General features: G+C 39.9%; 4 protein-coding genes and 3 long non-coding RNA genes across 11 annotated transcripts; 6 read left to right on the top strand and 1 right to left on the bottom strand.

Moving 5' to 3' along the window:
- Positions 1-2,946: 2,946 nt before the first annotated feature.
- LOC139190522 (ubiquitin C-terminal hydrolase 12-like) lies at positions 2,947-5,375 on the top strand. 3 transcript variants are annotated; one of them, XM_070810866.1, is made up of 6 exons: positions 2,947-3,136; positions 3,318-3,447; positions 3,646-3,815; positions 3,951-4,242; positions 4,726-4,888; positions 4,958-5,375. In XM_070810866.1, exons 1-5 carry the CDS (start codon positions 3,058-3,060, stop codon positions 4,853-4,855), a joined length of 801 nt encoding a protein of 266 aa, XP_070666967.1. In that variant the 5' UTR covers positions 2,947-3,057; the 3' UTR covers positions 4,856-4,888; positions 4,958-5,375. The 3 variants fall into 3 exon arrangements, with proteins under 3 accessions (XP_070666967.1, XP_070666969.1, XP_070666968.1); XM_070810867.1 differs by lacking the exon at positions 2,947-3,136 and adding an exon at positions 3,156-3,236; XM_070810868.1 differs by lacking the exon at positions 4,726-4,888 and having other exon boundaries at positions 4,958-5,097.
- An 11,823-nt stretch (positions 5,376-17,198) lies between these two features.
- On the top strand, positions 17,199-18,758 carry LOC108171007 (uncharacterized). Its single transcript, XR_003767943.2, has 4 exons — positions 17,199-17,351; positions 17,560-17,728; positions 17,850-18,135; positions 18,389-18,758. It is a non-coding gene; the product is annotated as an uncharacterized lncRNA (long non-coding RNA).
- Positions 18,759-19,433: 675 nt separating this feature from the next.
- On the top strand, positions 19,434-21,992 carry LOC114820517 (uncharacterized). 2 transcript variants are annotated; one of them, XM_029091375.2, is made up of 7 exons: positions 19,434-19,702; positions 20,022-20,059; positions 20,165-20,294; positions 20,481-20,650; positions 20,786-21,077; positions 21,374-21,537; positions 21,607-21,992. In XM_029091375.2, the coding sequence occupies exons 1-7, from the start codon at positions 19,659-19,661 to the stop codon at positions 21,759-21,761; spliced, it is 993 nt and encodes a 330-aa protein (XP_028947208.1). In that variant the 5' UTR covers positions 19,434-19,658; the 3' UTR covers positions 21,762-21,992. The 2 variants fall into 2 exon arrangements, with proteins under 2 accessions (XP_028947208.1, XP_070666966.1); XM_070810865.1 differs by having other exon boundaries at positions 19,461-19,702; positions 19,960-20,059.
- Positions 21,993-30,260: 8,268 nt separating this feature from the next.
- Positions 30,261-32,407, top strand: LOC103452686 (uncharacterized). Its single transcript, XM_070810864.1, has 6 exons — positions 30,261-30,341; positions 30,422-30,551; positions 30,731-30,900; positions 31,026-31,317; positions 31,813-31,976; positions 32,046-32,407. The coding sequence occupies exons 1-6, from the start codon at positions 30,314-30,316 to the stop codon at positions 32,198-32,200; spliced, it is 939 nt and encodes a 312-aa protein (XP_070666965.1). The 5' UTR covers positions 30,261-30,313; the 3' UTR covers positions 32,201-32,407.
- A 26,900-nt stretch (positions 32,408-59,307) lies between these two features.
- On the bottom strand, positions 59,308-61,315 carry LOC103455187 (uncharacterized). Its single transcript, XR_003768192.2, has 3 exons — positions 61,070-61,315; positions 60,885-60,983; positions 59,308-59,505 (listed from the first exon to the last, which is right to left on the bottom strand). It is a non-coding gene; the product is annotated as an uncharacterized lncRNA (long non-coding RNA).
- A 2,922-nt stretch (positions 61,316-64,237) lies between these two features.
- LOC139190277 (uncharacterized) lies at positions 64,238-65,047 on the top strand. Its single transcript, XR_011574378.1, has 2 exons — positions 64,238-64,413; positions 64,667-65,047. It is a non-coding gene; the product is annotated as an uncharacterized lncRNA (long non-coding RNA).
- Positions 65,048-65,770: 723 nt separating this feature from the next.
- On the top strand, positions 65,771-68,296 carry LOC103452642 (uncharacterized). 2 transcript variants are annotated; one of them, XM_008392164.4, is made up of 7 exons: positions 65,771-66,006; positions 66,326-66,363; positions 66,469-66,598; positions 66,785-66,954; positions 67,090-67,381; positions 67,678-67,841; positions 67,911-68,296. In XM_008392164.4, exons 1-7 carry the CDS (start codon positions 65,963-65,965, stop codon positions 68,063-68,065), a joined length of 993 nt encoding a protein of 330 aa, XP_008390386.1. In that variant the 5' UTR covers positions 65,771-65,962; the 3' UTR covers positions 68,066-68,296. The 2 variants fall into 2 exon arrangements, with proteins under 2 accessions (XP_008390386.1, XP_070666964.1); XM_070810863.1 differs by having other exon boundaries at positions 65,802-66,006; positions 66,264-66,363.
- The last annotated feature ends 2,548 nt before the right edge of the window (positions 68,297-70,844 follow it).

Here is a 70,844-nt window from a genome sequence, read left to right as displayed (position 1 = left end):
CATGGAAAGCCTCCCAAGTCGCTTTGCTAATTGATTCCTTTAACCAAGTGATGATAGACATAAAGTTGGATTCCATAACAACCTAGGTCAAATTTTCTTGCCGAGCTAGAAAACAACCCTCAAGCACAGCGAGAGCCTCATCAGCCGGTATGAAGTTCTCGTACATTTTCATTAGAGCGAGGGTTATTATTGAAAGAAAAAAAAGGAGAAAAACAAAAAAGAAAAAGTTGACAGCAAAGCATAGGTGACCCACTGGGAAGTTCTCGTGTGAGTTCCTAGAAACAAAACCGTGAGGGCGTGGCCGGGCCCAAAGAGGACAATATCGTGCTACGACGGAGCCTGTCTTGGATGTGACAGAATGGTATCAGAGCCACTATGCCATTCGGTGCGAGTGTGCCAATGAGGACGTCGGGCCCCTAAGGGGGGTGGATTGTAACATCCCATATCGACCAACGGAAAGAGGGTGATGTGTCTTATATGTACATGCCCACCTCTATATAGCACGATACTTTTTGGGAACTCATTGGCTTTGGATTCCATTGGAACTCCGAAGTTAAGCGAGTTCGGGCGAGAGCATTCCTAGGATGGGTGATCCCCTGTGAAGTTCTCGTGTGAGTTCCCAAAAACAAAACCGTGAGGGTGTGGCTGGGGCCCAAAGCGGACAATATCGTACTACGGCAGAATCGAGACTGGGATGTGACACCTGCAATCCTAGTTTTTTTATATAAACATGCTCCAGCTTCTGAACCACTCACCTTGATTCCCCATGTTCATAACTTTCTGCGTAGTACTTCTCTTGGACTTATGGCACAAACAGTTGCAAATGATAGAAGCTCAGTCAATGCGAAGATCTTCATAGTCTGAGTTTAAACTAGCCAATAATTGCAAGATCTTATCTTCTTCAACCCTTTTGAGCAGAACAAAACTTACTTTCCTCTTGAAGTGCAGCAATATCCTCTTGAGTTGGAAGACTCGAGCAGAAGTATTTTGGTTTCCATATATACATCTCTTTGATTGCTTTCCATGGTTGAAGAGAAGTGTGAAATCGCGTCCCTGTCCCCGGATTTCAGTATCCAAATTTTTTGTATTTCTTATTTTTGGGAATTTGATTTAATTTTCGTTAATTTAAGAGTTACAAAGCTTGGTTTTTTGTAATTAGTCATTAAAAATCCATAGACCTTTCGAGTCATTCTTAAAATTTTTGAATAGAGCTTGATCCACGAACATGCAGGCGAAAATTGTGCATGAATCGGAGTTGTAACGAAAGAAAAATAAGCAAGCAAAGGTAGAGGCAATTTCATCATTTGGAATGCTATATAAAAATGGCTCCCTCTACCCACGTTCGACCTGGTCACTGGGCAGCTTTTCAGGCACCGTTTCCGACAGATCAGACGACAAAAATTGTCGTTACCACCACCATTCGGTTCGTCTCCCTCTCACAATCACAATCCAACAACCTTTGTTTCGTTTGGTTTCAGTTCGTGGCGGTTTGAAACCGCCGTTTTTTCTCAAGCTTCCCAGCCAATGATCTTCCATCTACGACTACCCATACATCACCCACCACCAAGACACTCACTTGGGTTTGGCCTACAAAACCCAAACATCAGACCAGCCATCGAAGCGATTGCGGCGAAGTGGCGACTATTTCGGCCACCCTTGGCTTCCATGGCAGTTTTCACCGGTTTTCGTCCACATTCAAACTCCAACAAAGTACAATTAGCTTGATCCCTTCACAGGGCAAGTAGGTAGTCTAAACCTAAGGTTAGGTGTAGCCACAAAATAAATGAAAAGTTCATATGCGGTTGAACTATTGGTGTGTTTTTGGTCATGTCTTGGGATCCGAGCATATAATGACATGTATTGTCAAACTTGATGTTAAATAATTCTGGGAACGGTTTGAAGTGTGAAAGGTATTGAAAATTTCAAGGATGAAATTTCTATATGGGGGAGGATGTGAAATCGTGTCCCCGGGTTTCACTAGTATTTTCGAATAGAGCTCGATTCCACAAACGTATAGGCGAAAATCGTGTGCGACTTGGATGTTATTGAAACGTTATTTGTTGTTGAATGTAAAACTATGAGTTGTCTGGAACTCTGTGTTTTCATGCTAGATAATACCATGAGAGTTTTTGGAAGTCATTGCAAATAAAAGATTTTTAGTGCTAACAAAATGATGAATTACGATTGGCTTGATCCCTTGACAAAGTATGTCAGCAGTCTAACCCTAAGGTTAGGTGCAGCAACAAAGTAAAATGAAAAGCTCCTACGCTGTTAAGCAATAGGTTTGTTTTTTGTCATATCTCGGGGTAGGAGCGTGACTACTTTAATCATTTCTGAACTTAGGTATTAGGTTCTTTTCATTAAAGTGAGAACTATAAGTGAAAGAAAAAAGAAGAAAACTAAAAGAAAAAGTTGACAGCAAAGCAAAAGTAAAAAGTTAAAGCGAAAAAGAAAAAGTTGAAATTAGCTTCCAATATTTCTCAATAGAGCTGCAAAGCTGTGCCTAAATCTATTATCGCAACAGCAGTAACTGAGAACCTTTTCGTATTCTTCTATTATCGCAAAGCAGTGCCTAGACTCTAACTAGTTCAGTGCCTCGGGTTCAAGCTGTGTAGCTAATTCAAAGTTTCAAATTTTCATTTTAATGGGCATGAATATTGCCTCATTGTGCTTGGGAAGAAGAAAGGTTTGCCTGATTTGTGTGGGTACTTGAAGAAAGACCTTTGTATGGTTTGAAGATTAAAGTGTACGCGTATTCATTTATACAATCTTTTCGCTTTCAAATTTTACCAAATCCACGGTATCCACAATGGCACAATGTATGAAGCCATTGAGTAGTTGCATTTTTTTTTTTTTTAATGAATTGGAAAAGAAAGAGATTGCACACCGAGTTTATTAGACTTACTACAATACGGAGATGAAAAGACATATTTCGTCCAATGTGCAGGAAGCACGTTGCATGTAGATATTTTTCAATTTGTCCGGAACGCGGGATGATACGCTACATGTCATTATACAATTAGAGGAAAATTTTGTTTTTTCCAAGTGTATTATGACATGTGGTGTACCACCCTGTGTTCCAGACATACTGAAAAATCTCTACATGGAATTCCTTCTCTAATAACATTATATATGGGTAAGCCCCTCTTGAAGCAAAAGATAATTGTTTAGCCTTAACAGTTGTTTAATCAATTTCAATTTTATTGCCATGGCTTGTTATCTCTTTCAACAAAATGGTTAAATACTTTATCTGCTTTATGTTACCGGTTTTAGTCTAAAACAGTATGGGCTTGCATTAACACTATTTTTTGTTTCAGGGTTTTCGACATCATTTTCAGATTCACCTCCGACTCATTACGCTCTAAAAATCCGGTCGTTTTCAGTGCTAACCAAAACTTCAGCGGACGAATATGAGTCGGGAGAATTTGAAGCTGGAGGATACAAATGGTAAATCCCTCATTATATCATCTGCTAAAATTTGAGTTTAATATCATCTTCTGCAAACTTATGTTTCACTCTCACTATCTGACATTAGTTCTATGACATTTTCTTTTTTGTAATGCAATAATGTGTTTCGTATATCATGTGCTGTGCATGTAAACTGGTAAAAATAAAATGTTAGCCATACTGCATGTTTGCTCTCAGGAAACTAGTGCTCTACCCGAATGGAAACAAGAAGAAAAATGTCGAAGACCACATCTCTGTTTACTTGGAAATGGTTGGAGCTGATTCACTTCAGACTGGATATGAAGTATATGTTGATTTCAGGTTCTTTTTGCTTGATCAGAATAAAGGCATGTTTCTGGTTCTTCAAGGTACATATTACCTACTTCAAAAGTTAATTCTCATCAAGTGTTCATATTCATAGACCGGAAATTTTTCTTGTTTGAAAATTGCAATACTCCCTGCTCATTTTCTGATCATTATTTTTTACCTTATGTATTCCATAGATGCCAATAAAAAGGAAAAATGTTTCCATGCGATGATGCGTCATTCGGGATTTGATAAGCTTATCACTCTTGCATCATTTACTAATCCTTCCAACGGATATGTCATTGATGATAATTGTGTGATTGGAGCTGAGGTCTTTGTTTGTAAAGAAAGAAGAGCTGGCAAAGGAGAGTCAATCTCGAAGATCAAGGATGCTGTTAAGTCCAAGCATGTTTGGAAGGTTGAGAACGTTTCAAAGTTAGGTACTGAGTGCTGCGAATCAGAACCATTCACTGCTGGAGAACGGAAATGGTATCTCTGCTAGGCCCTTTATATTAATACCCTTAATAAGAGAACTTTAAATTTTCAATCCACTGTATAATCTCTTGCCCCTCATCTTGTTTTACCTGCAATGATAAACGAAAGGATATGAACTTTGAGTTTCAAACTATATATGCTATTTTAACTACATAACTTTCGCAATAGATGTGGTCGATCACTGTAAAACTTGATTTTTTTTCCTTTATTTATTTATTTTTATTTTTAGGAAAACCTCAATTGTTCGAGGGGAATTTTATTAATAACGAAAAAAGAAGTTACACCTAATCAGGGAGGACATAAACCTAATCTCTCATATGTAAAGAAGGGGATCACTTAAAACTTGCTGAAATTTAGCTTCCGATGTAGGAGTTTGCTCTTTTAATTCAATCCCAAAGATGTGAGATGAATTGGGCCCCATCCCAAATAATGAAAGATATGTAATAAAAAGTCATCATATCCTTCCTAATGTTGCAGGAAGATAAGTCTCTATCCCAAGGGAAATAACTTGGAAAGGGTACTTACATATCTCTTTACTTGGAATTGGATGATCCCGAAAAACTTGCTGGTTCCAAAGTATTTGCAGAGTTTTCCCTGCTCATTTTAGATCGAATGTATGACAAACAAGAGGGCAAAAAAGGTAAAGATTGTTCTATTTCAGTGTTTAATTGTATGCATCCTTCATAACATCAGGGTGTATTATGTGCAGATAACGTCTGGTTCAGTACCTCAAAGTCGGTTTGGGGCTGGCCTAAGTTCATTTCGCTGGCCACCTTGAATCAGGCAGGCAATGGGTTTTTGGTGAAGGATACTTGCATGGTGGAGGCAGAGGTTGCTGTCCATGGAATTGTAACTGCACTGTAGGCGGCATGTCGTTTGTTTTGGCTGTTGCTAAAAAGATGTTACGATTGAAAGGACTAAATGCCTTGTCACTGTGCATGGTGTTGTAAAAGCACTGTCTAGATGTGGGTGTACCATAGTGCTAAAATCCTCGTTCACCAAATGACTTGTGATTGAAGGGTATTTTGTTGTTTTTAATTAATTTTGGCTGAAGTTTGTGATTTTTGCGAATTGGAAGGCCGGTTTTCTTCTTTATAAGTATGTTATGCATAAAACATATTGAACCATTGGCATGCACATTTTTGACATTTCACCTCGTCGTGTGAGGTCAGCTAAGACTAATAAATAGGCAACCTTTATTCAGAGACGTGAGCTGTTTGGTTTAGCAACAGCCAAAACATTCAGCTCAAAGTTCACATAGCCTCTATGTATCTCACTGTGTCCCGGCCGGTTCAAATTTCAAACCCTCCCTCCCCTTTTAGTGTTAATTAATGTAGAAGGTCGCTTATAATAAAAACAAAAACAAAACATTTCGAGTCGCTCAAGTAGCATCTCAGTGTTTAGCAAAAAAAAAAAAAACTTGTTTGGATTATGATATTCGGTAATAGAAAGCAACATTAATAGAAATTAAAATTACTTATGTGCTGTAACAACATTCCGATGTATTACTCTTTGGAGATCATAAGTAACATGACAATGACTGTAACGATAATGATGATGTTGTCAATAATTGTGATACATCTCATTGTTTTTTGTTTTCTAACTGCTATGAATATATTTAACATTCTTTTTTGATTGAACGAAAACGTTAACTTTGTTTTGTATTAAGTTCTTTGTTAACTTTGGGATCTAATTATGTTCTTTTGTTAACAACTTTTTGCACAGCTCCATTCTCTAAACAAATCTTTTTAAAAACGCCTCTCACGCGTGAGGCGTCATCTTCTCCCTATGTAATCAAAATGATAAGAATTCTGTTTGTTTTTCAAAATTTTCAATTAGGTAACAAGGGCACCTCTTGAAGCAAAGGAAAATTGTTTTACTTCCATGGCTAGTCTTAATTTTGACCATGATGGCTGATGAGTCGATTTCATATTTTATATTTGATCCTATTCTTAGTATATTTAAGTAATTATTTTGGTGAAATTTTGATATTTTGAATTATATTTACAATGTAGGACATTCAACTTCCTCTTGAGCAAAAAGTGATCAAACAGACGAATTTGGAGTGATTCCAATTGGAGGATGTTCGTGTATCTCTCAACTTGTTCGTGTCAAAGTTTCATATTTTTCTATCATGCGGTTTATTTATGACGATGAAATGAAGGAGTAGGGCGCAATGATGTTAAAGTGGCGTTTTGGGCTTAATTGGGCTTTTTGGCATCCATGATGATGTCTTTTGGGTTTGATGCCCTCTGAAATTATGTTCGGGACATCTCAAACTTTCATTCTAGTTGTTTTGGGCCTATTTTGAGGCCCTGAAGATCCATAAATGTGGCTTATTTGTGGCTGGGCAGATTTCCCATATTTGATTAGGATTATGTTTCTCAGTTTCTCTAAAGTTATTATGTTTCCTAGTTTTTAGAAGACATTTTCTAGTAAGGATATTAATTGTGTAGTAGTATAAATAAGGCTTTTTAACCATTAGGGTTTTGGGGAGGGGAGAACGCTTAAATTTTGAAGAACTTTGCTAGGCTTTGAGGATTTGTATTCTTATTTCAAGGTGTTTTCTATCCTCGTTTTTAATAATATTTTGTTTTAAGATTGTTCGTAACTAATTTTCTTAGGCCATGAGCCTTAGCAAGAATATACAGTTTCTTTTCAACTTACTTATGGTTCTATGCATGCAAGTTTGAATTATTAATCACCGTGTTTAAATTATCTACTTGTCTTAATGCTTGATAACCATTATGATATTTAGAAAAGTAATTTGATGCAATTTTGGTTGGAGTTGGGGTCCCTGAAATTGACGAAGTGACACGTCCCAACCCAAATATCCCCACATACCAGGGTAGGAACGTGCTGGCCGACACCTAAGGATGACGAAGCCATTTTAAACATGCTTACCAATAAAAGATATTGTTGACCATAAAAACTACCAAACCTACGTGGCGTGCAGACTAAATAATTAATGAGCTAACTATATCATTCGGTTATATGCGGGGCGTGCCAACTCGACGGCCGAGCTTGGCCGGTGAGTAAAATGAGTTGATGTTGCGTTGAGCGCGCTGCTGGCTTCTTGATCCTGCGACTGCGGCCGAGGAAGGAACATGTCCTGGCCTTTGGGTTCCAGAGCCTAAAGACAAGGCAGCTAGTTCTGCGAAGTTCACAAATCATCAGCGCTGGGTTTAGTCACAATGATTATATTCGTAAAAGTATAAGCATGTCGAACTGGCAGCAAACTATATGGACACAAGTACTTAAAAGAGATGTATGTCTTGATGGTGAATGTGGTTCGACCGTCATGATGTCGAACTCTAAAACTTACTTGTGAATATCCTATCATAAAACAACTCGGCATTCAATGTGCCGAGCCCAGTAACTTGTAATACCTCACATGGCCGAAAAAGCTAATGAGATGACTTCTGCCAATAAGGATTCAAGAATCCTTCTCGACTGAGACTTGGATAGGTAACCAGTCGGTCTCAACATAGTACTGTTTATCTAAATTGAAGGTGTTTTGCGGCCGGCTGATTCTACGACAACAATGCTGTTTATTCAAATTGAAGATGTGTCGGCGAAAAAGAAAATAAAAATCTCAAGGTTGTTAAGAGGTTTCGCGTAGAGCGAGAGTTTGTGCAGGGCAATTTATGTGTTGAGTTGAATAGGGTTTTCCAGTTGCCACTGCCTCTGTATTTATAGCAAGTCTCCTTGATCTCCAATCCAATAGAGACCTTTTCCAAATATACTCCCAAAAACAATAACTGATGTTATCTTTAATATATTTCGGCAAAAATCTCCCTAGTCTCCTTATGCCTGGTACTTTTACAAAAGGAACAACAGGTGTCCCTTTGAAATATCAAAGTGCCCCTTCACACAGCATGGATACTGTGCTCCCATCATCAATTCTTATCACTCCAAACTCATCTGACAATGCCCATCACCATGCAAAAAGGCCTAGCCTATCTAGGTTTCTTATCTCATCATTATCCAAGACCATCAAATCCTAGGCTTATCACATCATCATAATCCCATCACCTTTAAACCATGCATGCATCCTGATCATATAAATTTCAAATTCATTTTTAGCTTCCAAGTGCCGTCAGACATCCCAAATCAATTCGAACTATATTGCTTGCTTGGGATATAATTCACATCCTATTTATCTGGTTTAACAAGATGCAAATAATTCATATTAAAAGATAATTATTATGATAAAAACCATAATATTATCCTTTAACAATAATAAAATTTTCTTTACTTTTTCATCCGACGGTTGGGAGCTATGCTCACTCAATGGCCTTGATTAAACGGGCCGATGGTGTAAATTTGGGTCCAAACATTGCCCCCCAGTTTCCTTGAACTTTGGCTCGTAAGCCGAATGGTTAAGGAAATTAAGGGTTCGTAACCAACAAAATCCCATCGTATCGCTGAAAAAGAAACTTTGTTCCTTGGCAATAACATGTCTGTTCTGCTAACGATGTGGTCTTCCTTGACTGCCACAATTCTATACAAGGCTCTGTAACTTTGCCAAAAAAACCTTCTAATTACTTCGGCCATCCAACTCATACGGTCAAATTGCAAATGGGGCTGAGAAAAACCAGGCCGAGAAGAACCTGATTCTTGGTAGCTCGGCCTGTCACCCATCATGAATGTTGCAATCACCTTTTCTGAAATGATCACATGTGGACAGCTCGGCCAAGTTTGGCATGTCATTCAGCCATCCATCCCTCAGCATTATATATATATATATAACCAAGGCCATAAAAAACAAAATCAAATCTTGGCCTATTGGCCTATTCTGTGTAACTTGGAATGATGTTGTCAGCCAAGCATATTTCTATCACATTTTATTTTTTCTGTCTCCCAGCTTCACCAAATAGTCTCCGCTAAACTCACCGATTAACATCCTTATTTCTTTGATGCTTTTGTAAGTCCAAAAACTCGAAGAAATTCGGGGAAAACCAAAACAAGTGTCTCCATTGAGATTGGGGGCCGAGACAAACCACTCTTGGCAACTTGGCCTATCATCAATCAAAGTCAGCAACGCAACAATCATGGCAGCACATATTACACAAACACTTTTTCATGTAAGCATATATATATGGACACCACTAGTGCCCGAGGAACATCATTGTTGGCCGAAGACATCAAAGGGTCTTATATAAAAGTTGTCGAGGAACATCATCGCTAGTCGAGGACATCAGAGGGTCTTATATAAAAATGGCCGAGGAACATGTAGGTAATTAATTAATATATGCTTGGTGGGCATATATATATATTTAATGATGATTCACGCCACAAGTTATGTCCCCCAGCTTCCTGGCCTTCAAAAATGGTGATTTGAATGATGATTCACGCCACATCATCTCACAATGCCCCCAGTTTCAAAAGTTATGTCCATAAATTTGGTCACATAACTTGGAAAGTATATCTCGACGAGTTGGCCGAGTTCGGCCTAAAAAAAAAACTTTCTGCACCAAGTATCAGATTTCACCAAGCAGCTCCTTTATATATACTCATTCTCGGCAAGATTAAGTCTGATCCGCCGATCATATCGCTTGTGCCCCCTTTATTCTTCTTTCTTGTTGTTGTTTTTTTATTTTTTATTTATTTATTTTTAAACAAAAGAGAATGAAAATGGTTGAATCATAATCGGGAGGAGGCCAACAATGCTTTATTCCAAGCCGAGATATGTTTACACCAAAATTTTCACTTTGAGTTCGCTTTAGGCCAAATAAAGAATCATTTTGAAATACTTTTGACTTGGCGAAATATTTTTGATTCTCAACCGCCGAATGTGTCGAACAATTATTAAGCCCCCTGGGCATAATAATTTTGCCAATTTCGGCTTTTAACTCAAACAACTTAGCCGAACGGGATTTCTCCATATTGGTTTTATCGCCAATAACCATATCGACTGTCATGGTTTCGACGTCTAAAACCATGTATTGGCTTTGTTTGTCATTAGAATACTCCTTTGATGAATCATTTTCTGAGTTGATTTTTGGCTCAGAAACTTGAACTTTTTCTTCTAGGCCTACCAAACTTTCAGTCTTGATCGAAAAAACAGGTGGCATAAGTTCTTCTTCGGCCGTCTTAGCAATTTCCTGAGGCAAAATTTTGATTGTGGTCGAAGTGAAAAATTTCCCCCTGGTTTTTTGATCCAACCATTTTTCAAATGGAATTGATATGTAGTTCGAAATGTAAGGAAAACGTTCTTCATTTAGCCAGGCATTAAATCGAGCCCTATCTTCGTTTACCCATTGCTCTTGTAGGGTAACATGAGCTTTTATTCAACATGTAAGCGAATGATTTTTGCCTAGCTCTCACGCCACGAAGAACTTTTACCGCTTCCCATGATCTTTTATCCTCATCAAGGCGTTTTCTATCTTCCTCAAGACGTTTTGTACCTTCTTCATTGTTTCTTTTCAATTACGCAAGAAGCTCGTGCAATCGGCTAAATGAAGCAGGATTGGAATCTTGATATATTATATGAACTTCGTAGTTTTAGCACTGAGTCCCACCGGGCGTGCCAACATGTTAACCCTAAAAATTACCAAACCTACGTGGCACGCATGCCGAGTAATTAATGAACTAACTACGTCATTCGGTTATGTGTGGGGGTGCCAACTTGATGGCCGAGCTCTGCCGGTAAGTAAAATAAGTTGATGTTGCGTTGAGCGTGCTGCTGACTTCTTGATCCTGTGACTGCGGTTGAGGAAGGAACATGTCTCGGCCTTTGGGTTCCAAAGCCTGAAGACAAGGCTGCTAGTTCTGCGAAGTTCACGAATCGTCGGCACTGGATTTAGTTATGGTGATTATATTCGTAAGAGTATAAACACACTGAACTGGCACAAAACTATACAGACACAAGTACTCAAAAGAGATGTATGTCTTGATGGTGAAGGTGGTTCGGCTGTCAGAATGCCGAACTCTAAAACTTACTTATGAATATCCTATCATAAAACAACTCAGCGTTCAAAGTGCCGAGCCCAGTAACTTGTAACACCTCACTTTGCCGAGAAGGCTAATGAGATGACCTCTGCCAATAAGGATTCGAGAATCCTTCTCGACCGAGACTTGGATAGGTAACCAGTCGGTCTCGACGCAGTGCTGTTTATCCAAACTAAAGGTGCTTCACGGCCGGCTGATTCTATGACAACAATGTTATTTATCCAAACTAAAGATGTTTGCCGGTTGCCTTCACAGTGCTATTTATCCAAACTGAAGATGTGTTGGCGAAAAAGAAAATAAAAATCTCAAGGTTGTTGAGAGGTTTCGCGTAGAGCGAGAGTTTATGCAGGGCAGTTTGTGTGTTGAGTTGGAGAGGGTTTTCCTGTTGCCACTGCCTCTATATTTATAGCAAGTCTCCTTGATCGCCAATCCAATAGAGACATTTTCTGAATATGCTCCCAAAAACAATAACCGATATTATCTTTAATATATTTCGACAAAAATCTCCATAGTCTCCTTATGCCTGTGTACTTTTACAAGAGGAACAACAGGTGTCCCTTTGAAATCTCGAAGTGCCCTTTCACACGGCATGCATATTGTGCTCCCATCATCAATTCTTATCATTCCAAACTCATCTGACAATGCTCATCACCATGCAAAAAGGCCTAGCCTATCTAGGTTTCTCATCTCATCATTATCCAAGACTATCAAATCCTAGGCTTATCACATCATCATAATTCCATCACCTTTAAACCATGCATGCATCTTGATCAAATGAATTTCAAATTCATTTTTAGCTTCCAAGTGCCGTCAGACATCCCAAATCAATTCGAACTATACTGCTTGCTTGGGATATAATTCGCATCCTATTTATCTGGTTTAGCAAGATGAAAATAATTCATATTAAAAGATAATTATTATGATAAATACCATAATATTATCCTTTAACAATAATAAAATTATCTTCACTTTTTCATCTGACGGTTGGGAGCTATGCTTACTCAACGACCTTGATTGCTTGGGCTGATGATGTAAATTTAGGTCCAAACAAATATGTAATTAGCAAGATTAAGCCAAAGCAGGAATGTGTTCAGAGCATACACCTACTAAAAATAATATGGAAGAATTACTAGGAAAAGATACGAACGAAGAAATGATACATATACTGAGAAGACTCGAGTATACCTATGTTGTAGAGTCCTGATGCCAGGATCATGTGCCTTGATCCTGACCCCTGAGGGGTGCAAAAACCGAAAAGGTGAGTGGACCAAATTTTATATTAACCATACTAATAATAGCAAAACATTTTATTTATGAAAAAATGACCCCCTGTTTTGAAAACATATATAATACTACATAATAGGTTTTTCTGAAAACCCTAGCATACCGTGCAAAACATTCATAAAACATCTGTGAATCGTAACCATGATGTACATAACTAGGGGTATCATAGTCGCCCGAAGGTAGTACCTGTCCATCACCCGAAGGTGAAGCTGAATAACATGTCCATCACCCGAAGGTGAAACTGAATAACATGTCCAACACCTGAAGGTGAAGTTGTATAAAATAGCATACATCCACACCAACACTAGCCATGGCTAGTGAAGCTGTCCGACACTATTTTTGGCAGTGAAGCTGGGGGTATAACATATATCATATCTCACTCCTCCATCATTTGTGTCCTATGGCCATAGACATCTATACATGTGGTGTGCGGATGTGCCATATGATATCCCATTAGGTAAGTACCAAAAACATATCTCAAAATCTCGTATCACACATCAGAGCTCAAAAGTTCAAACCTCGTTTCATAAATCCATAATAAACATATACGTGAATCCATAGAATTTCATAACCAAAAATCTAATGATTCATAACCTTTGGTAATATATAAATCCGATAAATCATAATTATTCCGTAAAAGCAATCTAAATAAATCATAAGTATGAAAATCTGTAAAACACATTATAAATCATGCTCCATTTATAAAATATGCAATGCATGCTAGCTAATATTTTAAAAAAAATATATAGGTTATGAAGGGGTCCATTCACAAGTTTTCCATTGCTCGGAAACCGCTCGAACTATCGAGAATGTGATCACTTCCACCGATGCACCTAAACACAATTAAAGGCCGTTTAATAAAACTTTACGTAAACGTTGGAATTTGGAAAAACAGAAGGCAGATTCTGATTTAGTATGTTGAGAAACCTAAGGAGGGATCTCGGGTTTTCCCTCACGCGCCGCCGCACGTGACGTCCGGCCACCTCGACTCGCCAGAAAATCGAACAACTCCAAAAATTCTCAAATTTTACAAGAATGAAGATTCCAATGAGAGGAACAACTTTCATACCTGGGCTGAAGTCCAATTTGACCGGGAAATACCCCAAATCATCCTTGAACTGCCGTAAACCCTTGAATTGGGTGTTATTGATTCGTCGAATCCGAAGCTCCACCACCTCCAAACTTGTTTAGGGTTTGTTCTTGGACTCAAGGAAAGGCTAATGGTGGTGGTGGTTGAAGGAATTGCCTTTAGAAATGGCGAATCGCCGCCATAGGACCTTCGGCGCCATCACCGTTACACATCACGAAACGGGGCCAAATCTCGTCGTACCATGGGTGGAAAATGAAGGACAAGGAGCGTGATGATGTTTGCAAGTGGTGGAGGATCCTGAATCGTCGAAAATTGCATTGAAAATGGCTGCAGGAACCGATTCAGGATCGGGTCATGCTGGTCGAAAACGGGTCAATGGGTGATTCAGTGCATCCCATCTCTCTCATTTCCCCTCATTTCTCTCCTATCTAATTGGTCAAATGACCATTTTGTCCTCGACATTATAAATTTCGAACAGAGCCTTTTGCGAATAGTATAAGAACAATGGTAAGGTGAGGCAACATCTCGAATAAAACTAACTTGTTTCCTAACCGAAGATGAGGGTTTAGGTTATGATCAAGGAATTGCTAGCAACCGTCGATAGAAATTGACAAGACAAACGGTATTTCTGAATTCACAACACTCGAGAGGATTTTTGATTCCCAACTGTCATAACCTTAGGTTTAGTAAGAATATCTTTTGCTAGACTCATGTCTCCCAAGAAATATATGAAAGCTAAACAAGGTTGACATTTGAGGAATTTGGTAATAAGGTGACTGTGGATGTTTATTAAACTGACATCGAGGTGGGAGTAGATAAGAATGTTATCAGTGAAACAATCACTGCGAAATTTCTTGAGGGTCTACACGAATTCCCTCAGGGGAAATAACAAGTCCGAGGAAGTTGATTTGATTTACCCCACATATATCTGCTAACTTGGCCTACAACTGGTGCCTTCTTAATTTTTCCCTTACACGAACCTTCGATGTTTTATGTAATCACTCAACAGGTATGCCTCTGCTCGCTATTCCAAAAGAACGCATGTCGCAGAGGACCATCATCGCCTTCAATCCTCAACTGATCCTAACTAGACTTCCACTAAGATTTCCCCTAAAACACATATAATACTACAAAATAGGTTTTTCTGAAAACCCTAGCATGCTGTGCAAAACATTCGTAAAATATTTGTGAATCGTAATCATGATGTACTTAACTAGGGGTATCATAGTCGCCCGAAGGTAGTATCTGTCCATCATCCGAAGGTGAAGCTGAATAACCTGTCTATCACCTAGATGTGAAGCTGTATAAAATAACATACATCCACACCGACACTACTTTCGGCAGTGAAGCTGGGGGTATAACATATATCATATCTCACTCCTCCACCATCTGTGTCCTATGGCCATAGACATATGTACTTGTGGTGTGCGGATGTGCTGTATGATAACCCACTAGGTAAGTACCAAAAACATATCTCAAAATCTCGCATCACACATCAGAGCTCAAAAGTTCAAACCTCGTCTCATAAATCCATAATAAACATATACGTGAATCCATAGAATTTCATAACCGAAAATCTAATGATTTATAACCTTTGGTAATATATAAATCCAATAAATCATAATTATTCTGTAAAAGCAATCTAAATAAATCATAAGTATGAAAATTCGTAAGCACATTATAAATCATTCTCCATTTATAAAATATGCAATGCATGCTAGGCTAATATTTTTAGAAAATATATAGGTTATGAAGGGGTCCACTCACAAGTTTTCCATTGCTCGGAAGCCGCTCGAACTATCGAGAATGTGATCACTTCCACCGATGCACCTAAACACAATTAAAGGCCATTTAATAAAACTGTACAAAAACGTTGGAATTTGGGAAAACGGATGGCGGATTCGCATTCGGCACATCGAGAAACCTAAGGAGGGATCTCGGCTTTCCCCCCCCAAGCGCCGCCGCCCCGACTCACCGGAAAATCGAACAACTCCAAAAATTCCCAAATTTTATAGGAATGAAGATCTCAATGAGAGGAACAACACCGAAGTCCAATTCGGCCGAGAAATACCCCAAATCGTACTCGAATCTCGAATTGGGTGTTCTTGATTCGTCGAATCAGAAGCTTTGCCGCCTCCATACTTGTTTGGGGTTTGTTCCTAGGCTCAAGGGAGGGCAAATTGTGGTGATGGTCAAAGGAATCGCCTTCAGAAATGGCGGATCGCCGCCATAGGACCTTCGACACCGTCGTTGTTACTCATCATGAAACGGTGCAAAATCTCGTTGTACCATGGGTGGAAAATGAAGGACAATGAGCAGGATGTTATTTGCAGGTGGTGGAGAGTCCTGAATCGTCGAAAAAAAACCAGAAATGGTGTCTAAAATGGCTGCAGAAACCGGTTCAGGATCGGGTCATGCAGGTCGAAAATGGGTCAATGGGTGATCCGGTGCATCCCATCTCTATCCTTTCCCCTCTTTTCTCTCCTCTCTAGTTGGTATTTTTCTTTCCTCTCCCTTCTTCTGATTGGCCGAGCCCTCTTCCCTCTTCTCATTTCTCTCATTTATCTCATTTATCTTCTTTCTCATCCATCCATTTCTCTCATTTCCCTCCTTTATCCTCTCATCACTCCATCCTAGGCACACACGTGGCACCATCAAAATTTTCTTCTAACAATCTAGAGCCTTCCAGAAAATGGTCAAATGACCATTTTGTCCTCGACTTCATTCGTTAATAACTCCAAATTGCGTTCTGTTTGGGCCCACGTGTTTGTAGTGACGAGTACTATGAGGATACGCCAAGAAAAGGAATCTTACGTGACACGACAAGGTGGTCAACAAAAGTCAACGTATTTGTCTCGAAGGACATTTTCGTAAATTCACATTTTAAAATTATAAAAACTATAATTTTTCGGGACGGGTCGTTACACAAAGGCTTCTTGTGGTTAATATGTGCAAGTTCACTTAGGATGAATACCACGTCTTAAGGGTTGCATGGTGTTTCAGATTGTTTTCACAAAACTTAATGAGTCAGGTATGTTTAGATTTGAAATCTAAATACCACAGATGGGTTGCATGTTTTATATACGCTTTATGTTGGGGTCCAAGTAAGCATATATTAGGAAAACATAACCTTCAAAATATGCATGTGTAATTCATAATTAATTGAAAGAATTATGTAGGATTGTTATGGTGATGGCAGAACCCTAGTGCTTTTACAATTTAATTTTCAAAAATTGTTTTCTTTTAGTTTATTTTATTTTTCTGGTTTATTTAAGTATTTCTATTAAATTTGTTTTTATTATTTTAAATCATAAAATCAACCTTTTCTAAACTTTGTTTTAAATAATTAATTAAGATTTGGTTTGACATAAATTATTCATTCAACCCCTGTGGAGAACGACTTTGCTATAGAGCTATACTATGATTACCTTGTACTCTTGCAAGTATTTTAAGTGTTTTTATCCCTACTTTTGCAGGTGGTAAAAATCCTATCAATGGCAATTAACATACTTAGTTACTTCGTCTCTATATTTTGTGTTTTAGGGGCCAATGATGCATTCAGATTTGAGTACACTGTATCTATAGATGCTAATATATATGCTTGCATCACTATGCCTTCCTGTGTTTCCTCTATTTGGTTTCAGGGGTTTTGAGATTGTTGTCAAATTCACCTCCATATTATTACACTCTAAAGATTTAGTTGTTTTTCGTTGCTAACCAAGCGTTCAGTGGATAGATATGAGCCGGGAGATTTCGAAGCTGGAGGATATGAATGGTAAGCCCTAATGATCATGTCCAAAGGCATCGTTGTTTTCTTAATGATTATTATTATTTTTTTCTTAATGATGTAGTTTGGTGTGCAAATCATTAGTTACACATATAATTTTGGGAAAAGAAAAAAGGTTGAGAAAGAAGTTGGAGATAAGCAGCTTTTTTCAGTGCTCTATATACATTAGCTTTATTACATATGTGTTTGATCACAGGAAACTAGTGCCCTACCCGAATGGAAACAAGGCGAGGAACGTGGCTGACTACATCTCTCTCTTCTTGGAAATGCTGAAGCCGATTCACTTGAGACTGGTTGGGAAGTGTTTGTTAACTTCAGGTTATTTTTGCTTGAACAGAAAAGGGGCTTCTACTTTGTTCTTCACGGTATTCTATCTTCAAATTTATCTCAATAAGTGAATGTGTGAGGAGTTGATTTTTTTCATGTTCTCGGAGCGTGTTATTCCTTTTAATTTTTCTGAACCATTTTTCATGTTGCATTGATTAGATGCGAAAGAAAAGGAAAAATGTTTTCACGGGATGATGCCTTATTCGGTTTATGATCGATTTATTCCTCTTAAAGCTTTTATTAATACTTCCAACGGATATCTCCTGGATGATACCTGTGTTTGGAGCGGATGTCTTTGTTTGTAAAGAAAGAAGAACAGGAAATGGAGAGTGTCTATCAATGATCAAGAATGCTGTTATGCGCAAGCATGTAAGGTTGAGAACTTCTCAAAGTCAGATGCTGAGAGCTACTACTCAGAAGTATTCACTGCTGAAGGCTTGAAGTGGTATATCCGATGATAAAAGATTTCACTCTCGACAATTCATTTACTATATCTTATCAAAATAGATCTAAATCACCTTTTGTTAAATTTTTTCTTCAATGTGTTGATAACGATTTTTGCATTATTCTTAAAAGTGTTGGTAAATATCTTGTTAAATTTTTCCTCCAATGTGTAGAGAACCGTTGTTTTAAATTAAGGTAGGATGTTCATGTAATCTTGAAATGTACACTTAATCTTCATGTGATGGCTGTTGCAGAGCTACTGCTCTATCCTAAGGGAAATCAGAAAGGAAAGGGTACTCATATATCTCTCTACTTGGAATTGGATGATCTGAAAGAACCTGTTAAAAGCCTCTCTCTTCTCCTACAAAAGTGGCTTGAGCCATCATTCACAGAAATCTGTTAAAGCAATTAGAGGGTGAGTGTTATTTAGGTCCACTGAATAATTAGGCTCATTAAATCTTCTACATAGGTTCATTGACTCTTCTACATTAGGTTCATTGACTTTTCTACATTAGGTTCATGGGCTGAAAGAGTAAATGATGTGTATTTGTAATTAATCCACGCATGTGTATTCACTATATATTGTACATTTGAGGATGAATTAAAGTTGAGTTGATTTGAGGATGATTTAAAGTTGAGTTGAGTCAAATTTTTCGTATTTCGAATTTTTGGGAATTCAATTTAATTTTTATTAATTTTAGAGTTACAAAGTTTGGTTTTTCGTAATTAGTTATTAAAAATCCGTAGACCTTTTGGGGTCACTCTTAGTATTTTTGAATAGAGCTCGATTGCACAAATACATAGACGAAAACCATGCGCGAATCAGAGTTATTGAAATGTTATTCGTAATTGATTGTGAGTTGTCCGGGAGTTGTCTAAAGCTCTATGTTTTCATAGTAGATAATGCCATAAGAATTTTTGGAGGTCATTGCAAATACGAATTTTTGAGATTAACAAAATGGTGAACTATGATTGGCTTAATCTCTTCACATGGTAAGTAAGTAGTCTAACCCTTAGGTTAGGTGCAGCCACAAAACAAAATGAAAGGTTCTTACGTTGTTGAACTATTGGTTTGTTTTTAGTTATGTTTCGGGATCGGAGCATAACAACTTTAATTGTATCAGAACTTAAGTTCTCGTACCTTGTACGTTGGAATGACTATGTCTATGAGCGAAAGAAAAAAAGGAGAAAAGCAAAAAGAAAAAGTTGACAGCGAAACAAAAAGAAAAAGTCACAGCAAAAAGGAAAAAGTTGAAGTTGGCTTCCAATATTTCTCAATGGACCTCCAAACCAGTGCCTAAATCTATAATCACAACAGGAGTAACTGAGAACATTTTCGTATTCTTCTAGATTATAATTGGTTCAGCGCCTCCGGTTCAAGTTATGTTGCTAATTCAAAGTTTCAAAATTTCATTTTAATGGGCATGAATAGTGCCTCTTGGGAAGAAAGCTTTGCGTGCTTTGTGTGGGAATTTGAAGAAAGACCTTTTTGAAGATTAAAGTGTACGTGTCTTCCTTTATACAATGGATGAAGCTATTGTGTACAGTATTGAGAGACCAAATCCAAGGTATCCACAATGCATGAAGCTATTGAGTACAATATAGAGAGATGAAAAGACATATCTCGTCCAATATGCAGCATGCTCATTGCATTTCAATGTGCCGGAACATAAGGTGGTACACCATATAGCATTATACAATTGAAGAGAAGTATTTTTTTGAAGTGTATAATGACATGTGGCGTACTATCCTGTATTCGGGGCATACTGAAAAATCTCTTCATTGGATGCTTGTATTTCCTTCTTTAATGACATTATATATATAGGTAAGCTCCTCTTGAAGCAAAAGATAACTGTTTAGCCTTACCAGTTTGTCAATCAATTTCAGTTTTATTGCCATGGCTTGTTATCCGTTTCAACAAAATGGTTAGATACTTTATCTGCTTTATATTGCCGGTTTTCAGATTTCCGGATATTGTTGTATGCGATAGATGCCTGATATATGCTTGCATCAACACTTTTCTGTTTCAGGGTTTTCGATATCATATTCAGATTCAGCTCCAACTCATTACTCTCTGAAAATCGGGTCATTTTCATGGCTAACCAAAATTTCAGTGGACAAATATGAGTCGGGAGAATTTGAAGCTGGAGGATACAAATGGTAAATCCCTCATTATATCTTCTGCTGAAGTTTGAGTTTAATATCATCTTCTGCAAACTTATGTTCCACACTCGCTGTCTGACATTAGTTCTATGACATTTTCATTTTTTGTAACGCAATAATGTGTTTCGTATATCATGTGCTGTGTAAGCTGGTAAAAAAGGCATTCTGTATGTTTGCTCTCAGGAAACTAGTGCTCTACCCGAATGGAAACAAGAAGAAAAATGTGGAAGGCCACATCTCTGTTTACTTGGAAATGGTTGGAGCTGATTCACTTCAGACTGGATTCGAAGTATATGTTAATTTCAGGTTCTTTTTACTTGATCAGAATAAGGGAATGTTCCTGGTTCTTCAAGGTACATTATACCTACTTCAAAAATTACGTCTCGTTAAGTGAACATATTCATAGACCTGAAATTTTTCTTGTTTGCAAGTTGCAATGGTCACTGCTCATTTTCTGATCATTATTTTGAACCTTGCATATTCCATAGATGCCAATAAAAAGGAAAAGTGTTTCCATGGGGTAATGCGTTATTCGGGATTTGATAGGCTTATCACTCTTAAATCGTTTACTGATGCTTCCAACGGATATGTCATTGATGATTCCTGTGTGATTGGAGCTGAGGTCTTTGTTTGTAAAGAAAGAAGAGCTCGCAAAGGAGAGTCAATATCGATGGTCAAGGTTGCTGTTATGTGCAAGCATGTTTGGAAGGTTGAGAACTTTTCAAAGTTAGGTGCTGACCCCTACAAATCAGAACCATTCATTGCCAGAGAACGGAATTGGTATCTCTGCTAGGCCCTTTATATTAATACCCTTGATAAGAGAATGTTAAATTTGTTATCCACTGTATAATCTCTTAACACTCATCCTTTTTTACCTGCACGATAATCACCTTTATTAGCTGAAGTCAATTTTTCCCCAACATAGTAAAAGGAATGATTTTTGAGTTTCAAACTATATATGCAATTTTAACTACATAAGTTTCGCACTAGATGTGATCACCGTAAAGCTTGTTGAAATTTTGCTTCCAATGCGAGATATGCAATAAAAAGCCATCATATTCTTCCCAATGTTGCAGGAAGATAGTGCTCTATCCTAAGGGACATAAGAAAGGAAAGGGTACTCATATTTCTCTTTTCTTGGAATTGGATGATCCGGAAAAACTTTCTGGTTCCAAAGTATTTGCAGAGTTTTCCATGCGCATTGTAGATCAAATGCATGCCAAACATGAGTGCTTAAAAGGTAAAGATTGTCCTATTTCAGTGTTTAATTGTATGCATCCTTCATAACATGAGGGTGTATTATGTGTAGCAAACAACTGGTTCAGTACCTCAACTCGGGATTTCGGTTGGCCTACCTTCCTTAAACTGGACACCTTCAGTCAGGCAGGTAATGGGTTTTTGGTGAAGGATGCTTGCATAGTAGAGGCCGATGTCACTATCCGTGGAACTGCAACAGCACTGTAGTCGGCATGTCGTTTGTTTTAGCTGTCGGCATGTCGTATGTTTTAGCTGTTCCTAAAAAGATGTTACGAATGAAAGGACTAAAGGCCTTGTCACTGTCCATGATATTGTAAAAGCATTGTCTAGATGTGGGTATACCATAGTGCTAAAATCCTTGTTCACCAAATGACTTGTGATTGAAGTGTATTTTGATGTTTTTAATCAATTTTAACTGAAGTTTGTGATTTTTGCAAATTGAAAGGCCGCTTTTCTTCTTTTAAAATTTGTAGTGCGTTAAACATATCAAGCCATTAACATGCACATTTTTTAGTATGTTACCTCATCATGTTATGTCATTTAACACTAATAAATAGACATTAGGTGGTGAAGTGATACATGTTCAGTCAAGATGGTGCGTCCTTTCAGAATGATGCAAGCCGAGCACCCTACTCGGCCTTGGTTATCCAACACTGTCTCTTCAAGCGCCATTCCGACCACCTTTACGTCCCATCCAAGGTCTTTGCTACTAACTGTGATCCGTGATTTGACCTGATTGACTTTTGGGTAAGCATGTTCGTAGAGACTTGTGCCATATAGTTGTTAAACTGCCCATATGCCCCTGGCAGTCGAAAAGCTCTTTACATATCCTAGTTGAGCTAAACTTATAGGCGGTCGACTTTAGCGCTTGGGAGTATCTTCTCCTATGCCCATGGACCTTGGGCTTCTTAATCTCCCTTGGGCTTTCTATTGCTTCTTTACCGACCAACACCATTATGTGGGCTTAAAAGTGCTCAACATTTACAGGTATCTCTACAATTGTTTATGGATGGGGTTGGTATGTGGAGAGGCAAAGAATTTCGCGACCTATGAGCAAGTCGGGTTTGGGACCTCAAGAGATCTTCTTTCCGCGACCTATGAGTGAGTCGGGTTTGGGACCTCAAGAGATCTTCTTTGACACGCCCTAACCCCGATATCTCTAAATATCAGGGTATGCACGTGTTGGCCGACACCCGAGGCTGACGAAGCCATTTTAAACACGTATACCATTAAGAATACGTAAATAGAACAAATTAAACCAAAACAGAATTGTGTTCAGAGTATACAACTACTAAGAATAATATGGAAGGATTACTGGGGAAAAGATACGAACAAGGGACTGATACCTATACCGTAGAGTCTTAACGCCGGGATCACGTGCCTTAATCCTAACTCCTAAAGGGGCGCAAAACAGAAGAGGTGAGTGGACCAAAGTTTATAATAATAATAATGCTAATAATAGGAAAACATTTTATTTCTGAACATAATAACCTCCTGTTTTGAAAACATATATAATACTACATATAGTAAGTTTTCTGAAAATCTTAGCATGCACGAAATACATTTGTAAAACATTTGTAACTCGAATCCGTGATGTACGCAACTAGGGGTATCATAGTTGCCCAAAGGCAGTACCTGTCCATCACCCGAAGGTGAAGTTGTATGACACTGGATTACGCCAATGAAGAAACATGGTAGGCCCCATCACCTGAAGGTGAAGGTGTACGACTCCGGATTATGCCAGAGAAGAAATATATAACATCACACACTGACACTAGCCGTGGCTAGTGAAGCTGTCCGACATTGCTTTCGGCAGTGAAGCTGGGGGTATATCATATGTCATATCTCACTCCTCCTCATCAACTGTGTCATATGGCCATAGACATCTATACCCGTGTTGTGTGGATGTGCTGTATGATAACCCACTAGATGAATACCAAAAACATATCTCAAAATCTCATATCAAATCTCTGGAGTTCAAAAGCTCAAAACTTCATCTTATAATTCCATGATAATTCATACTCGTAAATTCGTAATGTAAATCATATCAAAAATCCATAGGAATCCATATATTCAAAATCCATATATGCAAAACCCAGTAATTCATATTCGTTCGTAAATCGTAATCTCGATAAGTCATGACTATTTCGTAAATCATAATTATAGAATTTCGAAAGCACATTATAAAACATATTTAGATCACAAAATATCAAAATGCATGTTAAGCTAATATTTTATAAAAACATATAAGTTAGAAAGAGGTCCACTCACAGATATTTTGTTACCCAGGAACCGCTCAAGCTAGCGAGGATGATGTCACCGGCAACCTCGACTCGCTGAAAAATTGAACAACCCAAAAATTCCCAAATTTCATACCTGGGCAGAAGTCTAATTCGGTCGAGAAATGCCTGAAATCGCCCTTAGACTGCCAGAAACCCTAGAAATGGGTGTGCTTCGATTCGACTTCTCCGATTATTCGCCGCCTCTAAGGTTGTTTGGGGTTTGTTCTTGGCCTCTGGAGGAATGGTTTGGTGGTGGTGGTAGTGGTGGTTGGAACCTGCAGGATTAGCGGTTATCGACGTGACCCCTTAGGAACCTACGGGTTTCGTTCTCCTCAAATTGGGGGTTAAGGGAACTGGGTTTTGGGTGGAAATGGAAAAAAGGAAATACAATGAATCGTTTGGTAGAGGTGGAAGGCTGTAACTCATCGGAAAAATGGACAGAAAACCGTCGGGAAAAGTTTTCGGAACTTAGGTCGTATCGTTGTGTAACGGGTCAAGGGTAAAGGGTCCATTTGGCTACTCCCTCAACTCTCTCCTTTCTCTCCTTTCTTTGTTTTCTGATTGGTTCACTCTCTCCTATCCTCATTCCTGATTGGGCAACTCCCCCCTCATTTCTCTCATTTTTCTTCTATCTCATTTGTCTTCATTCCTTTCTATCCCAGCCACACACGTGGCATCATCTCACTACTCCAGTAAAATCTGGAGCCTTCCATATTTATGGTCAATGACCATTTTATCCTCAATTTCGTTCGTTAATAACTCATTCGTTATAGCTCCAAATTATGTTCCACTTGCACCCACGCGTTTGTAACAACAAGTACTACAACGATATGCCAAGAAAACGGATTTTACGTGACACGACAAGGCGGTCAACAAAAGTCAATATTTTACTTAGAAAGGCATTTTCGTAATTTCATATTTTAAAATTATAAAAACCGTAATTTTTTGGGACAAGTCGTTACATTCTTCATCAAGCTTTCAGTTTTCGAGCATGACGTTTTCCAGACAACCACAACTTCATTTTCAAGTGAATTCATAGAGCAGTTAGAGTACACCATTGGTCCATGGTCTAATACACTCGAATGCCCGCACGCAGATCTTACACACACACCCATTGCCGCATCCAAGTCATCTATAACCCAAGGTCGAGGGACAAGGTTTTGACAACTAACAAAAAAAGGACATATCCTTATTTGAGAAAACTTCCGCAAGCTGTGCAAAACCAAGATCAAATACATTTCCAGCAATTATTCCTTTAATCAGATCCTCTACCCACTTGACTTCATCTTCAATAGCATCACTAAGGTCCATTACCTTTTCAAAAAGGGATATGGCCTTGGTCTTCTCTTCATCCACATGTCTGAACCGGTTGAAAGCCGTAATTCATGACAAAGCTGAGATCACATCCCCAAAAGTTGGAAGAGATTTATTGATGTTTTGAGATTCCTTAAGGTTTTCCCCTTGAACTTCAGTGTTTGCTAGACACTCACTGCCACCTAAATTCATAATCCAAAGCTTGCTCATTGTGGACCCTTCATCGAACTTAAGCTTAAGCTCATCAGACTATGTAAGTGTAACCATCGCTGGAATTGAAGAAACCATATTATTAAATTTAGAAATCACATCAACAAATTTATGCACTTCAGTAAGGAGTTGAGAATAGCCTTCCTCCCTCAACTTGACTTTACTTTCTATATTGTCAGCAAGAGATATACAATATTCATGAGACAGAAACTATTCAAGAGATTGAAATCTGCCTTCACATATCGATCGTAAAGAAACTATCAAACTCAACAAGGAGGCTACTTTTATTTTCTTGAGAGATACAATATCAATGTCTTGAGAATCAGCCTAGGGCCTAAGAAAAGTTTTTCTCATACGATTTCTTTCAAGTAGAGATGCAAAGGCACAAATTGCAAGTATCATGATGGTAGTGTCTTAAAGGGCTTCCCACACATAAACAATAAATCCACAGAATGGTTTTTTAGTGAATTTATTAACTCCAGACATTTCGTTTCTCTTATGAAGCAATTTCTCAGAAGTAGAAATTCCATTGATACTTGAACATGATTAAGCTACCTGATTGGAGTCTTTGTTGGCTAAATATGCAGCAACTTGTGTAGCAGCCATTGTATCACTGGTAGAATTTGCAGCTGCTTCAGCAGCTGATGCTGAGCCTACAAACTGCATATGTCCTATTTCACACCACAACATGCGATTCGCACCACAGCCGAGACGTACATCAATAGCCGCATATACAAAATCTTTACCATACTTTTCCTCAAAAATATTCCTTAGAACGATCAGTTCCGAGATCTCAGAACACTTGGAAGAGGCAAAGATTAAACTAGCAATTCCCTCTTTGAGATTAGGTAGACACTCCTTTTGCTTTGCGATGATAGAAAGTCTGGATACTACTAATTCACAGAAAAGCTCAATGAACTCATTGGCGGTCAAAAATTTTTCTACTTTGAACCATGTTCAACCCGAATATCATGACCAGATTGTAGGGGCAAGGCAATGTCACCCCTTATTTGCTTCACCACCACATGCTTCTTATTCCTCAGTAGCTTTATTTGAACCACTGCCATCTTCAATTGCATTTTGTGGAATTTAGAGCCTCCACCCTTATCCTGAATGCCATTGTAGTATCACATGTCCCAATCGAGAACAACATAGCAACTTGAGTCTGGAATTTCATCAAACAGTTTCCATGCACAAAAATACTTCCTCACAAATTTACCCGCAAGGTACCAATTAACCAATCCAAATTTATCTTTCAGGTATGCACCATAGTAATTAGTAAAAAGAGAAGGGAATTTAGCTTCCGAAGTTGTTGAAATGATACTCAAATTAAGAACTACCTCAGGTCCAGTGTCTGTAGTATCGAAGAACGAGTACTCATAAAGTAGGCACGGAGCAGAGGTCATCGTCGAAACATGAATCCCTCTCTTCGATTTCGGCAGAGAAACTGTGGCTGCAGTGGAATCGTTCAATTATGGCTTGAAGGCCGAAGTTGTCAGTGCTCGCAACAACGGTAAAGATGAGAGCAACAATGGAGCTTGGATTGCAGCCAGAATAAGTTGTGATTGGGCTCATCCAACACAGATTGGGCTTCGAGGTAGCTGGATAGGCTCAATCGCAGGAGAAACATGATGGTCAGTGGCAAGAGGGGCATATATGCATTCTCCGGCACTTCGAAAGTGTAACTCTTTACGAAATTTGTTGAAATAGGCAAAAAGCTTGGTTGCAAAGACCTTTTCGATAACAACATCAATGAGGGAAGGTAACAAGGCCATCGTAGCCTCCAAGGAAGGAGTATGATCTTCCAGGGAAGAGAAACGAGGGTCAATGGTTTGGCTAGTGTGCACGAGAGGGAAACTAGGATTCGATAAGGATGAGCCCAACCCAAAAGACTGGTGGTGGTTTGGATCGGTGGTGTGATCTTGCCAGAGTTTGGTGGGTGTAAGACACGATGCGGAGAAGAAAGAAGAGAAGGATGCACGCAAAGAAGAATGCAGCGAGAGTCTTAGCAGTCCCATTGTAATCGGGGGGCCTCGCTAAGACCCTTTAGCAAGAGAGTTCGTGAACGCGAGTCCCTTTCAATCCCATTAAACTTAGTCTCACTATGTAACAAACACATAATTACACTGATAAGTAGTCCAGTTTAGTTGAGTAAAGATTAGTGAAGCCAAACAAACGCACCCTTAAGGACTAAAGATGCATAAGTTGCCTTTTTTTATTTTACCCTACCAATTCCAACAATTGAGTATTTTAAGGCCGAATTAATGGACAATGAACGAAAAACGAAAGGAGAAATGCAAAAAGAAAATGTTAAAGCAAAAAAGAAAAAAGTTGAAGTTGGCTTCCAATACTCCCCTCAAGCTGGATCAAGAAGATTGACTGATTGAAGCTTGGACATAAGTTAAATTGAGTTGTGGGTAGGGTCTTGGTGAGAACATCCGCAAGCTGATCATGGTTGCAAGGATAATAAGTTTGAATAGGCTAGGATCGAACTTTCTCTCGAATATAATGCCAATTGACTTCGATATGCTTAGAGCATCTCCAAGGGGATGTTAAATTCAAAAAATCACATTTAAATTTGATAGCTTATGTGGCAATTTGACATCTTCATTTATTTTAATATCCAACCGATTGTTTCTTTGTTATTAATTTAGTCTTGATATACTAAAAATTTGGTGTAAAAAAGTTAAGATTCACTCTAATAATAAGAAAAAATAATAGAAATTTTATGTGGGCCCTAGTATAAAACCAAGGAAATGGAAGAAATTGACGCCTACTCTCCTTTGTTGCCAATTTTGATTGTCACAGAAGAGGGACATAGGTTGGCTACTGGGAAACCCCAAATCAGAAAGAAGTCCTTTTAACCATATGAGCTCACAAGCAGATGACGCCTTGCCTTATACTCAACTTTGATGCTCCAACGAGCAAATTATGTTTTGTTTTTTGCCCTTATACAACTAAGTTTCCTCCAGCAGATGTACAATAGCCAGTGGTTAATTTTCAGTCGATAGCATTTCCTGCCCAATTCGCATCATGTGTACTCCATAATTTGAATGTTGTCATTTTTTGTTCAACAGAATACCATGAGCAACTGACCATTTGGCTTTCCCTTCATGAAAAGGAGATTTTGAGTTTCAACTCCTGCTAGGCAATCTATTGACGATGTATTGGGCAGTGAGAACTCCTAGTGACCAAAGTCTTTTAGGCACATTCAGCCTTGGGTTTTTTTCAAGCCAGTCTCTATTCTTCCTCTCAGCTACATCGTTTTGTGTAGTATACCTACACAACTTGTTTGATGTATGATGCCATATGTGCTCAAATAGTCAATCATGATTTTTGAAGTGTACTCAGTGCCATTGTCTTATCTTAAAATTATTAGATGAGAATTGATTCATGATGTTCTTAGACTGGATTTAGGCTGACTTGACATACCTTTGGAATTGTAATATCTTTTGACAACTAATACAATCTATTCAAGTAGAACCCTCCACTAATCAGCTTCTTGATGACTCGATCCTGAAAGACAACATTGTGAGGAGAAAAGGTGGCAAGGAAGTTTAAAGAGTTTGTAATTCTCCCAAACAGACAAAAGTTGGAAAGAAAAGGAAGGAAGATACAAGGCAGTAGACTCAACATTTTCAGAGAGCAAATTTATTTTCCCTCTACCTAGGTTTTCAAAGTCATGCACTTTGAAGATTGATTTGTCATGTGGTCAGTGGACCTTGAATATATGATCTAAAAATCATGTGAAGACTGATATTAAGAGCAGTTGAGAGAGCAGATATGCTACTTGGATGTTATTGAAATGTTATTTGTTATTGATTGTAAAATTGTGAGTAGTCTGGAACTCTATGTTTTCATGCTAGACAATGTCGTGAGAGTTTTTGGAAATCACTGCAAATAAAAGATTTTTAGAGCTTAACAAAATGATGAATTACGATTGGCTTGATTCCTTCACATGGTATGTAGGCAATCTAACCTGAGGTTAGGTGCATCAGCAAAGTAAAATGAAAAGATCCTATGTTGTTGAACTATTGGTTTAATTTTTGTCATATTTCGGGACAGGAGCATGACAACTTTAATAATATCTGAACTTAGGTATTGAATTCTCGTACATTTTCATTAAAGTGAGAAGTATGAGTAAAGAAAAAAGAAGAAAAATAAAAAGAAAAAGTTGACAGCAAAGCAAAAGTAAAAAGTTAAAGCAAAAAAGAAAAAGTTGAAATTGGCTTCCAATATTTCTCAGTAGAGCAGCTGCAAAGTTCTGCCTAAATCTATTATCGCAACAGCAGTAACTGAGAACCTTTTCGTATTCTTCTATTATCGTAAAGCAGTGCCTAGATTATAACTAGTTCAGTGCCTTGGGTTCAAGCTGTGTAGCTAATTCAAACTTTCAATTTTTCATTTTAATGGACATGAATATTGCCTCATTGTGCTTGGCAAGAAGAACTGATTTGTGCGGGAACTTGAAGAAAGACCTTTGTATGGTTTGAAGATTAAAGTGTACGCGTATTCATTTATACAATCTTTTCACTTTCAAACTTTACCAAATACACGGTATCCTCAATGGTACAATGTATGAAGCCATTGAGTAGTTGCTTTTTTTTTTTTTTAATGAATTGGAAAAGAAAGAGATTGCACACCTAGTTTATTAAACTTAGTACAGTACAAAGATGAAAAGACATATTTCGTCCAATGTGTAGGAAGCTTGTTGCATATAGAGATTTTTCAATTTGCCCGAAACGCGGGGTGGTATGCTACATGTTATTATATAATTGGTGGAAAGTTTTTTGCATTATGACATGTGGCGTACCACCCTGTGTTCCGGACACACTGAAAAATCTCTACACTAAATTCCTTCTCTAATGACATTATATATAGGTAAGCCCCTCTTGATGCAAAAGATAATTGTTTAGCCTTAACAGTTTGTTAACCAATTTCAATTTTATTGCCATGGCTTGTTATCTCTTTCAACAAAATGGTTAAATACTTTATCTGCTTTATGTTACCGGTTTTAGTCTAGACAATATGTGCTTGCATTAACACTATATTTTGTTTCAGGGTTTTCGACATCATTTTCAGATTCACCTCCAACTCATTATGCTCTAAAAATCCGGTCGTTTTCAGTGCTAACCAAAACTTCAGCTGACGAATATGAGTCGGGAGAATTTGAAGCTGGAGGATACAAATGGTAAATCCCTCATTATGTCTTCTGTAAACTTATGTTTGTCTCTCACTATCTGACATTAGTTCTATGACATTTGTTTTTTTTTTTTTTTTGTAATGCAATAATGTGTTTCGTATATCTTGGTGCTGTGCATGTAAACTGGTAAAAATAAAATGTTAGCCATACTGTATGTTTGCTCTCAGGAAACTAGTGCTCTACCCGAATGGAAACAAGAAGAAAAATGTGGAAGACCACATATCTGTTTACTTGGAAATGGTTGGAGCTGATTCACTTCAGACTGGATATGAAGTATATGTTGATTTCAGGTTCTTTTTGCTTGATCAGAATAAAGGCATGTTCCTGGTTCTTCAAGGTACATATTACCTACTTCAAAAGTTAATTCTTCATATTCATAGACCGGAAATTTTTCTTGTTTGAAAATTGCAATGCTCCCTGCTCATTTTCTGATCATTATTTTTTACCTTGTGTATTCCATAGATGCCAATAAAAAGGAAAAATGTTTCCATGCGATTATGCATTCTTCGGGATTTGATAAGCTTATCACTCTTACATCATTTACTAATCCTTCCAATGGATATGTCATTGATGATAATTGTGTGATTGGAGCTGAGGTCTTTGTTTGTAAAGAAAGAAGAGCTGGCAAAGGAGAGTCAATCTCGAAGATCAAGGATGCTGTTAAGTGCAAGCATGTTTGGAAGGTTGAGAACTTTTCAAAGTTAGGTACTGACTGCTGCAAATCAGAACCATTCACTGCTGGAGGACGGAAATGGTATCTCTGCTAGGCCCTTTATATTAATACCCTTAATAAGAGAATTTTAAAATTTTAATCCACTGTATAATCTATTGTCACCCATCTTGTTTTACCTGCAATGATAAACGAAAGGATATGAACTTTGAGTTTCAAACTATATATGCTATTTTAACTACATAACTTTCGCAATAGATGTGGTCGATCACTGTAAAACTTGATTTTTTTTTTCTTTTATTTTTATTTTTTTATTTTTTGGAAAACCTCGACTATACAAGAGGAATTTTATTAATAACAAAAAAAGAAGTTACACTTAATCAGGGGAACATAAACCTAAACTCTCATAACAAAAATACATGTAAAGAAGGGGATCACTTAAAACTTGCTGAAATTTAGCTTCCGATGTAGGAGTTTGCTCTTTTAATTCAATCCCAAAGATGTGAGATGAATTGGGCCCCATCGCAAATAATGAAAGATATGTAATAAAAAGTCATCATATCCTTCCTAATGTTGCAGGAAGATAAGTCTCCATCCCAAGGGAAATAACCTTGGAAAGGGTACTCACATATCTCTTTACTTGGAATTGGTTGATCCTGAAAAACTTGCTGGTTCCAAAGTATATGCAGAGTTTTCCCTGCTCATTGTAGATCGAATGTATGCCAAACAAGAGGGCCAAAAAGGTAAAGATTGTCCTATTTCAGTGTTTAATTGTATGCATCCTTCATAACATCAGGGTGTATTATGTGCAGCTAACGTCTGGTTCAGTACCTCAAATTCGGAGTGGGGCTGGCCTAAGGTCATTTCGCTGGCCACCTTGAATCAGGCAGGCAATGGGTTTTTAGTGAAGGATACTTGCATAGTGGAGGCAGAGGTTGCTGTCCATGGAATTGTAACTGCACTGTAGGCGGCATGTCGTTTGTTTTGGCTGTTGCTAAAAAGATGTTACGATTGAAAGGACTAAATGCCTTGTCACTGTGCATGGTGTTGTAAAAGCACTGTCTAGATGTGGGTGTACCATAGTTCTAAAATCCTCGTTCACCAAATGACTTATGATTGAAGGGTATTTTGTTGTTTTTAATTAATTATGGCTGAAGTTTGTGATTTTTGCGAATTGGAAGGCCGGTTTTCTTCTTTATAAGTATGTTATGCATAAAACATATTGAACCATTGGCATGCACATTTTTGACATTTCACCTCGTTGTGTGAGGTCGGTTAAGACTAATAAATAGGCAACCTTTATTCAGAGACGTGAGCTGTTTGGTTTAGCAACAGCCAAAACATTCAGCTCAAAGTTCACATAGCCTCTATGTATCTCACTGTGTCCCGGCCGGTTCAAATTTCAAACCCTCCCTCCCTTTTAGTGTTAATTAATGTAGAAGGTCGCTTATAATAAAAACAAAAACAAAATATTTCAAGTCGCTCAAGTAGCATCTCAGTGTTTAGCAAAAAAAAAAAAAAAACTTGTTTGGATTATGATATTCGGTAATAGAAAGCAACATTAATAGATATAAAAATTACTTATGTGCTGTAACAACATTCTGATGTATTATTCTTTGGAGATCATAAGTAACATGACAATGACTGTAACGATAATGATGATGTTGTCAATAATTGTGATACATCTCATTGTTTATTTGTTTTCTAACTGCTATGAATATATTTAACATTCTTTTTTGATTGAACGAAAACGTTAACTGTGTTTTGTATTAAGTTCTTTGTTAACTTTGGGATCTAATTATGTTCTTTTGTTAACAACTTTTTGCACAGCTCCATTCTCTAAACAAATCTTTTTAAAAACGCCTCTCACGCGTGAGGCGTCATCTTCTCCCTATGTAATCAAAATGATAAGAATTCGCTTCGTTTTTCAAATTTTCAATTAGGTAACAAGGGCACCTCTTGAAGCAAAGGAAAATTGTTTTACTTCCATGGCTAGTCTTAATTCCGACCATGATGGCTGATGAGTCGATTTCATATTTTATATTTGATCTTATTCTTAGTATATTTAAGTAATTATTTTGGTGAAATTTTGATATTTTGAATTATATTTACAATGTAGGACATTCAACTTCCTCTTGAGAAAAAAGTGATCAAACAGACGAATTTGGAGTGATTCCAATTGGAGGATGTTCGTGTATCTCTCAACTTGTTCATATCAAAGTTTCAGATTTTTCTATCATGCGGTTTATTTATGACGATGAAATAAAGGAGCAGGGCGCAGTGATGTTAAAGTGATGTTTTGGGCTTAATTGGGCTTTTTGGCATCCATGATGATGTCTTTTCGGTTTGATGCCCCTGACATTATGTTCGGGACATCTCAAACTTTCATTCTAGTTGTTTTGGGCCTGTTTTGAGGCCCTCAAGATCCAGAAATGTGGCTTATTTGTGGCTGGGCAGATTTCCCATATTTGATTAGGATTATGTTTCTCAGTTTCTCTAAAGTTATTATGTGTCCTATTTTTAGAAGACATTTTCTAGTAAGGATATTAATTGTGTAGTAGTATAAATAAGGCTTTTTAACCATTAGGGTTTTGGGGAGGGGAGAACGCATAAATTTTGAAGAACTTTGCTAGGCTTTGAGGATTTGTATTCTTATTTCAAGGTGTTTTCTATCCTCGTTTATAATAATATTTTGTTTTAAGATTGTTCGTAACTAATTTTCTTAGGCCATGAGCCTTAGCAAGAATATACAATTTCTTTTCAACTTACTTATGGTTCTATGCATGCAAGTTTGAATTATTAATCACTGTATTTAAATTATCTACTTGTCTTAATGCTTGATAACCATTATGATATTTAGAAAAGTAATTTGATGCAATTTTGGTTGGAGTTAGGGTCCCTGAAATTGACAAAGTGACACGTCCCAACCCAAATATCCCCACATACCAAGTAGACACGTGCTGGCCGACACCTAAGGGTGACGAAGCCATTTTAAACATGCTTACCAATAAAAGATATTGTTGACCGTAAAAACTACCAAACCTACGTGGCGCGCAGGCCGAGTAATTAATGAGCTAACTATGTCCTTTGGTTATATGCGGGGCGTGCCAACTCGACGGTCGAGCTTGGCCGGTGAGTAAAATGAGTTGATGTTGCGTTGAGCGAGTTGTTGGCTTCTTGATCCTGCAACTGCGACCAAGGAAGGAACATATCTAGGCCTTTGGGTTCCAGAGCCTGAAGATAAGGCTACTAGTTCTGCGAAGTTCACAAATAATTAGCGCCGGGTTCGGTCATAGTGATTATATTCGTAAGAGTATAAGCATGCCGAACTGGCAGCAAACTATATAGACACAAGTACTTAAAAGGGATGTATGTCTTGATGGTGAATGTGGTTTGGCCGTCAGGATGCCGAACTTTAAAACTTACTTGTGAATATCCTATCATAAAACAACTCGGCATTCAATGTGCCGAACCCAGTAACTTGTAACACCTCACTTCGCCGAGAAGGCTAATGAGATGACTTTTGCCAATAAGGATTCAAGAATCCTTCTCGACTGAGACTTGGATAGGTAACCAGTCGGTCTCAACGCAGTACTGTTTATCTAAACTGAAGGTGCTTTGCGGCCAATTGATTCTACGGCAACAGTGCTGTTTATCCAAATTGAAGATGTTCACCGGTTGCCTTCACAGTGCTGTTTATCCAAACTGAAGATGTGTTGGCGAAAAAAAAATTAAAATCTCAAGGTTGTTAAGAGGTTTCACGTAAAGCGAGAGTTTGTGCAGGGCTGTTTGTGTGTTGAGTTGAAGAGGGTTTTCCTGTTGTCACTGCCTCTGTATTTATAGCAAGTCTCTTTGATCTCCAAACCAATAGAGACCTTTTCTGAATATACTCCTAAAAACAATAACTGATGTTATCTTTAATATATTTCAGCAAAAATCTCCCCAGTCTCCTTATGCCTGTGTACTTTTACAAGAGGAACAACATGTGTCCCTTTGAAATCTCGAAGTGCCCCTTCACACGGCATGCATACTGTGCTCCCATCATCAATTCTTATCACTCCAAACCCATCTGACAATGCCCATCATCATTATCCAGGACCATCAAATCCTAGGCTTATCACATCATCATAATCCCATCACCTTTAAACCATGCATGCATCCTAATCAAATGAATTTCAAGTGTATTGCTTCCAAGTGCCGTCAGACATCGCAAATCAATTCGAATTGTATTGCTTGCTTGGGATATAATTCGCATCTTATTTATCTGGTTTAACAAGATGCAAATAATTCATATTAAAAGATAATTATTATGATAAAAACCATAATATTATCCTTTAGCAATAGTAAAATTTTCTTCACTTTTTCATCCGACGGTTGGGAGCTATGCTCACTCAACGACCTTGATTGCACGGGCCGATGGTGTAAATTTGGGTCCAAACATTGCCCCCCAATTTCCTTGAACTTTGGCTCATAAGCCGAATGGTTAAGGAAATTAAGTGTTCGTAACCAACAAAATCCCATCGTATCGATGAAAAAGAAACTTTGGTCCTTGGCAATAACATGTCTGTTATGCTAACGATGTGGTCTTCCTTGACTGCTACAATTCTATACATGGCTCGGTGACTTTGCCAAAAAAACCTTCTAATTACTTCAACCATCCAACTCATACTGTCGAATTGAAAATGGGGTCGAGAAAAACCAGGCCGAGAAGAACCTGATTCTTGGTAGCTCGGCCTGTCACCCATCATGAATGTTGCAATCACCTTTTCTGAAACGATCACATGTGGACAGCTCGACCAAGTTTGGCATGTCATTTAACCATCCACCCCTTAGCATTATATATATAACCAAGGCCATAAAAAACAAAATAAAATCTTGGCCTATTGGCCTATTCTGTCTAACTTGGAATGATGTTGTCAGCCAAGCATATTTCTATCACATTTTATTTTTTCTGTCTCCCAGCTTCACCAAATAGTCTCCGCTAAACTCACCGAATAACATCCTTATTTCTTTGATGCTTTTGTAAGTCCAAAAACTCGAAGAAATTCGGGGAAAACCAAAACAAGTGTCTCCATTAAGATTGGGGGTCGAGACAAACCACTCTTGGCAACTTGGCCTATCATCAATCAAAGTCAGCAACGCAGCAATCATGGCAGCACACATTACACAAACACTTTTTCATGTAAGCATATATATATGGACACCACTAGTGCCCGAGGAACATCATTGTTGGTCGAAGACATCAGAGGGTCTTATATAAAAGTTGTCGAGGAACATCATCGCTGGTCGAGGACATCAGAGGGTCTTATATAAAAATGGCTGAGGAACATGTAGGTAATTAATATTTGCTTGGTGGGCATATATATATATATATATATATATATAATGATGATTCACGCCACAAGTTATGTCCCCCAGTTTCCTGGCCTTAAAAAATGGTGATTTGAATGATGATTCACGCCACATCATCTCACTATGCCCCCAGTTTCAAAAGTTATGTCCATAAATTTGGTCACATAACTTGGAAAGTATGTCTCGACGAGTTGGCTGAGTTCAGCCTAAAAAAAAACTTTCTGCACTGAGTATCAGATTTCACCAAGCAGCTTCTTTATATATACTCATTCTCGGCAAGATTAAGTCTGATCCGCCGGTCATATCGCTTGTGCCCCCTTTATTCTTCTTTCTTGTTGTTGTTTTTTTATTTTTTATTTATTTATTATATTTATTTTAAACAAAGGAGAATGAAAATGGCTAAATCATAATTAGAAGGAGGCCAACAATGCTTTATTCCAAGCTGAGATATTTTTACATCAAAATTTTCACTTTGAGTTCGCTTTAGGCCAAATAAAGAATCATTTCAACATACTTTTGACTTGGCGAAGTATTTTTTATTCTCAGCCGCCAAATGTGTCAAACAATTATTAAGCCCCCCAGACATAATAATTTCGCCAATTTCGGCTTTTAACTCAAACAACTTAGTTGAAAGGGATTTCTCCATATTGGCTTTATCGCCAATAACCATATCGACTGTCATGGTTTCGACGTCTAAAACCATGTCTTGGCTTTGTTCGTCATTAGAATACTCTTCTGACGAATCATTTTCTGAGTTGATTTTTGGCTCAGAAACTTGAACTTTTTCTTCTAGGCCTACCAAACTTTTAGTCTCGACCGAAAAAACAAGTGGCCTAAGTTCTTCTTTAGCCGTCTTAGCAATTTTCTGAGGCAGAATTTTGATTGTGGTCGGAACGAAAAATTGCACCTCGATCTTTTGATCCAACCATTCTTCAAATGGAATTGATCTGTAGTTCAAAATGTAAGGAAAACATTCTTCATCTAGCCAGGCATTAAATCGAGCCCTGTCTTCATTTACCCATTGCTCTTGCAGGGTAACATGAGCTTTTATTCTCAACATGTAAGCGAATGATTTTTTCCTGGTTCTCACACCACGAAGAACTTTTACCGCTTCCCATGATCTTTTATCCTCCTCAAGATGTTTTGTACCCTCTTCATTGTTTCTTTTCAATTGCGCAAGAAGCTCATGCAATTGGCTAAATGAAGCTGGATTGGAATCTTGATATATTATATGAACTTCGTAGTTTTAGCATAGGGTCCCACCGGGTGTGCCAACATGTTAACCCTAAAAACTACCAAACCTATGTGGCATGTAGGCTGAGTAATTAATGAACTAACTACGTCATTCAGTTATGTGTGGGGGGTGCCAATTCGATGGCCGAGCTCTGCCGGTAAGTAAAATGAGTTGATGTTGGGTTGAGCGCGCTGCTGACTTCTTGATCCTGTGACTGCGGCTGAGGAAGGAACATGTCTCGGCCTTTGGGTTTCAGAGCCTGAAGACAAGGCTGCTAGTTCTGCGAAGTTCACAAATCGTCGGCACCGGGTTCAGTCATGGTGATTATATTCGTAAGAGTATAAACACGCTGAACTGGCACCAAACTATATAGACACAAGTACTCAAAAGAGATTTATGTCTTGATGGTGAAGGTGGTTCGGCCGTCAGAATGCCGAACTCTAAAACATACTTATGAATATCCTATCATAAAACAACTCAGCGTTCAAAGTGCCGAGCCCAGTAACTTGTAACACCTCACATCACCGAGAAGGCTAATGAGATGACATCTACCAATAAGGATTCAAGAATTCTTCTCGACTGAGACTTGGATAGTTAATCAGTCGGTCTCAACGTAGTGTTGTTTATCCAAACTGAAGGTGCTTCGCGACCGGCTGATTCTACAGCAATAGTGCTGTTTATCCAAACTGAAGATGTGTTGGCGAAAAAGAAAATAAAAATCTCAAGGTTGTTGAGAGGTTTCGCGTAGAGCGAGAGTTTGCACAGGGCAGTTTGTGTGTTGAGTTGGAGAGGGTTTTCCTGTTGCCACTGCCTCTGTATTTATAGCAAGTCTCCTTGATCGCCAATCCAATAGACATTTTCTGAATATACTCCCAAAAACAATAACTGATATTATCTTTAATATATTTCGGCAAAAATCTCCATAGTCTCCTTATGCCTGTGTACTTTAACAAGAGGAACAACATGTGTCCATTTGAAATCTCGAAGTGCCATTTCACATGGCATGCATATTGTACTCCCATCATCAATTCTTATCATTCGAAACTCATTTGACAATGCTCATCACCATGCAAAAGGCCTAGCCTATCTAGGTTTCTCATCTCATCATTGTCCAAGACCATTAAATCCTAGGCTTATCATATCATCATAATCCCATCACCTTTAAACCATGCATACATCCTGATCAAATGAATTTCAAATTCATTTTTAGCTTCCAAGTGCCGTCAGACATCCAAAATCAATTCGAACTATACTGCTTGCTTGGGATATAATTTGCATCCTATTTATTTGGTTTAACAAGATGCAAATAATTCATATTAAAAGATAATTATTATGATAAATACCATAATATTATCTTTTAACAATAATAAAATAATCTTCACTTTTTCATCCGACGGTTGGGAGCTATGCTCACTCAACGGCCTTGATTGCACGGGGCCGATGATGTAAATTTAGGTCCAAACAAATATGTAATTAGCAAGATTAAGCCAAAGCAGAAATGTGTTCAGAGCATACACCTACTAAAAATAATATGAAAGAATTACTAGGAAAAGATACGAATGAAGAAATGATACCTATACTGAGAAGACTCGAGTATACCTATGTTGTAGAGTCCTGACGCTAGGATCATGTGCCTTGATCCTGACTCCTGAGGGGTTGCAAAAATCGAAAAGGTGAGATGACCAAATTTTATATTAACCATACTAATAATAGCAAAACATTTTATTTATGAACATAATAACCCCCTGTTTTGAAAACATATATAATACTACATAATAGGTTTTTCTGAAAACCCTAGCATACCGTGCAAAATATTCGTAAAACATCTGTGAATCGTAACCGTGATGTACATAACTAGGGGTATCATAGTCACCTGAAGGTAGTACCTGTCCATCACCTGAAGGTGAAGTTGAATAACCTGTCTATCACCCGAAGGTGAAGCTAAATAACATGTCCAACACCTGAAGGTGAAGTTGTATAAAATAGCATACATCCACATCGACACTAGCCGTGGCTAGTGAAGCTGTCCGACACTACTTTCGGCAGGGAAGCTAGGGGTATAACATATATCATATCTCACTCCTCCATCATTTGTGTCCTATGGCCATAGACATCTATACCTGTGGTGTGCGGATGTGCTGTATGATAACCCACTAGGTAAGTACCAAAAACATATCTCAAAATCTCGTATCACACATCAGAGCTCAAAAGTTCAAACCTCATCTCATAAATCCATAATAAACATATACGTGAATCCGTAGAATTTCATAACCGAAAATCTAATGATTCATAACCTTTGGTAATATATAAATCCGATAAATCATAATTATTCCATAAAAGCAATCTAAATAAATCATAAGTATGAAAATCCGTAAAACACATTATAAATCATTCTCCATTTATAAAATATGCAATGCATGCTAGCTAATATTTTTTAAAAATATATAGGTTATGACAAGTTTTCCATTGCTCGGAAGCCGCTCGAACTATCGAGAATGTGATCACTTCCACCGATGCACCTAAACACAATTAAAGGCCGTTTAATAAAACTTTACGAAAATGTTGGAATTTGGAAAAGCAGATGGCAAATTCGTATTTGGTACGTCGAGAAACCTAAGGAGGGATCTTGGGTTTTCCCTCACGCGCCGCCTCACGTGACGTCCTGCTGCCCCGACTCGCCAGAAAATCGAGCAACTCCAAAAATTTCCAAATTTTAGAAGAATGAAGATTCCAATGGGAGGAACAACTTTCATACCTAGGCTGAAGTCCAATTTGGCTGGGAAATACCCTAAATCATCCTTGAATTGCCGGAAACCCTTGAATTGGTTGTTCTTGATTCGTCGAATCCGAAGCTCCACCACCTCTAAACTTGTTTAGGGTTTGTTCTTGAACTCAAGGAAAGGCTAATGGTGGTGGTGGTTGAAGGAATTGCCTTCAGAAATGGCGAATCGCTGCCATAGGACCTTCAGCGCCATCACCATTACACATCACAAAACAGGGCCAAATCTCGTCGTACCATGGGTGGAAGATGAAGGACAAGGAGCATGATGATGTTTACAGATGGTGGAGAATCCTGAATCGCCGGAAATGGCATTGAAAATGGCTACAGGAACCGATTCAGGATCGGGTCATGCTGGTTGAAAACGGGTCAATGGGTGATCCGGTGCATCCCATCTCTCTCCTTTCCCCTCATTTCTCTTCTCTCTAATTGGTCAAATGACCATTTTGTCCTCGAAATTTTAAAATTACGAACAAAGCCTTTTGCGAATAGTATAAGAACAATGGTAAGGTGAGGCAACATCTCGAACAAAACTAACTTGTTTCCTAACTGAAAATGAAGGTTTAGGTTATGATCAAAGAATTGCTAGCAACCGTCGATAGAAATTGACAAGACAAATAGTATTTCTGAATTCACAACACTCAAGGAGATTTTTGATTCCCAACTATCATAACCTTGGGTTTGGTAAGAATATCTTTTGCTAGACTCACGTCTCCCAAGAAAGATATGAAAGCTAAACAAGGTCGACATCTGAGGAATTTGGTAATAAGGTGATTGTGGATGTTTATTAAACTGACATCGAGGTGGGAGTAGTTAAGAATGTTATCAGTGAAACAATCATTGCGAAATTTCCTGAGGGTCTACATGAATTCCCTCAGGGGAAATAACAAGTCTAAGGAAGTTGATTTGATTTACCCCACATATATTTGCTAACTTCGCCTACAACTGGTGCCTTCTTAATTTTTCCCTTACACGAACCTTCAATGTTTTATGTAATCACTCAACAGGTATACTTTGCTCGCCATTCCAAAAGAACGCATGTCATAGAGGACCACCATCGCCTCAAATCCTCAACTGATCCTAACTAGACCTCCACTAAGATTTCCTCTAAAACACATATAATACTACACAATAGGTTTTTCTGAAAACCCTAGCATGCTATGCAAAACATTCATAAAATATCTGTGAATCGTAATCATGATGTACTTAACTAGGGGTATCATAGTCGTTCGAAGGTAGTATCTGTCCATCACTCGAAGGTGAAGCTAAATAACCTGTTTATCACTTGGAGGTGAAGCTGTATAAAATAACATACATCCACACCGACACTAGCCGTAGTTAGTGAAGCTGTTCGACACTACTTTCAGCAATGAAGCTGGGGGTATAACATATATCATATCTCACTCCTCCATCACCTGTGTCTCATGGCCATAGACATCTATACTCGTGGTGTGCGGAGGTGCCGTATGATAACCCACTAGGTAAGTACCAAAAACATATCTCAAATTCTTGCATCACACATCAAAGCTCAAAACTTCAAACCTCGTCTCATAAGTCCATAATAAACATATACGTGAATCCGTAGAATTTCATAACCGAAAATCTAATGATTCATAACCTTTGGTAATATATAAATACAATAAATCATAATTATTCCGTAAAAGTAATCTAAATAAATCATAAGTATGAAAATTCATAAACACATTATAAATCATTCTCCATTTATAAAATATGCAATGCATGCTAGGCTAATATTTTTAGGAAATATATAGGTTATGAAGGGGTCCACTCACAAGTTTTCCATTACTTGGAAGCCTCTCGAACTATCAAGAATGTGATCACTTCCACCAATGCACCTAAACACAATTAAAGGCCATTTAATAAAACTGTACAAAAACGTTGGAATTTGGGAAAACAGATGGCGGATTCGGATTCAGCACGTCGAGAAACCTAAGGAGGGATCTTGGGTTTTCCCCCCATACGCCGCCGCCCCGACTCACTGGAAAATCGAACAACTCCAAAAATTCCCAAATTTTATAGGACTGAAGATCTTAATGAGAGGAACAACACCGAAGTCCAATTCGGCCGAGAAATGTCCCAAATCGTACTCAAATTGCGAATTGAGTGTTCTTGATTCGTCGAATCAGAAGCTTCGCCGCCTCTAAACTTGTTTGGGGTTTGTTCATGGGCTCAAGGGAGGGCAAATTGTGGTGGTGGTCAAAGGAATCGCCTTCAGAAATGGCGGATCGCCTTCGACATCGTCGTTGTTACTCATCACGAAACGGTGCAAAATCTCGTTGTACCATGGGTGGAAAATGAAGGACAATGAGTAGGATGTTATTTGCAGGTGGTGGAAAGTCCTGAATCGTAAAAAAAAAGTCGTAAATGGTGTCGGAAATGGCTGCAGAAACCGGTTCAGGACCGGGTCATGCGATTCAAAAATGGGTCAAGGGGTGATCCGGTGCATCCCATCTCTCTCCTTTCCCTTCCTTTCTCTCTTCTCTAGTTGGTCACTTTCTTTCCTCTCCCCTCTTCTGATTGGCTGAGCCCTCTCCCATCTTCTCATTTCTCTCATTTCTCTTCTTTCTCATCCATCCATTTCTCTCATTTTTCTCCTTTATCCTCTCATCACTCCATCCTAGGCATACACGTGGCACCATCAAAATTTTCTTCTAACAATCTGAAGCCTTCCCGAAAATGGTCAAATGACCATTTTGTCCTCGACTTCATTCGTTAGTAACTCCTTCGTTATAACTCCAAATTGCGTTCTGTTTGCGCATATGTGTTTGTAGTGACGAGTATTATGAGGATACGCCAAGAAAACGAATCTTACGTGACACAACAAGGTGGTCAACAAAAGTCAACGTATTTGTCTCGAAGGACATTTTCGTAAATTCACATTTTAAAATTATGAAAAACCATAATTTTTGGGGACGGGTCGTTACACAAAGGCTTCTTGTGGTTCATATGTGCAAGTTCACTTAGGATGAATACCACGTCTTAAGGGTTGCATGGTCTTTCAGATTGTTTTCACAAAACTTAATGAGTCAGGTATGTTTAGATTTGATCTAAATACCATAGACAGGTTGCATGTTTTATATACGCTTTATGTTGGGGTCCAAGTAAGCATATATTAGGAAAACATAACCTTCAAAATATGCATGTGTAATTCATAATTAATTGGAAGAATTATGTAGGATTGTTATGGTGACGACAGAACCCTAATGCTTTTACAATTTAATTTTCAAAAATTGTTTTCTCTTAATTGATTTTATTTTTCTGGTTTATTTAAGTATTTCTATTAAATTTGTTTTTATTATTTTAAATCACAAAATCAACCTTTTCTAAACTTTGTTTTAAATAATTAATTAAGATTTGGTTTGACATAAATTATTCATTCAACCCCTGTGGAGAACGATCTTGCTATAGAGCTATACTATGATTACCTTGTACTCTTGCAAGTATTTTAAGTGTTTTTATCTCTACTTTTGCAAGTGGTAAAAATCCTATCAATGGCAATTAACATACTTAGTTACTTCGTCTCTATATTTTGTGTTTTAAGGGCCAATGATGCATTCAGATTTGAGTACACTGTATCTATAGATGCTAATATATATGCTTGCATCACTATGCCTTCCTGTGTTTCCTCTATTTGGTTTCAGGGGTTTTGAGATTGTTGTCAAATTTACCTCCATATTATTACACTCTAAAGATTTAGTTGTTTTTCGTTGCTAACCAAGCGTTCAGTGGATAGATATGAGCCGGGAGATTTCGAAGCTGGAGGATATGAATGGTAAGCCCTAATGATCATGTCCAAAGGCATTGTTGTTTTCTTAATGATTATTATTATTTTTTTCTTAATGATGTAGTTTGGTGTGCAAATCATTAGTTACACATATAATTTTGGGAAAAGAAAAAAGGTTGAGAAAGAAGTTGGAGATAAGCAGCATTTTTCAGTGCTCTGTATACATTAGCTTTATTACATATGTGTTGGATCACAGGAAACTAGTGCCCTACCCGAATGGAAATAAGGCGAGGAACGTGGCTGACCACATCTCTCTCTTCTTGGAAATGCTGAAGCTGATTCACTTGAGACTGGTTGGGAAATGTTTGTTAACTTCAGGTTATTTTTGCTTGAACAGAAAAGGGGCTTCTACTTTGTTCTTCACGGTATTCTTGTAAACACGGAAAATTCCGGAAAGAAAGAGACAAGAACAACGTGCACAAACAAATATTTGTATTTGATGATTTTGGGTTACAATCTATCTCTATTTTGATCCTCTGATTCGATCTCCGTAAGGTATTGATTTGTGGATGTTTCGTTGATCCAAGGGCCGTTGAGGCTTGATCTTGGATGAACTGTTGGAAGTTTCTTCAAAGGGCCGTGGGCTTGATCTTTGAAGGTGGATTTGAGCGAATCTTCAAGGAGCCGTTGGGGCTTTGATCTTAAATAACGGTGATGAGCGGATCTTCAAGGGCTTTTGGGCTTGATCTTGAAGAAACAATGATGAACAGATCTTCAAGGGCTTTTGGGCTTAATCTTGAAGAACGGTTGGATGTGTGTGTGGATTTGTCGACGTTGTTGATCCAAAGGGCCGTTGGGGCTTGATCTTAGGATGAACAGTTGTGTGGATTTGTTGATGTTGTTGATCCAAAGGGCCGTTGGGGCTTGATCTTAGGATGAACGGATGATGAACGATGAAACTTTCTTTAAGGGCCGTCGGGGCTTGATCTTGAATTGGTGGATGATTGTTGATCCAAAGGGCCGTTGGGGCTTGATCTTGGAAGAACGATGAACGAAGAACGAAGAACACTTTCTTGATTCTTCGGGAACCTGAATGCTTGAGAGCTTCGGAGTTTCAGAGCTTCAGAGCTTCAAGGTGTAATATGAATTGGTTCCCTTTTTATGAATGAAATTGGCTTGTATTTATAGAATTTTCCAAGGCCTAATTTTGAATATAATATCCCAGATGAAATAAGTCGTTTCTGCCAGGTGTTGACACGTGTCCTATTTGATGACTTTTCCAACTCATTTCAATTTTCGTTGAGTCACACGCTACGTGTAAAAATTATGTAATACATGAGCGTTGAAACTTTGATTTATCGGTCAACATTTATTTACCGAAATTTCGATGTCTACAAATGCCCCCACTTCAAGTCGCGTCGTGTACATGTGCTTGTCGCGTGTAGGAGATGCGTTTTGAAGTCCCTTATTGTAGACGTCGATCCAAGGGCCGTTTGAGGCTTGATCTTGAATTGGGCTGGAGATTTCTTCAATGGCCGTTGAGGCTTGATCTTGAATTGGGCTTGAGATTTCTTCAAGGGCCATTGAGGCTTGTTCTTGAATTTTTTTTGTTTGAAATTTCTTCAAGGGCCGTCGAGGCTTGATCTTGAAGGTTGAAATTGGACCACAAGGAGCTTCATGTGGTAGATGATCCTTGGCTTTGGTAGTGGATGAATCGACACGTATTTTGTTGCGCTTGTTAACTTTCCACAGCTTTGATCTTGAACTAGGTTGAAGGATTTTCTGGATTCCTCCAATTGTTGATTTTCCACAGCTTATTCTTGAACTAGGTTTTGATTCAAGGGTGGTAGACACTTAATCTTGAATCAGACTTGTGATTTCTTCAGGGCCGTCGAGGCTTGATTTTGAATTTGGCTGGAAGCTTCTTCAAGGGCCATTGAGGCTTGATTCTTGAAGGTTGACTCGAACATATTGCAAGCAGGCACGAGGTGAAGGTGACGACTTGTTGCTTTGTTCAATCTTTCTAATTCACACTTGAGCATTTTGGTCAGCGGTATGATCTTCAAGATTGATGGGCTATTCTTCCAGTTGGTGACTTGATCGTTAAGGATTTGATTCAAGGGTGGTGCATCGGCACGTGCAGCCCACAACGCCTAGTAAGTCGACCCAAGAATTTGAGGGTCAAAACGAGTTCTTCATCACAGATTCTTTCTGCCGAGTTGACTGTGCATGCTGCATTCTTCTCTGCTTGTTTCTTCAGGCAGATATGGCAGCTTCTCGAGTTCCTCAGTTCGGACTCCTTTTGCTGAGTTGACTGTGCAGACCGCATTCTTCTCTGCTTGTTCCTTCTGCACCTTGTCTCCACATGCTGCAATGTATCATTTTCACTTGCCTTATCTGTTCTCAAGGCAGATGTGGCAGCTTCTTTGGAAGTACATCAGCAGTGGGAAACGAGTAATCAAGAGCAGTGCTAGGTAGGCAATCAGGGAAGGGTTCTAAGCAGTCGGTTCCTTACCCGAGTTTGAGTGGAAGTTCCGGCATATTGTTTTCTTTATCCTTGTCTTTGTAGGTAAGAACAAGGACAAAGGAAAGGACAGGGAGAACGCATGATATAAGATACTCTTGCTTTCTACCCTGGTGATATGAGATACTTTTGCTTTGGAGTCATTGGCTTGCAGAGGTACCCCAAGGAATAAGGAACATTGAATGACTCGAGAGGCTTCGTTGGGAAAGCATTTTTGGAGATGAAGAAAGGCTCTGTATGTCTGCCTTGTTATGGAAGGCGAAGGTGGACAGTTGTAGAAGGTCCCTTAATACCTGTAGAGGTACTATTCTTTCACTCGTGTCGGCAACTAACGCGTGATTGAACAATAAACTTCACGTGCTTTCTCCTTCACCGAAAATCTTCAACAAATTGCCCGTGATTTGTGCAAAGTTGAGTGTGCATATGACAGGTGATGACGCGGTTGAAAAAGACTGGCGCCTCTTCGATATCTGGGATTAGCGCTTCGACAAATTACCCGTGATTTCCGCAAAGCTGAGTTTGCATGTGACAGGTGCTGACGCGTCTGGAAAAGCAAGATGCTTCTCCGATTTCTGAGCTTGCCTCTTCGATTTTTGAATGGCCTCTTCGAATTCTGAGCTCGCCTCTTCGATCTCTGAAATCCCGTCGAGTGCTGATTTTTTATAGAGGCATGCAGTTCGTTTCAAAGCACACTTGAATTTTCGCTTGTGAAAACTCCTTTCTTTTACTTCTAAGATCTTGATTTGTCTGATCTCTTCTTCCTTCAACATTTTGAAAATGTCTGGACCCTCCGATCGTCGTTTTGATTTGAACCTTGGTGAAGAGGTAGTCTCGTCTTCTCCAGATAACATATGGCACTCATCCTTCATATCCCCTACTGGTCCTCTTACTGTTGGGGATTCGATGATGAAGAATGATATGACCGCTGCGGTGGTAGCCCGGAACCTTGTCACTCCTAGAGATAACAGACTACTTTCCAAACGGTCTGATGAGTTGGCTGTTAAGGAGTCCCTGGCTCTTAGTGTGCAGTGTGCGGGTTCTGTGTCCAACATGGCCCAACGCCTATTTGCTCGAACCCGTCAAGTTGAATCGTTGGCGGCTGAAGTGATGAGTCTCAAACAGGAGATCAGAGGGCTCAAGCATGAGAATAAACAGTTGCACAAGCTTGCACACAACTATGCCACAAACATGAAGAGGAAAATTGACCAGATGCAGGAATCTGATGGTCAGATTTTACTTGATCATCGAAGGTTTGTGGGTTTGTTCCAACAACATTTGCCTTCGTCTTCTGGGGCTGTACCGCATAATGAAGCTCCAAATGATCAACCTTTGGCGCCTCCTCTTCCTGGAGTTTCGTCGAGTGGTGTGGCTTCAAACAGTCAACCTCCGGCGCCTCTCATTTCTGGAGCTATACCGAGTGGTGAGGCGGCCCGCGAGCAATGAAGGCTTATTCCTGTTTGTTTGCACTTTTTTTTTTTTTTTTTGCATGTGGAATGCGAATTTATGTAATTTTTTCAGAGAAATAAATAAAATGGACTTTATCTCACTCAATCATTTTTTTAGTGCTATATATTATATGCATACACACACATGCCGCATCATGATTCTTTTATATGTATTATTTTTTTTCTATTCCTTGCTTTTGGTGGTGCTGGCACCCATCATTACTTCCCCCTTTTTTTTATATCACATTTTTTTTCTTCTTTTCAGAAGGGTGCCCATGCAAAACCCATGTTGCACCATTCCAATTGCCCTTTTATAATATATATATATATATATATATATATATATATTTTTCACATGGTGCCAGATGCACCATCACTTTTTTTTTCCTTTTATCATGGTGTCGCCCACCACTCCGAAACTTTTATTTTTTTACATTTTTTTTCTATAAATTTGGCTTCTAGGCGAGAACGAAAGCACGGGTCTCGCTAGGAAGTGATGAAGAGCTTCTCGGCCGGCTAGTTGTTTGACAGCGGTCTCTGAGGTTGTTGGCAACCGTGAGACAAAGGAAGAAGCTTTACCACTACCACCACTGAGCACATGCAAGAAGGACAACCACCGAGCACAGGCGAGGAGGTTTTGGTGGTGCAAAGCGTCGCGCTTCTCGACCGACTAGTCGTTTGACAGCGGTCACTGAAGTTCTTCATCGACTTTGATCATGGTGGCCAGAGTGGTGAGCTTGAAGTAGTGCAAGGTGTCGAGCTTCACGACGGAGAAGCAAAAGCGCAAAAACTGGATAGAAGCTACGGTGGAGCAGCAACAGGCATGCTTGGATGGTGTTCTTCAGCGTCGTTGAAGAGAAGAGTTCTGGCGATGGCGTGGCAGAACTGGAGCTGCTGTTCGTTGATCAGAGGAGGAGTCTCGGTGCTACAGCTAGTTTGCAACTTTTTTTTTTTTTTTTTTTTGCGTGGATGTGGTGGATCGGTCGAGAAGAATTGCACCGCTCAGTCTTTAGGAACCTCTGGTAGACAATGGTTCCTCCTAATCCAAGCTCTTCGTGGCTGCTCTCGCTGGGCGTGATGGGCAGAGACAGGAGAGCTGCAGGAGAAGGACCTCGTGAATACCAGAATCGCCACAGATTCTTCGAATGTCGCCGTCAGCACCTCGTTGTAGACCTCCAGCTTCTGCAGGTAGTGGCGAGGAGATTGCGGCGGAGAGGGAGCAGGGTCCAGCGGACGGAGGTGACGAAAGGGGAGAGGGAGGATGAGGTACATCAGAGTAAAGCTTGCCGATGTTCTGGAGGGTCGAATCTGATTGGGAGATTACGAGAGCAAGCACCAAAGGAGATGGGACAGATGTGTTGTAATTTATCACCAATTAAACAGCTGGAATCATCATGAATTACCAGATCGTCATCACCTCGTCTAGATTGATCCAACATAAGATGCTCAGATGACACAGATTTAACATCCACATTAAATTCATTCCCTGCCTTCTCAGACATTGCAAAAGCAGCATCTAATTTTCCAACTTCACCTGGAACAGGCCCAAGATACACACGCTGCATGATCTTCCCAACCTTCTTGTCTACTTCATGAAGATTACCCACTTCATCACTTGCCAACATGCCACCATCTTCTTTTCCAATATTCCCAGAGACATTCCACGGTGACTGACTCATTTTTTTGTTTTTTTGCCCATTATGATTGTCGGCAACAAGCTTGTTGATTGCCTTATAACTCAATACAGACTTGCCATCATCGACTTCCTTGACTCTACCAGCAGTGTCCACTGATATTGGTTCTCTTCTACTGGCTAATTGTCTCTGCCGCCGCTGATATTTCAACTTTCGTGAGCTGAACAACGATAAAAGTCTTCGGACCTGAGCTTTGGAGAGACCGAAACGGAACTTCCAATTTGAAAAGTAGTTATCTTTGATTGCGCCACTGAATTCAGGTTCTGAAAGTGAATGACAACGCCAAATAAGCTTCACTTTTACCTGAGCAGGAAACTGCCTTCCTGATGAATTGTATGCAGAAGGCGAAATATTCATTTCACCATCAGAGCATGCTTGAAAAACACCATGAAGTTCTCTCCTCTCGAATTCAAACAGAAACAAAATCATTCCAGTTTTAATCTGCTTTACAAATTGGTCTTGTGAAGACGGAAAGCCAAACAGTCTCCGTTCAAAACACTCATCTATCATTTGCACTGCTTGACATGAAAATTGCGCCATACTCCGGATATAACCCGCGAAAACAATCCTGCTCCTCGTCTGACTCCATTGGTGATCAGAAAAAAGAGAGAAGATGAGGAGGTAGAAGAGAGAAGACGACGACGGAGTGGGGATCGGTGTGAAGATCCGCCAGGTCGATGGTGGGGATTGGGGTATCGGGTTTGGTGTGGTGTCGGGGGTCGGGTAGAGATTCGGGTGGAGATGGTAGGTGGAGCCCATGGCGTGGACGACCATATCGGAGAAGGCACCGGAATTGAAGCCCTCCGTCTGTATGTGGTCGCAGAGGGCTGTGAGGTTGCAATCGTCATTTTCATTTGCAGCCCGTGCGACCGCGCCGGCTTGGTCGGGTATTGCGGGTCCATGTGAGCCGCAGCACCACTGGATTTTTCCGATTGCGAAGTCTATGAGAGTGTCGATGGGAGTGAGAGCACGGTGTAGGCATCAGAGAGGAGATGGGAGAACGACTGAAGCAGTTGTGGGTGATGAGGGATTCCGGGTAGAAGAAGCTGAAACGAGAGGGAGACAGGTGGCTGAGTTGACCCTTCAAGATGGTCCTTCACACAAAGCAGGCCTGAGCGACTTCTTTTGATGGGCTTGCCGCAGATTAGGCTTGGGGTTGCTTTGGGGTCCATATATATATTTGTTTCCTTTTTTTTTTTTTTTTGAATGAAACACTTATTTATTTATTTATTTTTTCTTAAATACATAGTAATCACATATGTATTTTTTTTTTTGGTACAAAGAAATTGTAATAGCATCAAACTTGTAATAAAATTTCTTATTCTTTATTTTGATGTGACTGAACTCAAATTGAATGTTCGAGCTGCCTACGTACCCCTCCAAAGAAGAGATCAAGTCGTAACGTAGTTCAAACACATAGATATTTTTTTGTATTTTCTTTTGGTGGTGCCGTTTGTAGTTTCAACTCGTGCAGGCAAGGAGCGTTGGTGAATTTGTCAAGCAATTTTGGAGAGGCGTTCCTCACAATCTTCATAGCAAGGAGCCTTGACAGAGTGATTGAAGAAGTCTTCAGGAAAGAAATCACGCATCGTGATGGGGATGGACGATCTATGTGTCGAAATTTCATCATCTTCAACACGTTCACGTTGCTTTGAAGGTTGACAAGAGCTGCTTTGCCCCCTTTCCCATTGGTGAGCTTGTGGAGAAGACGTATGCTTCTTGTGCAATTTCTTAGGAGTGACTTGAGTCCATCCTTCAATTTTTCTTGTCTTGAAGGATGCCCCCAGCGGTTGAGGTGAAAACTTTGAGTCGGAAGAGCCAAAAGTGAAGGTGGTATAGTTTGACTCCACCACATCGTCAAGATCTAGCTCGATGATTCCTTTCTGAGCCAGCTTCATGATGAGATCTTTCAGCACGAAACATTTTTCTGTCGGATGACTGATGAAGCGGTGGAATTTACAGTATCTTAGACTGTCGGTACGATTCATCTCTTCCGGCCGTCTGCACTGACACGCCCCGATCCCGATGTCCTCGTGACATCGGGATGATCACGTGCTGGCCGACACCCAAAGGGTGACGAAAGCCATTAATTTAAGTAAAAACTCATAAATAAACTAAAACAGGCAGCAAGACTAGCCACAATAATACTACCAAATCAACTTCTAATTAACAACATTAGGATCCACGCATAATGTCAGAGCATACGTCTATTACAGAGTACAAACATAATTTAAGATAGAGATGTGCTATATTACAAAAGATGTCGAAGCAGAAGAAGTATAGCACTGGATCACTGGTAGGGAAAGGCCTCGTAGCTTATATCGTAATCCTCGTTCGTAGGTCCTGAAGGGGGCGCAAAACAAACATGAGTGGACCAATTTGATATAAATATAATAAAACAGTTATCAACATACTAACCCCCAGGTTTTATGAAAACATATATATCATGATCAAAATAGATTTTCCGAAACCTAGCATGCCGTGCAATATCTCAAATTCATAACTTGTATAAGTAATAAACACTAGTGAATTGTCCGATAACCTGCAGGCCCCATGCCGGCTCCCCGTCTCTGAACAGACAATCAGAGGAAAATACACTACAGGCCCCATGCCGGCTCCCCGTCTCTGTGCTAAATAGCCAGAGGAAACACACTCCAGGCCCTATGCCAACACCAAACCGTCGCCCGGGACGGACCGAAATCTATCCCTACGTCCCGTAGCGGAAAGGACCACTAGGTAAGTACAAAACCATTGAGCATAAACATATTGAAAAACAACTTCGTAGTATAAAGTCATCCATCATCTATACTACAAAGAGGTGTTCTAAACATGTTCTAATATCATATCGTCATCCATCGGATATTCTATAAGAACATGGGTTATAGGAAAAATAGTAATAATTCAATCTAGCCTCAGTAAGCATATATCTCATAAAGTACTTCGTAAAACATAAGTATTAAATCATGCTTTTCATGTATGCATTTCTATTGTTAAAACATGATTTTGAAGGGGTCCACTCACCGTACACCGACGGTGCAAAGCTATACCAAGAAGGTATAACAGAATCACCGTTAATAATTGCACCTATTCACACAAAGGAGTACCTTTGGTCAAACTCTATTCAAACGATTGAATTTGGGAAAACGGACTTCAAAAACGGGTCCAGGACGTCGAAATTAGCCTAGGAGAGGTCCTGAACGAAACCCCGAAAAGTCAACTCAAAAAGTCAACGTTGACCGTTGACCGGTCAAAGTCAAAGTCAAAGTCAAAGTCAAAGTCAACTCTGACCATTGACCGAGTCAACGTTGACCGTTGACCAAGTCAACAGTCAACAGTCAACTGGTCAGAGGTCAAAGTCCACTGGGCTTTGAATTTGGGTTGGGCCGAAAGGCCTTAAAGGTTTTGGGTTGAAAACCGAACTCAGATTGGCCCAAGGCCTAATCTGCTTGGGCTACACACACGGGCCTAATGCCCTAAACATAACCGGCCCAAGGGCCTTAATCTATAACAGAAATTAATTTAAACAATTAAAAGGAAATGGGTTGGATTGGGCTGGCCTCACCACACGGGCCTAAGGCCCGCCTGCTGTTCGAAACCGGCCTGGGAGGCCTGGCCTCACCGGAGCACCACCACCGGAGCTTCACAGCTCCGGCCAACTACCACACACCACCCTAAAGTCCGATCTAGGTACCAAAACGAAGAGCAAGACGAATGGAGTGTTTTTATACCTTCCTTTCGTCGTGGAACGACCGGAGATGGCCGGAAAAAGCCCCGACACCCTCGGGATCGCCGGAGTTGGGTGTGCTTACACCCGGCTTCGATTCGTCCTAAAAACCTCGAAAATCACACAATAACCTCCATTAAAACTCATTCACCAGATCTTAGGACGAAAAAGTGAAGGTTTGGAGCTTACCCAACCGGGAAAATAAAGGTTTCGCCGGAGTTCCTCTCCGGTTTCTGGGCTCGCAGCACGGGACAGAGGGAGAGAGAAGAAGGAGATGGGTCTTCTTCGCGCGGGGGAGACGGGTGCGTGCGTGCGGGGTGCTGCAGAGAAGAGAGATGAGGGAGCTATGAGAGAGAGAGACGAGAGAAAGAGATAGAGTCGGGAGGGACAGAGAGACAGACAGAAGAAAGAAAAGAAAACAGAAAAAGAAGAAGAGAAAGAAGGAGTCACGGGGGGGGGACAGAGAGAGAAGACAGGGAAATTGTTAGGGAGCTGCCACGTGGCAGTTTGAAAAGAAAGAAGGATCCAAAACTTAGATCCTGATAGGGTAGTCCAAAAAGGGTAAAATTGATAGATTTATAATATTTAGGGAATATTACACACATATAATTTTATAAGTGGGGGCGGGTGTTACAATCTACCCCCCTTATAAAAATTTCGTCCCCGAAATTACAACTTCAAGCAAATAAATACGGATACTGACTCCTCATCAGGTCTTCCGTTTCCCACGTCGCTTCTTCAGTAGCATGGTTCCTCCACAGCACTTTCACCAACGGAATGACCTTGTTCCTCAACACTTTATTCTGCTGGTCAAGAATAGCCACTGGTTCTTCAACATAACTAACATCTGGACTTACTTCCAGCGGCTCTAGCTGAATAACATGAGAGGGGTCCGATACATATTTCCGAAGCATAGAAATATGGAAAACATTGTGAATCTGAGATAACTCCGGTGGCAACTCCAATCTATAGGCAACTGCACCAATTCTCTCCGTAATCTGATAAGGACCAACATATCGAGGACTCAACTTTCCTCGCTTACCAAAACGAACCACACCCTTCCAGGGAGACAACTTCAAGAATACAAAGTCACCAACCTTGTACTCCCGATCTTTTGAATGTTTGTCCGCTATGCTTTTCTGTCGGTCTTGAGCTGCCTTGAGATTTCTCTTTATCAGCTGGATGTTCTCATTGGTAGTGTCTACAATCTCCGGTCCCAACAATACTCGCTCGCCGACCTCTGCCCAACACAACGGCGTTCGACACACTCTCCCATACAAGGCTTCATAAGGTGCCACACCAATACTCGAATGGTAGCTGTTGTTGTATGCAAATTCAACCAACGGCAGATAGTTATCCCAACTACCCTTCCACTGAAGAACAGACACTCTCAACATGTCCTCCAATGTTTGTATTGTCCTCTCGGACTGACCGTCAGTCTGCGGATGATAAGCAGTACTAAACAGCAACTGAGTACCCATGACAGTATTAAAAGCTTTCCAAAATCTGGAAGTAAATCTGGGATCTCTGTCTGAAACAATAGAGACAGGTACACCATGAAGTCTAACAATATTATCGATGAACAACTTCGATAATTTCTCCATTGAATAGGTCTGTCGAACAGGTAAGAAATGAGCGGTCTTAGTCAGTCGATCAACAATTACCCATATGCCGTCCAATCTCGACCGCGTCCTCGGCAGACCATACACAAAATCCATGGTGATGTCTTCCCATTTCCATGCTGGTATCGGAAGATTCTGCATCAATCCTCCAGGTCTTTGCCTCTCTGCCTTCACTTGTTGACAAATGATGCATCTACTCACATAATCCGCCACATCCCGCTTCATTCCCAACCAATAATAGAACGGACGGATAGTGCGATACAGTTTAGTACTTCCCGGATGCATGGCATAAGCTGACAAATGTGCTTCATCCAGAATTGCTCTTTTCACTGCTTCGTTATCATGAGGAACATACAATCTGTTTTCCCACATCAAGGCTCCATCACTTCGGATGATAAAATGCTTCTCTTTTCCTTTTTCCACTGAAACCTTAATGTTGGCACTTTCCTGATCAAGCTCCTGAGCTTCTATGACCATATCCACCAAAACAGGTCTAACTTGGAAATTTGCCAACCACGCTCCTTGCTCACCCGGTCTCACCGACAAGCCTGTTTCTCGAAGAGAAAATAGTAGTGGAACATGAATAGCTTGGAGAGATGCAAGCTGTCCATGATATTTCCGACTAAGTGCATCTGCCACTACATTGGCATGTCCGGGATGATACTCGATCGTGCAGTTATAATCAGTGATAAGTTCCATCCATCTTCTCTGCCTCAAATTCAAATCTCTCTGAGTAAAGATATACTTGAGGCTCTTATGATCAGTAAAGATGCGACACTTCTCACCGTACAAGTAATGTCTCCAGATCTTCAAAGCAAACACTACTGCACCAAGTTCCAAATCATGAGTGGGATAGTTTCTCTCGTGAATTTTGAGCTGTCTGGAAGCATAAGCAATGACTTTGTCATGCTGCATCAGTACACAACCCAAACCTGATAGTGATGCATCCGTGTAGATATCAAACTCACCGCTATCGTCTGGAAGAGTAAGAACGGGAGCTTGAGTAAGACATCGCTTCAGTTCCTGAAAACTCCGCTCACAATCTTCATCCCACTTAAACTCCACTTCCTTTCGAGTCAACTTATTCAGAGGTAAGGCAATGGCTGAGAAACCTTTAACAAATCTTCGGTAATAGCCAGCCAGACCTAGAAAACTCCTCACTTCAGTAACATTCCTCGGTTGCTCCCACGTAGTTATTGCTGACACCTTCTGAGGATCCACACTAATCCCCTCAGCAGATACTACATGACCGAGAAAGCTAATTTGGGTTAGCCAGAACTGACACTTGCTAAACTTAGCATACAACTGCTCACTGCTCAACCTTTCCAACACCAACCTCAAATGCTTCTTGTGCTCGCTGACACTCTTGGAAAAGATCAGAATATCATCAATGAACACAATCACAAACCGATCCAAATACGGTCTGAAAACTCTGTTCATCAAATCCATGAACGCTGCAGGTGCATTCGTCAGTCCGAAAGGCATGACACGAAATTCAAAGTGTCCATACCTAGTGCGGAAAGCAGTCTTCGGTACATCTCCCTCCCGAATTAACAACTGGTGATAACCTGAGCGAAGGTCGATCTTAGAGAATATCTGAGCACCTTTCAGCTGGTCGAACAGATCGTCGATCCGAGGCAAAGGATAACGATTCTTCACCGTCACCCGGTTTAACTGCCGATAGTCGATGCAAAGTCTCATCGATCCATCCTTCTTTTTAACAAATAAAACAGGAGCACCCCAGGGAGACATACTGGATTGGATGTAACCTTTATCCACCAACTCCTGAAGTTGAACCTTCAATTCCCTCAACTCCGCCGGTGCCATTCGATAAGGTGCTAAAGAGATAGGGTCTGTTCCTGGAAGTAAATCGATGGTAAATTCAATTTCCCTCGCAGGCGGTAACCCTGGTAAATCCTCCGGGAAAACATCGGTGTAATGCTTCACCACTGGCACATCCTTAGGACGTAACGAAGATTTATCCCTCGTTACTACATGGGCTAAGAATCCCACACATCCCCTACTCAACAATCTAGTAGCCTGAATAGCGGAAATAATACTATTAGGAAGGATTCGTCGCTCACCCTGAAATGTGATTGACGGTCGTCCAGGTCGATTGAACGTCACAGATTTCTCCCAACATGCGACATAGGCCCGGTGCCTGGATAGCCAATCCATCCCCAAAATCACATCGAACTCCGCCAAATGAAAAGGGACCAGATTAGCCTCCATCATTTCCCCTTCCACTACCACTAGGCAACTTTTATACTCCCACTGAGCACAAAACAGATCCCCTTGCGGCATTTGCACAAGCATATCATAACCAAGAGGTGTAGGTGGTGCATTTAAATTCGGTGCAAAAGATGAAGACACAAAAGAAAAAGTAGCACCCGGATCGATTAGAACCCTCGCCCAATTACCACAAATAAGTAACATACCGGTAATGACTTGAGGATCCTGATCAGCCTCCTGCTGTGTCATGGCGTTGATACGTCCATGAAACTGACGTCCTCCACCACTGTTACGGTTACCACGAGCTCTGAAACCTTGATTATTACGGCCTGCTCGATTCCCCTGAGAGCGGCTACTCGAAGCTGCACCAAACTGTTGCGGCTGTCTCTGAGTGGAAAATTGGGTATTCTGACTTCCACTTCCACTTCCACCATAGCTCTGAGTGTAATTACCTCCATAGCTAGAACTCGGATTACTCCCTCCACCATAACTCGGCACCGATGCATAACTCTCAGCAGGCTGTCCTGAAGGGCAAAATCTGGCAATATGTCCCATGCCTCCACACCTGTGGCATGTAACCTGCGACCGGAAATGACTGAAAGATCGTCTCCCTGATTCATTACCCGAACCCTCGCTGGAAGAACCTGAACCTTGACCCTAACGTTTGAAAGAATGAGAGTGTCTAGGGCCAACAAAGTTAGAAGAGCTACCAGATTCCCTCACACTCCGAGATCTAAAACCACGACCTCTCTGGTTCTGGTTCCGAGGTTGTTCCTGATATCTGGGTGGTTCCTGATACTGCGCCTGCTCCTCCTGGTGCTGAGTCTCCCACCTAGATTGTTCAATCCTCAAACAAGTCTCAATCATTTCCTCATAACTTCTGTGCCTTATGGCTGCCACTCGTTCACGATAATCAGGGTTCAAACAAACCAGCAACTGAACCATCTTCTCACTCGGGTTATCATAAGTCACCGGATGGTGTCTCGACAGGCGTCGAAAAGTATTATCCATCTCTGTGATACTCAGATCGCCTTGACGAAACTCCAGAAATTGTTGTCTCATCCTCAACTGATAACTGGGACTCAGAAAATGTGCACTGAAAGCTTTCCGGAATGCCACCCAAGTCATCGAAGTGCCTCGTGGACGAGAATGCTTCACTCCTTTCCACCAAATCTTTGCAGGACCCTTAAGAAAAAACCCAGCAGTCTCCGCCCACTCACCTGGTGGACATCTCATACCCTCCAGAGTATCTTCCACCTGTTCTAACCATTCCTCAGCCTCCGGACAGGCTCCCACTACCTTAAGCTCTGGAATACCATGACTGGTAGCAATCTCAATATAGGTGCGATTCGATGATCTACCAGTAAGGGCAGTTCGCAAAACATTAGCCAATTGCTCAAGTCCTCCCCCTATACCAGAACGAGCTCGACGAGGTACATGCCCACCAGCGGGATCCATAATTCTGATAAGAAACAAGAAAGATTTAGAACAACAGAAAATTAAGGATATAAGGGGAATTATAATTACCAAATGGTGGAAAAGAATCCTAAGTATGCTCTGAATGAATCATGCTCTGATACCAATCTGACACGCCCCGATCCCGATGTCCTCGTGACATCGGGATGATCACGTGCTGGCCGACACCCAAAGGGTGACGAAAGCCATTAATTTAAGTAAAAACTCATAAATAAACTAAAACAGGCAGCAAGACTAGCCACAATAATACTACCAAATCAACTTCTAATTAACAACATTAGGATCCACGCATAATGTCAGAGCATACGTCTATTACAGAGTACAAACATAATTTAAGATAGAGATGTGCTATATTACAAAAGATGTCGAAGCAGAAGAAGTATAGCACTGGATCACTGGTAGGGAAAGGCCTCGTAGCTTATATCGTAATCCTCGTTCGTAGGTCCTGAAGGGGGCGCAAAACAAACATGAGTGGACCAATTTGATATAAATATAATAAAACAGTTATCAACATACTAACCCCCAGGTTTTATGAAAACATATATATCATGATCAAAATAGATTTTCCGAAACCTAGCATGCCGTGCAATATCTCAAATTCATAACTTGTATAAGTAATAAACACTAGTGAATTGTCCGATAACCTGCAGGCCCCATGCCGGCTCCCCGTCTCTGAACAGACAATCAGAGGAAAATACACTACAGGCCCCATGCCGGCTCCCCGTCTCTGTGCTAAATAGCCAGAGGAAACACACTCCAGGCCCTATGCCAACACCAAACCGTCGCCCGGGACGGACCGAAATCTATCCCTACGTCCCGTAGCGGAAAGGACCACTAGGTAAGTACAAAACCATTGAGCATAAACATATTGAAAAACAACTTCGTAGTATAAAGTCATCCATCATCTATACTACAAAGAGGTGTTCTAAACATGTTCTAATATCATATCGTCATCCATCGGATATTCTATAAGAACATGGGTTATAGGAAAAATAGTAATAATTCAATCTAGCCTCAGTAAGCATATATCTCATAAAGTACTTCGTAAAACATAAGTATTAAATCATGCTTTTCATGTATGCATTTCTATTGTTAAAACATGATTTTGAAGGGGTCCACTCACCGTACACCGACGGTGCAAAGCTATACCAAGAAGGTATAACAGAATCACCGTTAATAATTGCACCTATTCACACAAAGGAGTACCTTTGGTCAAACTCTATTCAAACGATTGAATTTGGGAAAACGGACTTCAAAAACGGGTCCAGGACGTCGAAATTAGCCTAGGAGAGGTCCTGAACGAAACCCCGAAAAGTCAACTCAAAAAGTCAACGTTGACCGTTGACCGGTCAAAGTCAAAGTCAAAGTCAAAGTCAACTCTGACCATTGACCGAGTCAACGTTGACCGTTGACCAAGTCAACAGTCAACAGTCAACTGGTCAGAGGTCAAAGTCCACTGGGCTTTGAATTTGGGTTGGGCCGAAAGGCCTTAAAGGTTTTGGGTTGAAAACCGAACTCAGATTGGCCCAAGGCCTAATCTGCTTGGGCTACACACACGGGCCTAATGCCCTAAACATAACCGGCCCAAGGGCCTTAATCTATAACAGAAATTAATTTAAACAATTAAAAGGAAATGGGTTGGATTGGGCTGGCCTCACCACACGGGCCTAAGGCCCGCCTGCTGTTCGAAACCGGCCTGGGAGGCCTGGCCTCACCGGAGCACCACCACCGGAGCTTCACAGCTCCGGCCAACTACCACACACCACCCTAAAGTCCGATCTAGGTACCAAAACGAAGAGCAAGACGAAGGGAGTGTTTTTATACCTTCCTTTCGTCGTGGAACGACCGGAGATGGCCGGAAAAAGCCCCGACACCCTCGGGATCGCCGGAGTTGGGTGTGCTTACACCCGGCTTCGATTCGTCCTAAAAACCTCGAAAATCACACAATAACCTCCATTAAAACTCATTCACCAGATCTTAGGACGAAAAAGTGAAGGTTTGGAGCTTACCCAACCGGGAAAATAAAGGTTTCGCCGGAGTTCCTCTCCGGTTTCTGGGCTCGCAGCACGGGACAGAGGGAGAGAGAAGAAGGAGATGGGTCTTCTTCGCGCGGGGGAGACGGGTGCGTGCGTGCGGGGTGCTGCAGAGAAGAGAGATGAGGGAGCTATGAGAGAGAGAGACGAGAGAAAGAGATAGAGTCGGGAGGGACAGAGAGACAGACAGAAGAAAGAAAAGAAAACAGAAAAAGAAGAAGAGAAAGAAGGAGTCACGGGGGGGGGGGGGGGACAGAGAGAGAAGACAGGGAAATTGTTAGGGAGCTGCCACGTGGCAGTTTGAAAAGAAAGAAGGATCCAAAACTTAGATCCTGATAGGGTAGTCCAAAAAGGGTAAAATTGATAGATTTATAATATTTAGGGAATATTACACACATATAATTTTATAAGTGGGGGCGGGTGTTACAGCACTCAGGCAAACTGATCACCTTCTTGTCTAACAGGTCATCTAGCATGGCAACCACATTAGAGTCGGGGAATGGATAAGTCTTCTCCTCAAGCTCCTTCAAAGTGCGTCTACGCATCTCTTGATCATGAAAAGCTTCAGTTTGAATCGCCTTGCCTCGTGTGGATATTTTGACGAGAGATGTGTTGACCGTCATCGCTTCCTTGGTGGGTTTCCATGCAACCTTTTCCACCTTTGTCCCAAAAACTTTGTCGTTCTTGTAGTCGGCGATCGGTTCTTTCTTCCCATGATGGGCGATGCTCAACTCCATGTCATGGGCGCGAGTGGCCAATTCCTCGAAGGTTCGCAGTTTAATGCCTTGAAGGATGTATTGCAAACCCCATTGCATGCCTTGGATGCACATCTCAATTGAAGAAATCTCAGAGAGTCTGTCCTTACAGTCGAGGCTTAGATTACGCCATCGGTTGATGTAGTCCATGACTGGTTCTTCCTTCCATTGCTTCGTGCTCGTCAGCTCTAGCATGCTCACGGTGTGGCGGGTGCTATAGAAGCGGTTGAGGAATTCCCGCTCTAATTGTTCCCAGCTGTTGATGGACTCAGGTTCTAGGTATGTGTACCACTCAAAGGCGTTTCTTTTCAGCGAGCGCACAAACTGCTTAGCGAGGTAATCTCCCTCTGTCCCTGCATTGTTGCAGGTTTCGACGAAATGTGCGACATGTTGCTTATGGTTTCCTTTTCCGTCGAATTGCATAAACTTTGGCGGTTGATAGCCCTTCGGCATCCTCAAGGCGTCGATCTTCCTGGAGTAAGGCTTTGAGTACAACGTGGAGGCATGGGAGCTCCTTTCGTACTGTGCCTTGATGGTATTGGTGATCATCTCCTGCAGCTGCTGGATAGAGAGAGATCCCATGAGCGCCGCTGCTTGGTCTGGTTTCGGCTTCCCATCGATTTTCTTCACCGGGGGTTCTTCGTCTCCACCAGATCCTCCCTTTAGTGGATCATCCTCCGAGTCGGGTTTCTCGCTGTCCTGCGCCTCCAGTCGGTTGACTAATGCCGCGATTTGCAAGTCTTTTTCTTCCACAGTTCGAGTTAGTCTTACGATTGCTTCATTCATTTGAGCAAGCTGTTCATCGATTGAAGTTGCTCTAGCGGTTATGACTTGCATGGCTGAGCTGCCGCTTGAATCGTCATCGGAGAGCATGGATTCGGAGTATTCCCTTGGTCTTTCCCCCCTTAGTGCCCTTAGTGAGGCTAAGGTGATCAAAGGCTCGTGCCTTGGGTGCTCTTGTTCCCTTCGTACTATTGATGCAGAGGTGAAAGAGGCGGCAGAACTAGCTTTTGCCATGCTTCGAGTCGTGATGCCCAAAGTGACACCACTTGCGACGATGATGCTCTTGTTCTTTGCGCCGGTTGCGGGAACAGTTTGAGCCGTCCTTGATGCCATTAATTTTGGCAGTGCGCTTGAATTTCTTGAACGGAGAAAGAGATGAGAGGCAGAGATGGTCCCACTGGGCGTGCCAATTTGTAAACACGGAAAATTCCTGAAACGAAAGAGACAAGAACAACGTGCACAAACAAATATTTGTATTTGATGATTTTAGGTTACAATCTCTCTCTATTTTGATCCTCTGATTCGATCTTCGTAAGGTATTGATTTGTGGATGTTTCGTTGATCCAAGGGCTGTTGAGGCTTGATCTTGGATGAACTGTTGGAAGTTTCTTCAAAGGGCCGTGGGCTTGATCTTTGAAGGTGGATTTGAGCGGATCTTCAAGGAGCCGTTGGGGCTTTGATCTTGAATAACGGTGATGAACGGATCTTCAAGGGCTTTTGGGCTTGATCTTGAAGAAACAGTGATGAACAGATCTTCAAGGGCTTTTGGGCTTAATCTTGAAGAACGGTTGGATGTGTGTGTGGATTTGTCGACGTTGTTGATCCAAAGGGCCGTTGGGGCTTGATCTTAGGATGAACAGTTGTGTGGATTTGTTGATGTTGTTGATCCAAAGGGCCGTTGGGGCTTGATCTTAGGATGAACGGATGATGAACGATGAAACTTTCTTCAAGGGCCGTCGGGGCTTGATCTTGAATTGGTGGATGATTGTTGATCCAAAGGGCCGTTGGAGCTTGATCTTGGAAGAACGATGAACGAAGAACGAAGAACACTTTCTTGATTCTTCGGGAACCTGGATGCTTGAGAGCTTCGGAGTTTCAGAGCTTCAGAGCTTCAAGGTGTAATATGAATTGGTTCCCTTTTTATGAATGAAATTGGCTTGTATTTATAGAATTTTCCAAGGCCTAATTTTGAATATAATATCCCAGATGAAATAAGTCGTTTCTGCCAGGTGTTGACACGTGTCCTATTTGATGACTTTTCCAACTCATTTCAATTTTCGTTGAGTCACATGCTACGTGTAAAAATTATGTAATACATGAGTGTTGAAACTTTGATTTATCGGTCAACATTTATTTACCGAAATTTCGATGTCTACAATTCTATCTTCAAATTTATCTCAACAAGTGAATGTGTGAGGAGTTGATTTTTTTCATGTTCTCGGAGCGTGTTATTCCTTTTAATTTTTCTGAACCATTTTTCATGTTGCATTGATTAGATGCGAAAGAAAAGGAAAAATGTTTTCACGGGATGATGCCTTATTCGGTTTATGATCGATTTATTCCTCTTAAAGCTTTTATTAATGCTTCTAACGGATATCTCATGGATGATACCTGTGTTTGGAGCGGATGTCTTTGTTTGTAAAGAAAGAAGAACAGGAAATGGAGAGTGTCTATCAATGATCAAGAATGCTGTTATGCGCAAGCATGTAAGGTTGGGAACTTCTCAAAGTCAGATGCTGAGAGCTACTACTCAGAAGTATTCACTGCTGAAGGCTTGAAGTGGTATATCCGATGATAAAAGATTTCACTCTCGACAATTCATTTACTATATCTTATCAAAATAGATCTAAATCACCTTTTGTCAAATTTTTTCTTCAATGTGTTGATAACGATTTTTGCATTATTCTTAAAAGTATTGGTAAATATCTTGTTAAATTTTTCCTCCAATGTGTAGAGAACCGTTGTTTTAAATTAAGGTAGGATGTTTATGTAATCTTGAAATGTACACTTACTCTTCATGTGATGGCTGTTGCAGGAAGCTACTGCTCTATCCTAAGGGAAATCAGAAAGGAAAGGGTAATCATACGTCTCTCTACTTGGAATTGGATGATCTGAAAGAACCTGTTAAAAGCCCCTCTCTTCTCCTACAAAAGTGGCTTGAGCCATCATTCACAGAAATCTGTTAAAGCAATTAGAGGGTGAGTGTTATTTAGGTCCCCTGAATAATTAGGCTCATTAAATCTTCTACATAGGTTCATTGCCTCTTCTACATTAGGTTCATTGACTTTTCTACATTAGGTTCATTGGCTGAAAGAGTAAATGATGTGTATTTGTAATTAATCCATGCTTGTGTATTCACTTTATATTGTACATTTGAGGATGAATTAAAGTTGAGTTTATTTGAGGATGATTTAAAGTTGAGTTGAGTCAAATTTTTCGTATTTCGAATTTTTGGGAATTCAATTTAATTTTTATTAATTTTAGAGTTACAAAGTTCGGTTTTTCGTAATTAGTTATTAAAAATCCGTAGACCTTTTGGGGTCACTCTTAGTATTTTTGAATAGAGCTCGATTGCACAAATACATAGGCAAAAACCATGCACGAATCAGAGTTATTGAAATGTTATTCGTAATGGATTGTGAGTTGTCCAGGAATTGTCTAAAGCTCTATGTTTTCCTAGTAGATAATGCCATAAGAATTTTTGGAGGTCATTGCAAATACGAATTTTTTGAGATTAACAAAATGGTGAACTATGATTGGCTTAATCTCTTCATACGGTAAGTAAGTAGTCTAACCGTTAGGTTAGGTGCAGCCACAAAACAAAATGAAAGGTTCTTACGTTGTTGAACTATTGGTTTGTTTTTAGTTATGTTTCGGGATCGGAGCATAACAACTTTAATTGTATAAGAACTTAAGTTCTCGTACCTTTTACGTTGGAATGACTATGTCTATGAGCGAAAGAAAAAAGGAGAAAAGCAAAAAGAAAAAGTTGACAGCAAAACAAAAAGAAAAAGTTAACAGCAAAACAAAAAGAAAAAGTCACAGCAAAAAGGAAAAAGTTGAAGTTGGCTTCCAATATTTCTCAATGGACCTCCAAACCAGTGCTTAAATCTATAATCGCAACAGGAGTAACTGAGAACATTTTCGTATTCTTCTAGATTATAATTGGTTCAGCGCCTCGGGTTCAAGTTATGTTGCTATTCAAAGTTTCAAAATTTCATTTTAATGGGCATGAATAATGCCTCTTGGGAAGAAAGCTTTGCGGGCTTTGTGTGGGAATTTGAAGAAAGACCTTTTTGAAGATTAAAGTGTACGTGTCTTCCTTTATACAATGGATGAAGCTATTGTGTACAGTATTGAGAGACCAAATCCAAGGTATCCACAATGCATGAAGCTATTGAGTACAATATAGAGAGATGAAAAGACATATCTCGTCCAATATGCAGCATGCTCATTGCATTTCAATGTGCCGGAACATAAGGTGGTACACCATATAGCATTATACAATTGAAGAGAAGTATTTTTTTGAAGTGTATAATGACATGTGGCGTACTATCCTGTATTCGGGGCATACTGAAAAATCTCTTCATTGGATGCTTGTATTTCCTTCTTTAATGACATTATATATATAGGTAAGCTCCTCTTGAAGCAAAAGATAACTGTTTAGCCTTACCAGTTTGTCAATCAATTTCAGTTTTATTGCCATGGCTTGTTATCCGTTTCAACAAAATGGTTAGATACTTTATCTGCTTTATATTGCCGGTTTTCAGATTTCCGGATATTGTTGTATGCGATAGATGCCTGATATATGCTTGCATCAACACTTTTCTGTTTCAGGGTTTTCGATATCATATTCAGATTCAGCTCCAACTCATTACTCTCTGAAAATCGGGTCATTTTCATGGCTAACCAAAATTTCAGTGGACAAATATGAGTCGGGAGAATTTGAAGCTGGAGGATACAAATGGTAAATCCCTCATTATATCTTCTGCTGAAGTTTGAGTTTAATATCATCTTCTGCAAACTTATGTTCCACACTCGCTGTCTGACATTAGTTCTATGACATTTTCATTTTTTGTAACGCAATAATGTGTTTCGTATATCATGTGCTGTGTAAGCTGGTAAAAAAGGCATTCTGTATGTTTGCTCTCAGGAAACTAGTGCTCTACCCGAATGGAAACAAGAAGAAAAATGTGGAAGGCCACATCTCTGTTTACTTGGAAATGGTTGGAGCTGATTCACTTCAGACTGGATTCGAAGTATATGTTAATTTCAGGTTCTTTTTACTTGATCAGAATAAGGGAATGTTCCTGGTTCTTCAAGGTACATTATACCTACTTCAAAAATTACGTCTCGTTAAGTGAACATATTCATAGACCTGAAATTTTTCTTGTTTGCAAGTTGCAATGGTCACTGCTCATTTTCTGATCATTATTTTGAACCTTGCATATTCCATAGATGCCAATAAAAAGGAAAAGTGTTTCCATGGGGTAATGCGTTATTCGGGATTTGATAGGCTTATCACTCTTAAATCGTTTACTGATGCTTCCAACGGATATGTCATTGATGATTCCTGTGTGATTGGAGCTGAGGTCTTTGTTTGTAAAGAAAGAAGAGCTCGCAAAGGAGAGTCAATATCGATGGTCAAGGTTGCTGTTATGTGCAAGCATGTTTGGAAGGTTGAGAACTTTTCAAAGTTAGGTGCTGACCCCTACAAATCAGAACCATTCATTGCCAGAGAACGGAATTGGTATCTCTGCTAGGCCCTTTATATTAATACCCTTGATAAGAGAATGTTAAATTTGTTATCCACTGTATAATCTCTTAACACTCATCCTTTTTTACCTGCACGATAATCACCTTTATTAGCTGAAGTCAATTTTTCCCCAACATAGTAAAAGGAATGATTTTTGAGTTTCAAACTATATATGCAATTTTAACTACATAAGTTTCGCACTAGATGTGATCACCGTAAAGCTTGTTGAAATTTTGCTTCCAATGCGAGATATGCAATAAAAAGCCATCATATTCTTCCCAATGTTGCAGGAAGATAGTGCTCTATCCTAAGGGACATAAGAAAGGAAAGGGTACTCATATTTCTCTTTTCTTGGAATTGGATGATCCGGAAAAACTTTCTGGTTCCAAAGTATTTGCAGAGTTTTCCATGCGCATTGTAGATCAAATGCATGCCAAACATGAGTGCTTAAAAGGTAAAGATTGTCCTATTTCAGTGTTTAATTGTATGCATCCTTCATAACATGAGGGTGTATTATGTGTAGCAAACAACTGGTTCAGTACCTCAACTCGGGATTTCGGTTGGCCTACCTTCCTTAAACTGGACACCTTCAGTCAGGCAGGTAATGGGTTTTTGGTGAAGGATGCTTGCATAGTAGAGGCCGATGTCACTATCCGTGGAACTGCAACAGCACTGTAGTCGGCATGTCGTTTGTTTTAGCTGTCGGCATGTCGTATGTTTTAGCTGTTCCTAAAAAGATGTTACGAATGAAAGGACTAAAGGCCTTGTCACTGTCCATGATATTGTAAAAGCATTGTCTAGATGTGGGTATACCATAGTGCTAAAATCCTTGTTCACCAAATGACTTGTGATTGAAGTGTATTTTGATGTTTTTAATCAATTTTAACTGAAGTTTGTGATTTTTGCAAATTGAAAGGCCGCTTTTCTTCTTTTAAAATTTGTAGTGCGTTAAACATATCGAGCCATTAACATGCACATTTTTTAGTATGTTACCTCATCATGTTATGTCATTTAACACTAATAAATAGACATTAGGTGGTGAAGTGATACATGTTCAGTCAAGATGGTGCGTCCTTTCAGAATGATGCAAGCCGAGCACCCTGCTCGGCCTTGGTTATCCAACACTGTCTCTTCAAGCGCCATTCCGACCACCTTTACGTCCCATCCAAGGTCTTTGCTACTAACTGTGATCCGTGATTTGACCTGATTGACTTTTGGGTAAGCATGTTCGTAGAGACTTGTGCCATATAGTTGTTAAACTGCCCATATGCCCCTGGCAGTCGAAAAGCTCTTTACATATCCTAGTTGAGCTAAACTTATAGGCGGTCGACTTTAGCGCTTGGGAGTATCTTCTCCTATGCCCATTGGACCTTGGGCTTCTTAATCTCCCTTGGGCTTTCTATGGCTTCTTTACCGGCCAACACCATTATGTGGGCCTAAAAGTGCTCAACATTTACAGGTATCTCTACAGTTGTTTATGGATGGGGTTGGTATGTGGAGAGGCAAAGAATTCCGCGACCTATGAGCAAGTCGGGTTTGAGACCTCAAGAGATCTTCTTTCCGCGACCTATGAGTGAGTCGGGTTTGGGACCTCAAGATATCTTCTTTGACACGCCCTAACCCCGATATCTCTAAATATCAGGGTATGCACGTGTTGGCCGACACCCGAGGGTGACGAAGCCATTTTAAACACGTATACCATTAAGAATACGTAAATAGAACAAATTAAACCAAAACAGAATTGTGTTCAGAGTATACAACTACTAAGAATAATATGGAAGGATTACTGGGGAAAAGATACGAACAAGGGACTGATACCTATACCGTAGAGTCTTAACGCCGGGATCACGTGCCTTAATCCTAACTCCTAAGGGGGCGCAAAACAGAAGAGGTGAGTGGACCAATGTTTATAATAATAATAATGCTAATAATAGGAAAACATTTTATTTCTGAACATAATAACCTCCTGTTTTGAAAACATATATAATACTACATATAGTAAGTTTTCTGAAAATCTTAGCATGCACGAAATACATTTGTAAAACATTTGTAACTCGAATCCGTGATGTACTCAACTAGGGGTATCATAGTTGCCCAAAGGCAGTACCTGTCCATCACCCGAAGGTGAAGTTGTATGACACTGGATTACGCCAATGAAGAAACATGGTAGGCCCCATCACCCGAAGGTGAAGGTGTACGACTCCGGATTATGCCAGAGAAGAAATATATAACATCACACACTGACACTAGCCGTGGCTAGTGAATCTGTCCGACATTGCTTTCGGCAGTGAAGCTGGGGGTATATCATATGTCATATCTCACTCCTCCTCATCAACTGTGTCATATGGCCATAGACATCTATACCCGTGTTGTGTGGATGTGCTGTATGATAACCCACTAGATGAATACCAAAAACATATCTCAAAATCTCATATCAAATCTCTGGAGTTCAAAAGCTCAAAACTTCATCTTATAATTCCATGATAATTCATACTCGTAAATTCGTAATGTAAATCATATCCAAAATCCATAGGAATCCATATATTCAAAATCCATATATGTAAAACCCAGTAATTCATATTCGTTCGTAAATCGTAATATCGATAAGTCATGACTATTTCGTAAATCATAATTATAGAATTTCGAAAGCACATTATAAAACATATTTAGATCACAAAATATCAAAATGCATGTTAAGCTAATATTTTATAAAAACATATAAGTTAGAAAGAGGTCCACTCACAGATATTTTGTTACCCAGGAACCGCTCAAGCTAGCGAGGATGACGTCACCGGCAACCTCGACTCGCTGAAAAATTGAACAACCCAAAAATTCCCAAATTTCATACCTGGGCAGAAGTCTAATTCGGTCGAGAAATGCGTGAAATCGCCCTTAGACTGCCAGAAACCCTAGAAATGGGTGTGCTTCGATTCGACTTCTCCGGTTCTTCGCTGCCTCTAAGGTTGTTTGGGGTTTGTTCTTGGCCTCTGGAGGAATGGTTTGGTGGTGGTGGTAGTGGTGGTTGGAACCTGCAGGATTAGAGGTTATCGACGTGACCCCTTAGGAACCTACGGGTTTCGTTCTCCTCAAATTGGGGGTTAAGGGAACTGGGTTTTGGGTGGAAATGGAAAAAAGGAAATACAATGAATCGTTTGGTAGAGGTGGAAGGCCGTAACTCATCGGAAAAATGGACAGAAAACCGTCGGGAAAAGTTTTCGGAACTTAGGTCGTATCGTTGTGTAACGGGTCAAGGGTAAAGGGTCCATTTGGCTACTCCCTCAACTCTCTCCTTTCTCTCCTTTCTTTGTTTTCTGATTGGTTCACTCTCTCCTATCCTCATTCCTGATTGGGCAACTCCCCCCTCATTTCTCTCATTTTTCTTCTATCTCATTTGTCTTCATTCCTTTCTATCCCAGCCACACACGTGGCATCATCTCACTACTCCAGTAAAATCTGG

This window comes from Malus domestica, chromosome 13, assembly GCF_042453785.1.
Source record: "Malus domestica chromosome 13, GDT2T_hap1".
Taxonomy (NCBI): domain Eukaryota; kingdom Viridiplantae; phylum Streptophyta; class Magnoliopsida; order Rosales; family Rosaceae; genus Malus; species Malus domestica.
The sequence above is the reverse complement of the archived record's forward strand: the minus strand, read 5'-3'. Positions and strand labels throughout refer to the sequence as shown.

Excerpts from the sequence above, each read along its gene's own strand:
- LOC139190522 (XM_070810866.1), top strand. The coding sequence starts at position 3,058 with ATGTGGTGTACCACCCTGTGTTCCAGACATACTGAAAAATCTCTACAT. Across the intron at positions 3,448-3,645 it reads GAAGCTGGAGGATACAAATG|GAAACTAGTGCTCTACCCGA; the intron begins GTAAATCCCTCA and ends GTTTGCTCTCAG. Across the intron at positions 3,816-3,950 it reads CATGTTTCTGGTTCTTCAAG|ATGCCAATAAAAAGGAAAAA; the intron begins GTACATATTACC and ends TGTATTCCATAG.
- LOC103452642 (XM_008392164.4), top strand. The coding sequence starts at position 65,963 with ATGGATGAAGCTATTGTGTACAGTATTGAGAGACCAAATCCAAG. Across the intron at positions 66,955-67,089 it reads AATGTTCCTGGTTCTTCAAG|ATGCCAATAAAAAGGAAAAG; the intron begins GTACATTATACC and ends CATATTCCATAG. Across the intron at positions 67,842-67,910 it reads CAAACATGAGTGCTTAAAAG|CAAACAACTGGTTCAGTACC; the intron begins GTAAAGATTGTC and ends TATTATGTGTAG.
- LOC103452686 (XM_070810864.1), top strand. The coding sequence starts at position 30,314 with ATGGCTTGTTATCTCTTTCAACAAAATG. Across the intron at positions 30,552-30,730 it reads GAAGCTGGAGGATACAAATG|GAAACTAGTGCTCTACCCGA; the intron begins GTAAATCCCTCA and ends GTTTGCTCTCAG. Across the intron at positions 31,977-32,045 it reads CAAACAAGAGGGCCAAAAAG|CTAACGTCTGGTTCAGTACC; the intron begins GTAAAGATTGTC and ends TATTATGTGCAG.
- LOC114820517 (XM_029091375.2), top strand. The coding sequence starts at position 19,659 with ATGGATGAAGCTATTGTGTACAGTATTGAGAGACCAAATCCAAG. Across the intron at positions 20,295-20,480 it reads GAAGCTGGAGGATACAAATG|GAAACTAGTGCTCTACCCGA; the intron begins GTAAATCCCTCA and ends GTTTGCTCTCAG. Across the intron at positions 20,651-20,785 it reads AATGTTCCTGGTTCTTCAAG|ATGCCAATAAAAAGGAAAAG; the intron begins GTACATTATACC and ends CATATTCCATAG.